The following is a 72,089-nucleotide window of genomic DNA, read 5'->3' on the forward strand; positions in this document are numbered from 1 at the left end:
GGAATAGTTTCAACACGTATTATTTTTCCATTTACATACATGTGTACACAGTATTTGGACTCATGTTGTAGTATAGTAGAAGATTAACCACGTAAATTTTGTTAATTTTTCAATATATGTATTTAAGAAAGAATTGTTAGAGATGTTAATGACATTACTCATCTTGTTTAGTTTTGCTGTTTGTTATAGGAGGAAAAGGATGGAAGCAGAAAAGAAAGGAACAAATAAGAATTTTCTTGGAATTAGGAACTGAAGAGCTTTGTACTTTGACAAAGGGACATTTTTAATATTTGTAGCATGGCTACAGTCTGGTGAGGCTCCCTTCCCAGAGTATGATACCCCAGGCTTATTAGTTCATTTTCCCCCAGAACATATGTTTTCTCCTCAAAGATTTGCTGGGTTCAATGCGCTTTGAGGCCATATCCTCAAATTTTTGCAACAAATGTATTTTGGAGCTACCTATCTGTCTGATTATCTCCACAATAGCGTCGTTGGAAATTTCAAATCACCTAAACCTGAAGACACTGTCAACCAGAGTGGAGGTGAGCAGCTGGTTTATGGGATAAGATGTAATGTTCCAGATGCCCACCCTAAGTCTTAACCATCTTAGGAGTAGGAATTGTACCTCTTTCAGACGGTTGGTCATGGCTTCTCTTAGCCCCATCAGCATCAGAGATGCTGCCATCGCTCCCAAACCCACTCTTTCTCCCCTAAAGGATAGCTTTGCAGAGGAGAAAACGAGGCAAGGTTTGAGTCTTGGCAGGCAGTTCCACAGGCTGCTATGACTACAACCTAATGCTTGGTGTCTGATGTCACAACCGGTTTCTCCGCTACCTATAGAGCCAATCACCTATCAGAATACAGCTGTCTCTAGCCAATCAGGACCTGCATGCTTTTGCCTAGCCTTTGGGGTGTGCTGCTGGTTGCTATGCAGCATTTTTAAATCTTAACTTCAAGCATTTTCCTCCATCTTTAAAAAATACATTCATACTAGTGAAAATTTGTTCTAGTCCGAATGCCATTACTGAATGGCACAAGTTATAGTCACTTTTGGTTTTGTTTTTTTTGTTTTTGACTTAGAATCTTGCTATAGAGCTAACATTTCCTACAAACTCACTTTGTACTCGAGGCTGGCCTCAAATTCATGATCCTCTTATCTTAGTCTTCCTAGTATTAGCCTCAAATTCACGATCCACCTACTTCAGCCTTCCTAGTACTGGCCTAGCACGATATTCCTGCCTCAGCCTTCCTAGTGTGGAGACTACAGATGTGCCATCACAGTTGGCTTGTATTCACTTCTTTAAAGTTTCATTTACTCATTCATTCAGTTGTTCAACAGAAATTTTTAGAGCACATAAGTGTTTGACAGTATAGTAGAGATGCTGTGGGTTACAGTGTCGTGGGGTTGAACACATACTGTGGTTACCATTTTCGAAGAACTCACACACCTTGCTCAAATCATTAAAACTAGGAGCATTGTGGAAGAAATAGCAAGACAGTCATCTTTCAAGGATTATCATACTCTAAATTAAGTCACATCTTACTAGCTTTAAAAATTTTTTATACTTGTAGTTTCTCAATTATTTTGCCAAATAAATATATAATATAATATATATGAATTTTTCCATAAATTCAAACTGAATGACTGAGTGCTAAATTATTTTCAAAATTCTGTGCACAGATCAAAAAAGTACAAGACTTGGGCTTAATATATATGTATGTGTTTGGAGGACAAGGGGGAATTAAAGAAAGGAAAAAGACTTTTTATAGAAACTACATTTTAATTAGGAGCCCAAGACCATGGTACTTTATCAAAGGGATGTATTTAATATTATGGAACGTGCTTAGTAGATTTGTTAGTCTGGTGAGGGAGGTATCCCTTCCTTCCAAAATTGCGACACCAGGCCTAGTTTTAGACCATTTAGAATTTGATTTTTATTAGGAATCTAGCAAAAAGCCACATTGAGGCACATAGTAAGGCTATGATGGTAAACAGCAGGATTTTAAATTTATGACAAATCAACTTTTGGAATATTGAACAGAGATTTTTAGGAATTAAATTTTAGAAGCTGTTTCATCTCTAACAATAGTCTAACTAGGGTTATAGCCATAGTTTTACTTAGCTAAATCTGTTTAGAGTTACTTAGGGAGCTTGCTCTTTGGTTACAGAGTTGGCAACACATTTCCTTCTCCAGATAAAGCAAAGGACATGGAGAGTTCATTTTTTATGATGGTAAGTATTTGCTTTTGTTGAAAATAGTGATAGGCAGCTGTCTTGTCTACTGTGGACTGAATTAACGTAAAACCTTTGAAAGGTTAATTTTAAGGGGTTAGGTGGGTTTTTTCAGAATGTTTAACTTTTGTTAAATAAAGATTAAGAGGCAATAGCTTTTATGATTTTTATCATATTAATTAAAAGAAAAGATGTCTGATTAAAGCAATGGTTGCCATGTACAGCCCTCAATTCTAGCCTTTTGGTCATTTCATCAGAGAAAGAGCCAAGGAGGGGCTCCCATCTCATGAGATCCTCTATGTTTGCTAAATTTTGTTCAGATTTTAAAAGAATTTTTATATACTGTTTTGGTTTTACACCAGTTTAAGAGTTTCAGGATGCTACATTTTAGCTAAGGCTGACTAAGAATAAAACCTTAAAATGACCTTGACCAGCAAGCTATCTCAGTACAAGCAAGAAAGCAGAAGGGAGAGAGAATGTACCAACAACCAACGATCTTCGTATGTCATCCCCTGTAATTATAGTTTATGTTGTAAAAGGCATATGTTTAAAAGTTTTTCCTAAGTTAAGCAAATCTGAATCAAAAATACAGCTTAAAGTCCCTAGTAAAAGAACCCAGTTAGGCAATTTATAATGTTGTTTTTAAAATATGCTGTAAAAATAAAATGAAAGCAAACTCAAGAGTCTTCATGTGTAGTAAAAAGAAGAAAGCCATTAATGACAGCATTTTGACAGAGTTAGAGGACTGATATTAGGTGGAGTGATCCAACAATAAGGGGAATAAGGTGAAGATAAAGAAACTGTTAATATTTTAGCCTACTCCTGTCCATAACAGCAAGAGCTAAACAGATATTTAATTAAGGTAGATTTCTGGCCATGGAAGTTGCTGTTTGAGGTTTGGGGGGGCTTTTTGGTTTTGGATTTTTTTAAAGAAATGTTTAAGATCTTATTTTATGTGTCTCTGTCTTCTGGGGAGCTGAGTGGCCCAGGTGTGAGGAGACCAATCTTTTATATACACCTTTCAGACAAAGGGTAAATGTTCCTTGCAAACTAGGAATGACACATGTGCCTAAAAGGGGAAGGCTGACTTCTCATGGGCATTACCCAAAGAGCCATGTGACTTCCATTGGGAATTAGAAGGAACTTTGTGGCACTACATGAGATGCAACATCCTTGCCTACCTGGCAATTAAGATCGGATTGTCTGCACTATAATATGTGCAATTTGCCACTTACCTAGTAATAGCCAAGGTTTCCTCAACAATCTTCTAGGGAGTATACCTACAGATATTCCTCAGTCAAGATGACAGGGGTGAACATTATAAAACTTACCTGGATCCCCACTATGTCTTCATCACTGTCAGCATTAAATACACAGTATCTGCCTGTGAGGATGCAATCAAATCTAATTCATGATTAGAAATATGAGCCACATATTCATGATTTCACCACATATAGGCCACAAATAGGGAGAAATAAAAGAATGCACAGAGCATTCATCAAATGTCTATCTGACAATAAAGAGGTTTCACATGAATGAATGTAGCACCCTGTGTTAACTGTACATTAGGTAAAGCCTACAATTGCTCAAGATACAATTGCTCTTCAAGTACACCTGCCCATTGATGCCTTCAAAATCATTGTTAAGGGACACTTCAACTTTACCTGGATACTTGGATTAAGCTGAGATTGATGGTAGCAGGGGGTCCATCACTTCTTGTTCAAACACCTACAAAAAATCCTGTACTTATTACTAGGTTGACAGGACCAGATCAACGACAAGGAAGCATGATGTCATCTTCTCTCAACATTCACGTGTTTGACATAAAATTTTCTGCCACATAAAATGTTTAAACCCTTGGTCACTACAACTCCTAAGGACACTGCCAGTTTTTCCTAAACCACTACACTGAAACATGATGACAGTAAGGGTTAGAGCCACAATCATCACTTACCTATGTTTTTGAAGGGCAGATTTTCTGTGCTGTGATGTAGACCTACACCAGAATGTACGTGTATACCAGCTATGTTCCACATGAGGATTTTATTAGCTCACTGTCATGTTTTGGCCTGTCTCTGAAAAACACATCATGGCAAACAAATTTAGTAAGTACCTGAAGATACCTGTATTCATGGTAATATCCTAGGTCACTGTATTACTTCAGGATTCAGTAGCACTACTTGAATAACTGCAGATGTCTATGAACAAAAACTTGTAAGAGCCCTATTACTCTCCTGAAAAGATTCCTACAGAAATTACTTGGTTGAGATTGCTGGGATGGACAGTACAAACTTTGCTTGGATCCCTCCTTTGTCTTCTATCATTGGGAGCGTTAAATGTACATTTTCTGCATGGAAGGGTATGGTAAGATATGACTCACATTTTGAAATACAAGAAAGTACATCTTTTAATATCAAGTAGGGAAAAATGTAGGGAAATATAAGAATGCACAAAGCATTTGTCAAAGGTACATCTGACCATAAAGACATCTCAAATGAGTGAATGTGGCATCTTATATTGGTACATGAGCCAAGACCTTCACAGAATTAATGCTAAGAAACATGGCAATACCCAGATACACAAACCCTCCTCATCTACCCAAATATTGACTATTAAATGGTGTACATTGCACTAGGACCACGTTATCACCTAATGAGTTCTTAGCAATGATTGATTGGTCAATAATCCATTAGGGATCACTCTGTTCTCTTGCAGAGAACCTGTGAGAAAACATGCACAAATGTCTTTCAGGACACAAGTTAACCTTCCAGGACACTTATATATTACCTTGAACAATGCTATTTGTGGTATACTTCAACTCTACTTGAATACATGGATTAATCTGATATGAACTCTGTTTTTTAGAAATTCCATCCATCCTTGACCAGGCACCTACAAAATATCCTATGCCTACAACCACATTCAATGTCAGCAATAATGACAAAGAACCAGGACACAACCAATGCCCCAACACACACAAGTTCAACATGAATTTTCACTGCTATGTAAAAAGTATAAGCTCATAGCCACTCACAATTGCAAAGGGGTCCATCATTTCTTACCTGAGCACCTATAACAAAAGCTTAGTCACAAGAGGACTGGAGACACCAACATACTTTGCTTTGTAGATGAAGGTCAGAAGTCTTATGCAACACTAACCTGGATACCAAGATTATTCCAATTGATGACCACTTTTGTCTCACTGGGATATGTGGACCCGTCTCAGACAAACATATCAGGGAAATTCTATGTGGCACATGAGGTTCCCCAGGTCATTGTATCATTTCAGGGTCCAACACCACTAGGAAACTTACAGGGTCCAAGGACGTGGCCTTGTAAAAGAACCTTTCCTCTCTTAAGAGGATATTTGCAAATATTCCCCCATCCCTAACCCCTTGATAGAAACCCAGAAGAGTACTTATATCACTCTTTTTTTTTGGCAATACTTGGATTTGAACTCAGGGTCTCTCACTTGCTCGGCAGGGTTTCTCCCACTTGAGCCACTCCATCAACCCTTTTTGGTTGGGTATTTTTCAAGGTAGGGTCTCACAAAGTATTTGCCTGGGCTGACGTTAAACAGCAATTCTCTTGATTTCTGCCTCTTGACTAGCTAGGATGATAGTCGCGAGCCACCGGTGCCTGGTCTTACATCACTCTTATACCTCTAAGGTTTGGTGTCTCCATATGCATTACCTGTCAGCAAGGATGTAATAATGGGGCTTGCAGTATTGTTACAAACGTGCATGCTTTTGTTCAGTCAATCATGTGAAAAAAGAGGGGAAAGGTGATAGAGCCCAAAACATTCCTCAGATGGACAACTAAGAACGAGAAGGTCTTAATGATTGAATTTAGCCTCTTTTAAAGCCTATATACTACCCACAGACTAACTAGAATACGCAAAAGAAAAAAATAGACATGGCAGCACCACAAGAGACAAAACCTCACTACTTACCTGATATTTAACAGCACATGATCTTCACTGTCACATGTGCAGTTTGTCACTTATCTTGTAATTAGCAAGATTCCATCAACAATTCTTTAAGGGTTGCTGTGCTCTTGTAACGGGAATATGAAAAAAAATATACAAAATGGTGTATCAGAGTACAGTTTGCCTTAGCAGAACACCTGCCCCTTCCTTGCCTGCACCATTATTATGGGACATTTCAACTCTACCTGTATTCATGAATTACTTCAAGTAACAGAATTGCAGGAGTTTCCACTCTTTCCAGCCTAGAAACATGGAAAATTTCCTCTTCTGTTGGCAGGTCAACAACAATGGCAAAGAACATCAGTATACTACAAATTCCTCAGTGCACACAGATTCAACATAAATTTTTTTGCCATAGAAAAATTACAAACACATATTCCCTGGAATTGCCGAGTATTCCATAGTTTCTTAACTCAGCATCTGAAACAAAAGCATGTTGAAGGGAGGGGTTAGGAATACCCTCCTTACTTACCTGAACATAATATGTCCTATTCTAAAATTTAGGATCATATGAGCACTTAGCTATGTGGGAGAAATTTTACTCTAGATTTCTTAAAGTCACTGTGCATCTTAACCTGTCTCTGAGAAACACATCCTGGAAAATGCATTTGCTTCTTATCTCATTCTCCCTGTACATATGAAAGTTCTTGAAGTCATTATATCACTTCAGGATTCATCTATACTACCCGGACACTAGCAAAGGTTCATGTACACATCCTTGTAAGAGAACTCTTACTATCTTGAGAGGATACCTGTAAGAATTCCACAGTCAATGTCAAAGTGATGGATATAAGGAATATTACCTTGATGTCTGCTTATGCCTCTATCCCTGCAAGAAATAAACACACATTATTTGTTTACAATGACACATAAAAATCAAACTCTAGACAGAAATAGGAGGGTTATATTCATGTTTTCACCACATACATGCGAAATAGGGAGAAATGAGGAGTACTCTATGCATTCATCAAATGTGCACCTGAAAATTCAACTGTCAATGTCAAATTAATGGAAGCAATGAAATTACATGGATCTCTCCTTATGTCTTTACCATTACAATCTTTAATAAACATTGTTGCTCAGCAAGCATACAATTCAATTTGCTCATGTTGAGTAATGTAGGTAGCTATTAAAGTTTGAAAAGCATGCATGCAAAAATGTTGAAAAATATAAATGGTTCCTGATGATTTACTACATATATCTGAAATTGAGAAGACCTCTAATGACCAAATATAGCATAATCTGTTTTTATATTGTAGCATATATATTATATATATTACAACACAGACACAGGATACATTAAATATATTTAACTAATATTATTTATATTGTAACCTAATGAAAGGTGTGTGCTGGGTGGTGCATGCTTGTGCTTTCTTAAAAGATTATTCAGTAGGTTTTATTTTGTAGTTCCAGATCCTTATTCTGTCTTGCTTTGCTTTCCGTGCCACCTGTCCCAATTTTACCCTGCTTCATTTTCCCCCTAAATGGTTTTGATTTAATCTTAAGGAGGATGGGGCATTGAAGGTCTGTCTTTTATGGCTCTGTTCAGTTGAAAAGTGGCATTAGACCTGCCTAACAGGGGACTGACAATTGCACCATATTTGGTCAAAAAGTGACCTGGAGCCAGGCACGGGTGGCTCATTCTTATAATCCTAGCTACTCAGGAAGCAGCGATCAGAAGGATCGAGGTTCCAAGCCAGCCCAGGCAAATAGTTCAGGAAGATCTTATCTCGAAAAACCCTTCACAAAAATAGGGCTGGTGGAGTGGCTCAAGGTGTAGACCCTGAGTTCAAGCCCCAGTACCTCAAAAAAAAAAAAGTGACTTGGAAGCAGATGATATCAGAACTATGATTTTTTTTCTTTTTTTTCTTTTATTCATATATGCATACAATGTTTGGGTCATTTCTCCCAATATGATATGTTTTTGTACTGTAAAAGGAGTTACGTGAGAAATTAGAGAGGACCATACACCATTAAAACAAAATAAAGAGTAACAGAATAGTAACTATATAAACAGCTGTTCAGTATTTGAAAAGCAGGAGTCCCTAGAAAACCATCAGGTTAGAAGATCCCTTATGGTGAGTGTACAATTAGTCATACATTGATCTGGTTGTGGAGATTAATAGACTGAGGAAACATTGAGATATTTGGAATATAAACATGGCACACAACTTTCATGAGGCCACAAGGACTTCCTTGGCCGAAGGTTTAGGAAAATTTGATTTTGAAGAATGTTTTGTTTCTGTTATTATTATATTTGAATTTATGAGATAAATGTCTTGGGCTAGCTGTGTCATAGAAGGTCTTTTGAGTAAAGTTTGATAAGGGACTTTATATGTTATATTGTGTAATGATGTTAAAGGTATGAAAATAGAGGATAATTATCAGTTGATCATACCATTGGAAAATAGATCTTGTTTTTTTATGTGGGAATACTGGTAAGTTACTAGGTGTTGATAAGGTCTTTATCTTTTGTTTTTGTATCTAGGTGAGTGTGATATTACATTTTCCTATCCAGTTTAGGGATAGGCAGGACCATGGATTGTTCTCACATAACATTTTGTTAGAAGTTTTTCAGTGAGATTTTTGACATACACATTTATTTTATATTTAATTAGTGACATACCAATTAGCAGTTTTGAGTATTGATATGTTTTTATAAATAGTTGGAGAGATTTAACACGGTCTTTTAGTGGCATTTTTATTATAGGTGTGATTTATTGTTTTTAACATAAAGGGGTCTTCTGACTTTGTTGACGTATACTGGAAATTAACTAGGTATGTCAACTTCAAGTTAATAATACATTTTAAGTATTTTTTATTGCTAATTTTTATCTTAGGTGATTGTGGAGATTTGTATGGCCTTTTTTGAAAGCACATATATTTTGAACCTTGGTCAATCATTGTTGTGAGTCTGAATTTTTTTTCCTGTTTATACAAAGTGGTATTAATTTTATTTTTTCCATTTTTATTGGTATATATTCATGGTACAGGGGGGATTTATTGTGACAATTCTGAATAGCCTTACATTGTACATTGGTTAGATTGCCCCCTCCATCTCCCCCTGTCACCTCCTCCCTGTCCCACTTAAAGCAATCACAAGCGGTTTCATTGTTCCATTTCCTATATGTATATGAAACTCATCAACCATATTCTGTCACATTCATCTCCTCTTTTCATCCTCCCTCCCACAAGTACTCCCCCCAAGCTGTATCTATTTCATAGTACTGTCTTTCAATATTAATTCCAAAGTCAATGTTCAAAGCGGTTTCTCAGTGTGTCTCAGCTGTGAGTATACTTCACTTTGGTCAGTTCAATCCCTTCCATTGCTCTTCCTTACCCCTTCCCTCCCACCTCCTATTATTTGACAGTTTTCAGTGCACATCATTATACTCTTTACATGTGCAGATGTGAAGTGTTTCAATATTGGTGACTCTGTATCATTCTCTTTTCCTTTCCCTCCTCCTCCAAGTTCCCTGGAGTAGTTCCACTATTGCCAACATGTTCTACCTGCAGATGTGTATGATCATGTTTGTTTTTTCAGTATATGTGTATCTTTTGAATCTATCTTCACATTTGAGAGAAAATATGCAGCCTTTGGCTTTCTGAACCTGGCTTATTTCACTTAACATGATGTCCTCCAATTGCATCCATTTACCTTCAGACCACATGTCATCATTCTTTATGGTTGAGTAAAACTCCATTGTGTATATATATCTGTATCTCACATTTTCTTGATCCATTCATCAGTTGTAGGGCATCTGGGTTGTTTTCAAAGCTTAGCTATTGTGAATAGTGCTGTGATGAACATCGATGTACAGGTGTCTTTTCTGTATCCTGTCTTATATTCCTTTGGGTAGATGATCAGGAGGGTATCACTGGATCATATGGCAGTTCTATATTTATCTTTCTGAGTGATCTCCATACTGCTTTCCACAGTGGTTGTACTAATTTGCACACCCATCAGCAGCGTATAAGGGTTCCCGTTTTGCTGCATCCTCATCAGCATTTGTTGTTATAATTGTTCTTGATTACGGCCATTCTAACCAGGGTGAGATGAGAGCAGTGTAGTTTTGATTTGCATTTCTTTAATGGGCAGAGAAGTTGAACACTTCGTGTTTTCATTGGCCATTTGTACCTTTTCCTTTGAAAATTTCCTATTCAATTCATGTGCCCATTTCTTCATTGGGGTGTTGACTCTTTGGGGTTAAGTTTTTTGAGCTCCCTGTAGATTCTGGATATTAGTCCCTTATCAGATGAATAGCTGGCAAAGATTTTCTCCCACGCTGTGGGCTGTCTCTTGAGTCTGGTGACTGTTTCTTTTGCTGTGCAGAAGCTCTTTAGTTTGATGCAGTCCCATTTTTCATTCTTTCTTTTTATTTTTGAGACATTGGTGTTCTATTTAAGAAGTCATTGTCTACTGCTTCCTGTAGTTATTTCAAAGTTCCAGGATTTGAATTAAGGTTCCATTTTGAGTTGATATTAGTATGGGGTGAAAGACAAGTTTCTAGTTTTAAGCTTCTACATGTGGGTATCCAGCAATATTTGTTGAAGAGGCTGGATGCAAGTTCTTAATTAATCTTCATAATAACTTGGTGAGATAGGAGTTTTATTTTATTTTTTTTTTAAAAACCTTCCTTTATTCCTTCTACTGAGGTTTGAACTCAGAGCTTCACACTTGCTAGGCAGGCACTTTACCACTTGAGCCATTCCAGCAGCCCTAAAATCCTGTGTTTCATAGTTGAAGAAACAGAGGTTCAGAAAGAAGTCAGTGAGTCACCTTCACCTTTGGAAGGTGGAGGCACTGGGATTAAGGCCAGGTTTACATAACTTTAATGCTTGTGCTCTTTTTTTGTAACTTTTATTATAAAATAAAAAGTTAGAGAATACAGGTAGTTAAAATGAAGGGGAAAAACAGAACCTATAATTCTAAAATTGTTCATTACGCTTTGCAGTTTTGTAAATATCATTTGGATGCAGTGGGGAGAGATGGCCCAAACAATGTATACACATATGAATAAATGTATAAACAATTAAAAATAAATCAATATAAATAAATCTGTAAAAAGGTGGTAGAGCACCTGCTTTGTAAGCATGAAACCCTGAGTTCAAACCCCAGTGTCACCAAAAAAATAAGAAGAAGAAGAAGCACAGGCATTCAATTTGGAAAGGCTGTATACTATGCAATGTGGTACTCTGGAAAAATATGAAACTATAGGGAAAGTAAAAATTATATCTATATCAGTGGTTTCCAGGAGTTATGGGAGAGAGGGATGAATTAGTGGGGTGCAGAGGACTTTTAGGGAAACTTGATTATTCATTGTGATTCTATAATGACAGATGCATATTATCTTTTGTCAAGTCCTCTAGAAGGGGCCTAGAGGTGTGGCTCAGGTGGTAGAGCACCTGCCTAGCAAGTGCAAAGCCCTGAGTTCAAACTCTAGTGCTAACTACTTATATATATATATGTATGTATTATATTTTTGTATATATAATATGTAAAAAGAGAGAATGTGTAAGACCCAGAGTGTGAACTCTAACTATGGATGTTGGATGATAATGATGGGTTAACATAGGTTTATCAATTATAACAAACATACTGTATGCAGGTTCCAAGTTACATGTAAAATATAATGTCATGCTTAACAAGGATAAATGCATTTGGATAGATAAATAGATAGACAAAATCCAAATGATATTTATAAAACTGCAAAGAGTAATTAACAACTTCAGAATTATAGGGTTCTATTTTTTTCCCTTTATTTAACTACCTATTATCTAATTTTTTACTTTATAATAAAAGTTACCAAAAAAAACACAGGCATTAAAGTCATATACACCTGAATTTTTTTATGTTTAGGATATTTGAGATTGTTGTTAATAGGCCATTTTGTAGTTATATTTAGCTGTATTTTAGGAAGTTGTCTTTTAAAATATTATCAATTATTATAATTTTAATTTTTATTTATGAAGCTATAGATTAGCAAATTATATATCAGGACTTTTTTCTAAAAGTTACAATTTGTGATTTTTTTATTCTTAGTACATTTTAAAATGTGGACTGTTTTTAAACACTTGAGGCAGCATAGTTTAGGTCTTCTGGGCTGTCTTTTTGGTTTTGAGGGCTTTTTTGGCAGCACTGGGGAATGAACTCAGGGTCTCATGCTTCGTAGGCAGACACTTTACCACTTGCCACTCCTCCACTCCTGTTTTTGTGTTGAGTATTTTTGAGATAGGGTCTCATGAATCCATTGCTGGCCTTGAACTGCAATCCTCCTGATCTCTCTGCGTTCTGAGTAGCTAGGATTACAGGTGTGAGCCACTGGCACCTGGCTGTACTAGGTTGTTTTTAAAGTGGCTTAGGATGTTTATTTAAATAAAAATAAAAATCATTTTGGATCAAGAGGAATATAGAAGAATGTATTTTTTAATTCAAGAATATTAAAACAAGAACAGTTTGTAGGTATTTGATACAAAATATTATAGGGATTATAGATTATGGGGTAAATAGGCACTACATATTTCTTTAAGTTTTGTGGGAATTTGTATTTGTTACCTGGTTTTAATACAGGGAGAATAAGTAAGGGGATTGACAAGGCACCAATAATCTAGATTTCATACACTTAGAAATTAAAGATTATGATTCTTATTTAGTGTTGGGCTTAATAAAATATTGTTTTTCATGAGAGAAATGGGAGGAGCTTTTTAAGTGAATAACAATAAACTGAGTTATTGTTGTGTTAGATGTTTTGGGGTTTTAGACCTGAGAATTTATTTTTGGTAAGATCTTTAGGGGAATGTTAGGGTTTTTTTTTTTGCTGGGGGCTTATTAGGATTCAGGAATTACATAGAATAGCTGACATTTAGATGTATTGTGGCCTGTAACATAGTCAAAATAGGTCCAGTTGGGGAGGTACTAGTGAGAGTGGGGAAGGTGAATGAAAGAGAGTAAGGTGAAAGTATACGGTTGATGGACTTCATATAGCTATATGAAATAAAACAAAGAAACCTCTTGCAATTGCTTTAAGTGGTGCGGGAAGAGGGTTGAGGGGAAGAGACGATAGGGACAAAGTATCTAACATACAATAAAAGTCTAATCAGAATTGTCATTATGAATCCCTCCCTGTATAACAAAAATATCCTAATAAAAATGTTTATTTATTTATTTATTATTGTTTTAAGGCTTGGGTCATTTCTCCCCCCTGCCCCACCCCCTCCCTTATCACCCCCTCCACCCCCTCCCTCTCCCCCCCACCCCTCAATACCTGGCAGAAACTATTTTGCCCTTATCTCTAATTTTGTTGAAGAGAGAGTATAAGCAATAATAGGAAGGACCAAGGGTTTTTGCTAGAGTTGAGATAAGGTTAGCTATACAGGGAGTTGACTCACATTAATTTCCTGTGCGTGTGTGTTGCCTTCTAGGTTAATTCTTTTTGATCTAACTTTTTCTCTAGTTCCTGGTCCCCTTCTCCTATTGGCCTCAGTTGCTTTTAAGATATCTGCTTTAGTTTCTCTGCGTTAAGGGCAACAAATGCTAGCTAATTTTTTAGGTGTCTTACCTATCCTCACACCTCCCTTGTGTGCTCTCGCTTTATCATGTGCTCAAAGTCCAATCCCCTTGTTGTGCTTGCCCTTGATCTAATGTCCACATATGAGTGAGAACATACAATTTTTGGTCTTTTGGGCCAGTCTAACCTCACTCAGAATGATGTTCTCCAATTCCATCCATTTACCAGCGAATGATAACATTTCGTTCATCTTCATGGCTGCATAAAATTTCATTGTATATAGATACCACATTTTCTTAATCCATTTGTCAGTAGTGGAGCATGTTGGCTGTTTCCATAACTTGGCTATTGTGAATAGTGCCGCAATAAACATGGGTGTGCAGATGCCTCTGGAGTAACCTGTGTCACAGTCTTTTGGGTATATCCCCAAGAGTGGTATTGCTGGATCAAATGGTAGATCAATGTTTAGCTTTTTAAGTAGCCTCCAAATTTTTTCCAGAGTGGTTGTACTAGTTTACATTCCCACCAACAGTGTAAGAGGGTTCCTTTTTCCCCACATCCTCACCAACACCTGTTGTTGGTGGTGTTGCTAATGATGGCTATTCTAACAGGGGTGAGGTGGAATCTTAGTGTGGTTTTAATTTGCATTACCACATTTGCATTAGGTAAAGAAACTATCAAAATATCCCTATTTGCAGATGACATGATCCTATACCTTAAAGACCCAAAAAACTCTACTCAGAAGCTTCTAGACATCATCAATAGCTACAGCAAGGTAGCAGGATATAAAATGAACATAGAAAAATCATTAACATTTCTATACACTAACAATGAGCAAACGGAAAAAGAATTTATGAAAACAATTCCATTTACAATAGCCTCAAAAAAATCAAATACCTAGGTGTAAACCTAACAAAAGATGTGAATGACCTCTACAAGGAAAACTATACACTTCTGAAGAAAGAGATTGAGGAAGACTATAGAAAGTGGAGAGATCTCCCATGCTCATGGATTGGTAGAATCAACATAGTAAAAATGTCGATACTCCCAAAAGTAATCTACATGTTTAATGCAATTCCCATCAAAATTCCAATGACATTCATTAAAGAGATTGAAAAATCTACTGTGAAATTTATGTGGAAACACAAGAGGCCACGAATAGCCAAGGCAATACTCAGTCAAAAGAACAATGCTGGAGGTATCAGGATACCTGACTTCAAACTATATTACAAAGCAATAACAATAAAAACAGCATGGTACTGGCACAAAAACAGACATGAAAACCAGTGGAACAGAATAGAGGACCCACATAGGAAGCCACACAACTATAACCAACTTGTCTTTGACAAAGGAGCTAAAAATATACGATGGAGAAATAGCAGCCTCTTCAACAAAAACTGCTGGGAAAACTGGTTAGCAGTCTGCAAAAAACTGAAACTAGATCCATGTATATCACCCTATACCAATATTAACTCAAAATGGATCAAGGATCTTAATATCAGACCACAAACTCTAAAGTTGATACAGGAAAGAGTAGGAAATACTCTGAGGTTAGTAGGTATAGGTAAGAACTTTCTCAACGAAACCCCAGCAGCACAGCAACGAAGAGATAGCATAGATAAATGGGACCTCATAAAACTAAAAAGCTTCTGTTCATCAAAAGAAATGGTCTCTAAACTGAAGAGAACACCCACAGAGTGGGAGAAAATATTTGCCAGCTACACATCAGACAAAGGACTGATAACCAGAATATATAGGGAACTTAAAAAACTAAATTCTCCCAAAACTAATGAACCAATAAAGAAATGGGCAAGTGAACTAAACAGAAGTTTCTCAAAAGAAGAAATTCAAATGGCCAAAAAATACATGAAAAAATATTTATTAAAAAAGAATCAAACTACCCTGTGATAACAATGTTGGATCTATACTTTCAAGTTTATAATAAAATGATTTTAATATCTGCAATTCATTCTATTATATGGATATTGGTTTACTAACTTTGTATTGAATATTTATTATTTCCATTTTCACATCAAAAATATCATTGTAATTGTCTGCTTTATGTGTGTACTGTATATATTCCTTTTATTAAAAGTATTCCCAGACCTGGAATTATTTGCTAAAAATAAAAATATATATTTTTGTCTAATAAGAGAGTTAAACATTTTGGCAAAACAAGAAATTTTGTGAGAAATTAATTTTTTTACCTATAGGTCAGGAAAGGCATGAACCTTTTGATCTTTGAAGTCTTAGTGCTACTTTTTTTGCATAACTCTTTTTAGAAAGGGGTCTAGATAATTTATTTAAGGCATAATGTTAAGTTACAAATTTAAATGAAGTTTAGCATGGTTTTTTTTAGCATTGAGATATACCTCAGGTTTTTTAATAAGACATTGAAAGTTGACTATTTGGGGTTTGATGGAGGGAAGCATTAGGCATCTCTAGTCATTAAGGTCTACCATCTCAGAGGCAGTTGTCCCTCCTCTCTCTAGAGAGAGAAACTTTTTTTTTTTGGTGTCTTTTTTCATGGCAGTGGTAGCATACCCTCGGTGATCTCTTTGGTGCAATTAGACTTTTAGTGTAGCAGTTTTTATTTTGGGGAGTTTAGGTTTCATTTAGAAGTGTTGGGGAGGTAGTTTTTTGAGGAGGCTTAACCTTTGTGCCAACTTTTTTAAGTTTTTATTTCGATAACCAGCTCGGTTAAATCATGGATTTATTAGCCTACATTAATTATGTAAGGGAGTTTCATTGTGGCAATTCAATAGTTGCATATAGTGTGCTTTGAACAAGTTCACCTCCTCCATTATATTTCCCTAATCCTGTCTCCCCCTCCACCCTGTTTATCAAACAGTATTTGATAGACTTCATTATGATAACTTCGTGTATGTATGTAGCATACTTCAATGCTCTTCACTCCTCAGTACCCTCTCCTTTCCCTTTTCCCCTCCTACTGTGGATTCCCCCACCAGATAGTCTCCTTTTTACACTGATGTCCCATTATCATCATCATCATCATCATCATCATCATCATCATTTCAGGTCTAGATTCCACATATGAGCAAAAACGTGATGTATTTCTTTTTGATCTTGGCTTATTTTGCTTAACATGGGTGAGTAAGATTCCATTGTGATTCCACACCTTGGATATTTGTGAGTAGTGCTGCAGTAAACATGAGTGTGCAGGTGTCTCTCTTGTATGTTGATTTATATTCCTTTGGCTCTATGTGCAAGTGTGGTGTATCGGGGTCATAAGGTAGGTCTATTTTACATTTTTGCTGAACCTCCATACTGATTTTTGTAGTGACTGTACTATTTTACATTCCCACCAACAGTGTATGAGGGTTCCTTTTCTCCCACATCCTTGCTAGCATTTGTTGTTGTATGTTTTCTTCTGATTGCCATTTTGACTGGGGCGATATAAAAAAATCTCAGTGTAGCTTTGATGTGCATTTTCTTTATGGCTATCGATGTTGAAGATTTCTCCATATAGTTACTAGCCATTTGTACTTCTTCTGAGAATGTTCTGTTCAATTCATTTTCCCGATTATTTATTGGATTGTTTGTTCTTCTGGTGTTTAATTTTTTTCAGCTCTTTGTATTAATCTGGATGTTAATCCTCTATCTATTGAGTAGCAACCAAAGATTTTCTCCCGTACTCTAAGTTGTCTCTTGACTCTGGTAATTGTTTTCTTTGATGTGCGGAAGCATTTGTATTCAATGCCATCACATATATCAATTCTTGTTCTTATTTCCTAGACTATTTGAGTCCTAGTCAGAAGATAATGGCCTATGCCTACGTCTTCTAGTGTTTTCCCTGTCTTAATTGGATATGAAGATTTTAAGGCCCTCTTTAATTGAGAGGGCATGTATTTCAAAACTCTGTTAATGATTGTCCTGAGGGTGAGTTGTATGTTGGATAGTGTAGCTAATAGGCCATTTGGTAAAGTTGTATTTAGTTACATTTTGACTAGTTGTGTCATTTAGGTATTATTTTAATTTTAATTTTTTGTTTTTTAGGGCTACAGGTTAGCAAATTATTTTCTATTGTATTAGGGTTTTGGCTAAGTGTTATACTTTTTAATTTTTTAGTATGAATACTTTAAAATACATGTGGCCCATTTTTAATCCTTCAAGGCAATATTATTTAGGTGTATTGGGTTATTTTTAAAGTGTCTAGATACATTTATTTTACAGTAAACAAAAGACTGGAACTTTGGATCTAGAGAAAGATAGAAGAATATATTTTTAGATTAAGAACACTAAATCAAGCATTCTCTGTAGGTATTCAAGCCAGACTATTACAGGGATTAGAGACTATGGAGTGAATAGGCATTATAGGTACTTTTTTAAATGAGTTTTTGTTATTTGGTTCTAATGCAGGGACAAGAGGTGAGTTATAAAGAAATGGCAGGCCACCAATAATCTAGAAGTGCTCTACCACTGCACGACCCCAGTTAATAGTCTAAATTTTATAAATTTAATATATAAAGGTTGCAGTCCCCATTTAGTTTTGACCTTAATAGAATATTGTTTTCTGAATGAACTGAGTGGAACTTTTGTAGTGAAGGACAATAGCCTGAATGTTTATTATTTTGTTATGTGCTATTGTGTTTTGGACCTGAGGATTATTTTTAATAAGATGTTTTGGAGAATATTTTTGTAGGTGGAGGGCTTATTACAACTCTCAGAATGACACAGAATAGCCAATATTTAAATATGTTGTGACCCTTAAAGTAGTCAAAATATTTTTACTAATAATGTAGTTGGGGATTTGGTAAAACAAGCTTCTGACAGAGAACAAAAGTTTTATACCTTTTGGTTAGGAAATGAGCGAATCTTTGGATATTGGAGATTTTGTTGATTCTGTTTAGAAAGGGGTCTAGAGAATTTAGTTAAGGTATAATATTAAACACCAATATTTAAATGAAGTTCATCATTACCTTTATTACATTGAGAACTACCCAAGGTTTATTATAAGATATTGAAAGTTAACTAGTTGGGGCTCAATTGGAGGAAAGACTTGGGCATCTTTATTCTTTAAAGTCTGCCATTTCAGAAGCAGGTATCTCTCTCTATCTCTGGAAAGAAGGAATTTTTGCAGTCTTTTTTTATGGTAGAGGAAGTATACCCTTGATTATTTTTTTGATCCTAATTTGATCCAAGTAGACTTTTAGTGTCCTAGCTTTTTATATTCATAATATTTTAGGGGAGTATGGTTTAACTTCCTCTTTGGAGTTTATTTTGGGTCTTTTATTTTTGAGTGGGTTTACCCCCTATGTAGAGGTTTTTTTTATGACTATATTTAAACTTGGGCTTGTTTATTTTTAAATATTTAAGCATGTTTCTTGGTCTGAAATTTACCTTTTTTAAAACCTTTTCTTGTTTTTTATTATATTTTGGTTGTTAAAAACCCTAAAGGACACATTACTTTTATGTGATGTTTAAAGTCTCATTGCCTCTTTTTATAATTTGTGATCAATATTTGGTGTTGACTGACGAATGAAGGACATTTAAAAAAGTATTTGTCCTTTTGTTGAGTTAGGGTTGATGTTTGTGTATTTTTTAAGGTCATCATCAGTAAGCCTAGTATCAAAGTAGTATTTTTATTTTTTATGTACATGTAGGTGACTTTAAAATTTTTTTTAGAATTAATAGTCATAATATTGGTTGTTTATTTTTTAATTAAACATTTTAAACTTAATTTAAATTTTTATGTTTAAATTAATACTTTTAAATTGATCATTTTAATTTGGGTCAGTCTTGGGATCCAGAACTATTTTTACTGACTTGCCTGGCTCTTTGACCTGAATATCATCATCATAAGCCTAAGTCATTTTCCATATTTCATGTATCTCTTTAGTAGTATAGTCAACTGAAAATATGATATGTAAGCCTATCTAGGTTATATTATAAGTGCTAGTTACAGTTTTGAATTTATTTAAAAACTTTTGGAGGTCTTTGGAGAATTGTTTGAACCTGACTTTATAAGATATCTGTCATAGATAAAGGAAAGTATTTTGTATTATTTATATATTCATTTATTTTTGTCTTTCAGATTTTTTAGTGGTACTGGGGTTTGAACTCAGGTCCTTATCCTTGGCACTTTATCACTGAAGACACACTCTAGTCTTCTTGACTTTAGTCATTTTTCTGATGAGCTCTCCTGTTTTTGCAAGGGCTTCAATCCTCCTGGTTATGCTTCCCTCATAGCTAGGATTACAGGCATGAGCTACCATGTCCAGCTATTTTTGTTATTTTTAGGGGACATATTTTATTTGTTTTGGGATGGTATGAAGGTTTACTGTGGGTTGTTTTAGTAGGGTTAAACTTTGTTAAGGAAGGGTAAAGGAACTGAGGTTGATAAGCTGGAGGTGAGATGGGAGGTGATATAGAAAAAATAGATTAGTAGTCAGATGCTCCAGGACTGCGTGGCATGGTTGTAGATCTTGGAGTAGGGGCATAGTTGCTGTATGAGAATTTTTTGTTTTGTTTGTTTTTGTAATTGTAGGGGGGGATACCTGTTTTGGAGGAGGTCTCTTGAGGGATTTTTAATTTTTTTTCGTTTTTTCACACTGGGAACTAAACCCATGGCAGACGAGGCAAGTGCTCCTATCACTTGATCCATGCTGCTGGCCCTTTTGTTCTGTACTTGTTTTGAGATAAGGTCTCCCTAATTTTGCCTGGGCTGGCCTCAAAATCTTGATCCTACTGCCTCTGCATCCTGATTTTCTGGCTGTGTGCCACCTCAACCAGGGCTTAGGGGCGGCTCTTTAAAAATCACCTCCCTGTATAGCTATCCTTCTCTCAACCAGCAAAAACCCTTGTTCCTTCCTATTATTGCTTATACTCTCCCTACAACAAAATTAGAGATAAGGGCAAAATAGTTTCTGCCTGGTATAGAGGGGGTGGGGGGAGAGGGAGGGGGTGGAGTGGGTGGTAAGGGAGGGGGTGGGGGCAGGGGGAGAAATGACCCAAGCTTTGTATGCACATATGAATAATAAATAAACAAATAAAAAAAAGAACGCAAAAATAAATAAATAAATAAAAATTACCTTTTACTGAATTTTTAGATGTAGATATGGGAGTATAATAAATTTTTTGTTTGTTTTTAGGATTTTGGCATAGTATCATAAAAGGTATGTATATGGAATTTTAGGCCATTTTATATGTTGCATAAAATAGGTCTAATTGAAAAAGAGTATTAAAATTTAGGATTTTATTAATAGGCCAGATTTTTAATTTATATTGGGGCCATGTTATATAGTAGTACAATAAAATATTGTATTGACGATGAATGGTTTAATTTTTTTAATTTTAATGTTTTACTATATACTTTCATGGAGAAGTGTTAAGAATGTTGATGATGTCACCCACCTTGTTTAGTTTTGTTGTTTGTGTTTGGAGGAAAAGGAATAAGGAAGAAAAGAATGGAATTAGAAGATTTTTATTGGAACTCCTTTTTAATTAAGTGCCCATGACTGTTGTACTTTGACAAAGGGGTGTCTTTAATATTTTAGAGTGTGTTTAGTGAGTTTCTTATGGTTTGAAAAAGCATTATCTCTCTCTTTCATGGAAGTGTTATTCAACAGGCCTATTTTTGAAGCCATTTAGAACTCTTTTTTAACATGGAGTTTAGCACCTTGAAACAATGAGAGATCAGGATTTTAAACTTATGACAAGTGGCCTTTATGGATATTAAAACAGATTGTTAAGAATTAATTTTTAAAAGATGTTCTCTTTTAATATTTTATGTTCTCTAATTATAGTAGGTAGCTAAGGTTGTAGCTATGTTTATACTAAATAAACCTTTTTAAAGCTAATCTAGACATCTTGGTCTTTGGGTACAGCATCAGCAACTTGTCATCTTCTCTGGACAATGGAAAGGGGATGGGAGAGTCTGCTTTTAAAGATGGCAAATATTTGTTTTGTTTTTTTTAAACTAGTGGTAGCCAGCTGTCTTGACTAAGGTGGAGAGGACTGAATAAATATATAACTTTTTAAAGGTCAATTTTAAGTGCTGAAGTGTTGTTTTCACATTATTTAACTTTTGTTAAAGTTTAGGAGAAAGTTTTTGTGATTTTTATAGTTTTTTAGAAAGATGCCTAATTAAAGCCATGGTTGCTTTGTATGGCCCATATTTGTAAGGAATCTTAGTTATCTTGTCAGTGGAGTGGCCATTGAGGGGCTCCAATCCCATAAGATCCTCTGTGGTTGAAGTGCTGCTTGGATTTTTTTTTTTTTGGTGGGTTGGAGTTTGAAATAAGGGCTTCACCCTCACGAAGCAGGCACTGTACCACTTGGACCGCACCTCCAGTCCATTTTGCTCTGGTTATTTTGAAGATGAGGTCTTGCAAAGTATTTGCCTGGGCTGGCCTTGAACTGCAATCCTCCCAATCTCAGCCTCCTAAGTAACAAAGATTACACGCAGGAGCCATAAGTGCCCAGCTGCTGCTCGGATTTTTTAAAGCCTTTTTAACGTAATTTTTGTTGGTTTTATAAGAGTTTAAGAGTCATAGAATGTTACATTTTGGCTAAGGCTGGCTAAGATAACAAAACTAAAATGAGTTTACACAGCAAAGCTATCTTAATATAAGCAAGAAAGCAGAAGGGAGAAAGAATATACCCAGAACCAAAATCTTTATAAGTTAACCCTGTAATTGTAGTTTAGAATAAAAAAAGGCATGCGTTTAAAATTTTTCCCTAAATTATGGAAATCTAAGAATAAAATATTCTCTAATAACCCTAATGAAAGAACCTGGTTAGGCAATTTAGAATTTTGTTTTTAAAGCAAGCTCTAAAATAGAGAATGAAGATAAACTCAAAAATCCTCATGAGTAGTAGAAGAAAGGTCTTAGCAGCCAGTGTTCTGACAGACTTGGAAGCTTGATGTTAGGTGGAGTGATCACAAGAATATAAGGAGAGAGAGTGAAAGATGAAGTTGTTATTATTTTAGCTTCTTACTGTCAATAGTGGCAAAAGTGAAAACAGTAGTAACAGTAAGTTTCTACCATGGGAGTTAGATATTTGAGGGTCTGGAAAGTGTGCTGTTGGGAATTTTTTTCCAGAAATGGGCCAAATATCTTTCACGTCCTATGTGTCTTGGATTGTTCCAGAACTTTGGGGAGATGAGTGACTCAGGTGTGAGAAGACTAACCTTATTTGTCACCTTCCTGATAAGCTGCAATCCTCCCTAGCAACCTAGGGATAAGACATGTGCTAAAAGGTGTTTTGCTTTTTATAATGACTGAACACTCCTGGGCATTACCTCAAGAGCCACAGGCCACCACTGGGTCTCAGAAGCAATTCTTCGTTTTTTGTTAAAAAAAAATGGCAGCTTCAGTAACTGACTGATCAACCTTAAAGGTTCCATCTGGCCAACCCCTTTGTTCCATCTCACTTGGGGACAAGGTATTTAGCACCTAATGGAAGTTTATCTTTGGAGCTTTCATGTGAAACTCTCATTTTCTAAAAAGTGGTTTTCCAAAAAGGTATAAAACAGTGGTGGGTCCCTAAGTGTATCCAGAAGTCCTCATAAGGCAGGGAATGAGAGCGAAAGCTGGAGAAACAGGGAAAAGAGGCAAAGCAAAAACAAGTTAACTTGCAGGCAATGCTTCGCCTCTTACCTGGTTATGCAGGAACAGCATGACCTCCTAGCTGGCTCAACTAAACTTTTAATGCAAGACAGGAGTATAGGAAATTTCCTACAGAGTCAACTCCTCAACTAATTATGCATGGTTTTCGTGATTCTTGAATCCATTGGAGAAAAAAATTTAAGATGATTCTTGAGGTAAAATATTTTATTATGAAATAAGTCTAAGCAGTGAGGAGTAGGAAGAGAAGAAAATGCACCCCAAGCAGAGGGGAATATGAAAGCTTGAGACACAAAGGATAGTTTTCCTACCAAGACTTTTTGCAAAATCTGAAGTAGGTTAGGGAGTTTTCTTTAAAGCTCTTCTTAGGGGTTTGGTTTTCTTTTTTGTTTTTGTTTGTTTTTTTTTGTTTGGTCTGGACATGATGTCTCTCAAAGTATTTGCCCAGGCTGGCCTTGAACCACTACCCTTCTTAACTCCCGAGTAATTAAGATTACAGGTATGAGTCACCAACAACTGGTCAGGCACCTGGCAATTTTAATCATTTTTCAGTTGTAATATTTTGATGTCATTATCCAAGCCTGGAGACATTGGGTATGGTATTACTTTACCATACTTTACTTTTTCAAAGTGTCTTGTTACATGGGTGCCTGATTTTTGTAACTTTTATGGTCATATTTTGATCAAAAGAATTGCTGTACCAGGCATTTGTAGTTTCCACGGTGCATGAAATCATCTGAGATCAGCTCAGAGGAATTGCACAAAAAGTTTTTTTAACCATATATTGTAAATTAATAAGGAGAAATATGCTGGAAGAAATGCCTGCTTGTGTTTTCTTCAAGATTATTTAGTGCCATGTTTAATTTTGTAGTCTTAGCTCCTGATTCTGGCTTCCTTTTGTCTCCCATGCCACCTGTCCCACTTTTAGCCTACTTCAGTATGATCAGATTATCACTCACTTGGTTATTTAACAAGCTTCCATCAAGAATCTTTTCTGAGTTTTTTGTTTGTTTTGCCTTGCTTTTGGCAGTACTGGGGTTTGAACTCAGGGCCTCTTCCTTGCTAAACAAGCATTCTACCACTTTAGCTATGCCCCCAGCCCTTTTTGCTTTTTAGGTTTTTTTTTTCAGATAAGGTCTCACACTTTTTGTCTAGGACTGTCCTCAGACTATGATCCTCCTACCTCCTGTGGTCCTGAGTAGCTGGGATTACAGAAATGTACCACTATGTCCAGCTTGTGTTTTGAGAAAGGGTCACGCTATCTTGTTTGCCCAACCTGTCGCTCAACAGTGATCCTCCTATCTCTGCCTCCTTAGTAGTAGTAGCTGGGATTACAGACACACCATCAGGCCCTGCCTCTTTCCTGAGTTTTTGAGTTCTCTTGTAGACAACCTGAAAAAACACATGCACAAATGACTTTCTTGAGCCATACCTCAGACCCGTGATGAACACTATGAAAGTTTCCTAGATAACTGTTTATGCCTCTACAGTTACTTGCCTGAAATATGCATTATCTCTTAGCAAGGATACAATATGAGGCTTATTAGTGTTATTAGGGACATATTTATGTTTTAGCAATTGAAAAAGAAGGGAAAATGTAAAATTTCCCCCCAAACATTCCTCATGTGAATATCTGATAATAAGAAGTTCTGAATGAATGAATGTGGTGTCCTTTCAAATCTAAACACTACCTAAGAATTTACTAGGAACTTGAAAACAAAACAAAAAAAACATGGGAACACCATGTGTGGCACCCCTCTTTACCTACAAGGATAATCATGTACACTGTGATATGTCTAGTTTATCACTTACCTAATAATTAGCAAAGCTCCCTAAACAATCTTCATGGTCGCTGTGCTCTCTTGAAGAGAACGTGAAAAATAGAAACATACAAAACTGTGCTTCAGGATACAATTTGCTCTACCAGGACATCTGCCCCATTCTTTTTCCCATGACTATTATTAAGGGACACTTCAACTTTACCTAGATTCTTGGATTATTTCAGATTTAACAGTATTTCAGGAGTGCCCATCCTTTGTTGACCTGAAACATGTCAAGTATCTACTGGACTGGCAGGTCGACAACAATGACAACAACCCAGAATACAATAAATCCCTCAATATTCACAGGATCAATAGAAACCTTCTTTACCATGTGAAACGTGTAACCTTGTCTTCACTAGCATTGATAAGGGCACCATCATTTCCTACCTGAATACCTGCAACAAAATCATGATTACAGAAAGTGTTTGGGGCAGAATCAACACTTCCCAATGTGTATGAAAATTGGATGTCCTGTTCTTTGAATGGACCAACATCAGACTTTCCTGCATATCAGCAATATTCCACTCGATGTCTTTTTTTTTTTTTTTTTTTTTTGGCTCTCTGAGATGTCTTGACCTGTCTCTGGAAAACGCATCATGGAATAACTATGAGATACATTTATTATCTTACCTATACATTTGCAAATTCCCAAGCCACTGCATCATTTCAAGACCTATCTACACTACTACCTAAATATTATAGTTCTTAACCATGTTAAGAACCATGTTACTTCCATGTAACAGAACTCACTACCTTGAGAGGATTCGTGCAAAAATTCCATGGGCAATGTCTCAAAGACATACACTGTGAAAACTGTGAGGATCCCTAATGCCTTACCCCTGCAAACATTAAATATGTTTTGCTTTACCTGTAACCTGAAAATTGCCTAAACAATTATATTATTTTGGGACTGAACTCTACTTATTGGATACTTGCAGATGTCCTCAGAGGAAGCCTTATAAGAAAATTCTTATTTTCCTTAGGGAGCACCTGAAAAAATTCCACTGTCAGTATCACAGTGATAGATGCTATGAAAGTTACTGGATCATCCCTCCTTATGTCTCTACCGCTATGAGAAGTAAATATACATTGACTATCAGTGAGGATACAATAAAATCTGATGCTTGCTAGTAATATGATGAAGATGTTTGTGTTTTAGCTGCACGCATATTAAGAAGGGGTGTAACTATAACAGTATCCAAGACATGCATCAAATGAACTTGAGAGATGATAAGGTGTCTAATTGAGTGAGTGGGGCACCATCTCATACACGTACTATAGCCAAGACCTTCATAAAATACCTGCAAAAAAAACCCATGGTAACAACAGATTAGGTACACCCTCCCCATTTATCTGGTTATTGAAGATCAGATGGTCTCACTGTGGTATGACCACTTTATTATTTACCTGGTTATTAGTGAGGTTCCCTCAGTAATCTTTTGTGGATCACTCTGTCTCTTGATGGGAAACAGGAAAAACATAGATGTAAAAAACACTTTTCAGAATATAGTCTGCACACTAACACAATGCCTGCCCATTCTTCTAAGGGATCTCTCAACTGTACCTGGATAACTGGATCACAAGGAGCTCAAACCCTAAACTCCCAAAGAATCAATGACCCAATGAAGAAATGAGCAAATGAATTGAACAGAGCTTTTTCAAAGGAAGGAGTCCAAATGCATGAAGAAATGCTCAAAATCCCTGGCCATAAAGGAAAAGCAAATCAAAACCATGTTAAGATTCTACCTCATTTGTTGAGGTAGAAATGACTATCATTGAGAACCCATACAACAAATGTTGGTGAGGATTTGGGGGAAAATGAACCCTTTTACACTGTTGGTGGGAATGTAGATTGGTATAACTACTATGGAAAACAGTATGGAGGCTCCTCAAAAAACTAAAACTAGAACTACCATATGATCCAGCAATACCACTCCTAAAGATATAACCAAAGGAATGTTGTCAGGTTACAATAAATACACCTGCACATCCATGTTTATTGCAACATTTTTCACAATAGCTAAACTATGGAAATAGCAAAGATGCCCACAACTCATAAATGGATTAAGAAAATATGGTATTTATATACAATGGAATTTTTCAAAAGCCATTAAAAAGAATAAAATTTTGTCATTTGCAGGTAAATGGATGGAACAGGAGAAACATTTTAGCCAAGTTCAGAAAGCCAAAGGGCACGTGCTTTCTCTCATATGTGAAATATAGGCCCATTACAAATACATGCAATAGTATGAAAAACAGGCCACTAACTAAGTCACTAGTGACTAAAGGGAAGTCATTAATGGGAGAGGGAGGGTAAAAGAAGGAAGTTAAGAAAGTTTATATAGTTGATGTACTTTCTATACAAGAATGAATATAGAATTTTTAAACCTATTGAAATCACCATAAGAAGTCTAAGATAGAAAGGAGAAATTAGAGGGGATGAATCAATTTGGGTGATAATACATATATACATGGAAATGTTACAATGAAACCCCCTGTATAGCTATCTTAAACAAACAAAATGACTTTTTTCAAAAATGGAGAACAGGAAAGTAAAACAGGTCTTATCTGGGTTGACATGAGTGGGAGGGGGAAGGGTATAAGGAAACAGTGTAGGAGGGTAAATATGGTGAAAATATTATGTACTTGTGTATGAAAATGGAAAAATGTGATCTGTTGAAACTATTCCAGGAATTGGAGATGGGGGATAAAGGAGAATGATGGAGGGGGTGAATTCAGTTATAATATATTGTAAGAACTTTTGTAAATGTCACAAAGTACACCCAGTACAACAAAAATAAAACCAAGTAAAATAAATAAAGTTTAAATCTTCTCTGTAATACATACCACACACACACACACACACACACACACACACACACACACACACACACACAAAGAACTCCAAGGTCAAGGCAGTTTCAGACACCATCATATATTCACTGAACAACTGTAAAAATCCCAGGGCCACTATTGTGGTAAGAAACTGTGACACCTTATCTGAATACTCGCTAATATCTTTGTCACTATTAAGTTTTAAGATTAATTCTCTCTGAGCTATAAAGCAATAAAGTTTGACAGCTACTACTTTTGTTAGTGATACTCATTTCTTACCTGAACTTCACCTGCAAAAGGACATGGTTAGGATAACTGCTCAAGCCAGCATCACCACTTTTCTAGCTATCTGAAAATCATATAGTCACTAATGTGTTTAAGAGATCATCTCTTACCTGGAAACCATCAAAGTCCCATCTTTACTATCACTGTTTATATTACCATAATCTACTGCTTCAAATCTGAAAAATTCCATGGTTAGTACTGTGGTGAGTGCCATCAGAATAACTTAACTGGTCACTTCCAAAATTCCATAGTATCCACTTACTTGGAGCCCATATTCTTTATCTTTTTGTTACCTGCCAACCCCCCTGTTCACTATTACAGTTGTTCATTTCTTTACTAAAATATACAAAAACCTATGGTGACAATTATAAGTAGACACACATCTTTTACAGGACAACCTGAAAATCACATAGGCACTAATATGGTTTAAGTCATCCTTATTAATTAACAGAATACTTTCAAAGTCCCACATTGATTTGAGGTTCGCCAGCAGCTGTTATCTGGATACATGCAAAATACCTTGACCTATTAGTATTTTGTGATGTCATCTCTCAGTCATACCTGCACAAGTCCATGGTATTTACCAGGTTTAGAAAAACATTTCTTACATGGAGACCTACAAATTACCCAGAACATGCCATTGCTAAGGACTTATCATCTCTTATCTGGGTAATTGTAAAATACGTTTGCTACTACCATTGCTTTTTGCACATCGTTTCTTTTAAGGTACCTGAAAATTTTCCATGGTCACCACATTTTTAGGACACCATCACCTCTTACCTGGATAGTCACAAAAATCTCTTTTTCACCACTGTTGTCAGGATCAGCACCATCTCTTGAGTGTTCACCTGCAAAATCCCATCATTACATTTAGGAGTTAATGGAGCCACCACTTCCTTACCAGATCATGAATGTCTCATGGTCACTTTTGTGGTTAGGTTCACCATAATATCTGGAATATCACAAAAAGCCACATTCACTAACATGGTAAGGGATATTATCAACTCCTACTTGTCTACCTGAGAAGTTCTGGCTTTAGTTAGGCCTACTATCATTTCTTACCTGAATATCTACAAAATACCATGGTCACTCCTATAATTAGTTTTGTATCATCATTTGTTAGTTGTATAACTCAGTATCTCATGTTTAATATCTAAGTAAGAGCATCCTCATTTTGTACCTGGGTATTTAGACAACCCAGCAGACATGGTTAGTGACATCTTTTCCCTGAATTTCTTCAAAATGCCTTGGTCACTACAGTGATGAAGGCGCTATCTTCCTTTTACCCTGAATACCTGACAAATTTTATGGTCACTTACTCTCCTGGATAGTCATATTCAAGGTTCTTCATGCTCTGACTTTTGTCCCCTCACCAGCCTCAGCCCCTGCGATTCCCTTCATATATTGTAATGTGAACATTGTGGGCAGTTGAACTTGCCTAAACATTCCTTTGGTATCCTGGTTCCAGGAAGTGTAGTGCTCAAGCTAATCTTCTTCATCTAATGAGAGCTGATTATTGGCGAGTGTTTGCAACTCACTGTTCAGTGGCCTTAAAATTGGCCAAGAAGAAAGGATTTATACAGCAGAAATTGGTAAATGCTGCACATTAGGTCACTTATTTTTAAGAGAATCAGTGAGTAAGTGCTGAATAGAATATGACAATGAATAAAAGAATAAGTAATAAACAGAGATAAATACTACTAAATAATGACAAATCAATCTGGTTTTCTCACAAATTTTTGTGTGACTTTTGTGAATCAAAAAATGTTTCAGCTGGATGCTGGTGGCTGACTCTGTAATTCTAGCTACTTAAGAGGCTGAGATTGGGAGGATAGCTGTTGGAAGCCAGCCCAGGAAAATGGTTCACAAGACCCCATCTCCAAATTAACCAGAGCAAATAGACTGGAGCTATGACAAGTGGTAAACACCAGCTTTGGAAGCATGGTGTTTCAAACCTCAATCCCACCAAAAAAAACCTTTCAGTTTACTCTACATATGCCTTAAAATGTATTATTTTAAAATTGTGATACATAATGAAAAAGTGGCTAAATACTTGTATTATAAATTCATTAATATAACATTAATGCTGAACACGAGCTTATGCAATCTTTATTTGTCCAGTTTATAAGCTTGCTAAGAAAAGACAAACCAATTAAGTAATTATTGTTCTGTAATTGCTGAAAAACTATTTTAAACAAATATATTAATAGATCTAGCCCCCAAATCACTAATATATAAAATCACTGATATATGTTAGTGTGTGTGTATATATATATATATATATATATATATATATACACACACAAACACATCTTACCCATTTGCTAGAGCAAATCTTTTCATTTACTTACCATATGAATTTCTCGTTGCATTTTTTGTGATGACCTAGTCTCCTATCAATAACAACATTTAGATTTCTTGTGATTCTTAATCATTAATTCCTTTGAAAACCAAGTAAAATGTCAAGAGATAGAAGTTGCACCCTGTAGTTCCTGTTTTTAGATCAATAGTATTGGAGACAATTTTATGACAATTCTTGGGAGGAAAAGGTCCATGTGACTACAAACCTGATAATTGTTTCCTTTAGATTGCCCAGAGACTAGTAGAAGCAGAATGCAATAAATAAAGCTGTTTTTTTCATGTTCCAGGTGTTTTCTAATTAAAGCTTCATTATTTCTCCTTGCAATTCCTTTCTTTTCAGCCTGTCCTGATAATAGAAAATAGTAGTCAGGTCAGGATATAGGTGACTTCTAAAGTTAACTCTGTATTTTACATGTCTTGTGTCTTGACTATTATGTCTGGATTTAATTATAATATCATATAATTGCTATAGATGTGATATACTATATATTATTATAAATAACAATAGCAATTATTTTAGGTAATAAGTTTGGAATCTCTGAGGTTAATACTAAAATTACTATTTTGATAATTAAAAAAATAAAGAACACACACACACACACAAAAGGCTGTCACTTCTAAGCTATGCTACTTATATTAAAAATGAAATGCTGCTATGGATACTGATTACTTAACACTACTATTTTATCCATTTGTAGAAGTAGGCACTGCAACGCTCACATTTTCTGAGCACAGTGAAAAATATCAGTATCTGTGTATACAGATTTATCACTTTTATATTTATAAAACCTAGCATTGTTAGGAATGATGAAAAGTCCAGGATTTATTGTATGTTTTTCATGTTGGTGGTGGTATGGGTTTTTTATATTGGATTTTGGTGTTTGAATGCACTAGTATGCTATTCAGGTATTTCTTCATTCTCTTTTGTATCATTTTTTTTCTTTTACATAGAAAATGTAACTACATATCAAGGAGAAGGGAATGGTTATACATACTAAGTGGTTATATGATGAAGTATTATATCATAATTAAGAATCATACTTCAGAGCCAGGCGCCAGTGACCCACGCCTGTAATCCTACCTACTTGGGAGGCTGAGATCAGGAAGATCATTGTTTGAGGCCAGCCCAGGCAAATAGTTCTCAAGACCTCATCTCCAAAATAACCAGAGTAAAATGGACTGGAGGTGTGGTTCAAGCGGTAGAGCACCTGCTTTGCAAGCACAAAGTCCTAAATTCAAACCCTGGTCCTGACAAAAAAAAAAAGAATCATACTTTGGAAAATATCAGCTGACTGCTAAAATACCTGGGAAATAATATTTGGAGAGAGGGAAAGATATAAATAAAATACACAGTATAACCCCAAATATATTTAAAAATCATTTACATGGAAGAGTAAGTTGTAAAGAAATATATTAAGTACTTATTTCTGGGAGTAGAGTAATGAGTGATTTTTATACTTCTGTATAGACATTGTATAGCTTGTAAATGTCTACAAGGCATACATATGTGTTGTTAATAGAAGGGAAAAAAACTGTCTTCAAAGTATCATCCTGTTCTGTTGTTGATTACTTTATTGGACAAGAACAAGGTTGTCTGGTGAGGTTGCTATTGGGATTAAGAGGGAGAACATCTGTAACCCCCATCCATAGTTCAATAGTTCAAAAGACCCTGGTTCTTATCCTTCTGCCAAGGCTATTTCTAAAACGTTGCCTGTACCTTTAATTTAGAATTACATTGTGTTGTTACTAATTTTTACTTGTACAACCTTAACACTATAAAAACTGTAATTTTCCAGGGGCATTTGTTTAATTCTTAAGTCCCCAGTACCTATAGGCCTCTAGTGAGCAGACGATACAATACTATTACTGATATGCAAGCTTTGAGGGGCAAATTTTCAAGACTATAGGTCTTATACAAAATAATCCAGAAAGAAGCATTATCTTTGAAATATAAAAGATAATAAAGAGCTAGGCATATAGTGCCTGCCTTTGATCTCAGCTACTTGGGAGGCTAAGGCAGGAGGATTAAAAATTCAAGGCCAGGATGGGAAATTATATCTTAAAATTAAAAAATAAAAAGGGGTGTGGGTATAACTCAGTGGCAGAATGCTTGCCTAAATGTGTGTAGGGTCATTGGTACTGAAATATATGTTAATGAACAGATGAGAACAGTAAGATCATTAGGATCCTCATATAGCCAAAAGCAACCAGGCTGCTAATTTCTCAAAGTATAGCAGGGTTTCTTCACCTCTGCCCTACTGACACTTAAGACCACATAAATTTTTTGTGCATTGGGGTTTGGGTGCATGTACCAATAGCACCCCATTGCCAGTGTTAACAGCAATAAATGTCTCTGAACATTGCCAACGTCCCCTCAGGGATAGAAGTGCCCTCAGTTCAGAACCACTGGATTATAAGAAGAAGTAAAATCAAAATAATGACATTCTTTTATTTTCTCCAAATCATCTGACCAGTGAGACTACTAATGGCAACTCTGCAACAGGTCCTAACAAAACTGGTTCAATACAGAAAATTGTAGTTACACATTTAGCCACTTGAGTAAAAGGTTGTAATTCTTGTCTTCAGTCTACTGCCTATTCCTCCTAGTGAAAGAGTCATATTAAGTAGTAAGTTTCTTGGGCTGGAACCTATTAATGGGCTTCCAGTTGAAATGTAAGAAGCTATAAACTCATAAAGTTGTGCTTATAAGTCAGAGAAAGCATATTCTGGAACACTTTATTTAAGAATTAATGATTGCAATGCACAGAATTTGTGGGACACCCATTCTGCCACTGAAAGAGTCACTGTGATTTGATAGAGTAGAACCAAAGTCTGGTTCAAATCATAGAGCCAAATATTAATAAAAGATCCCTGTCTTGAATTTTTCATTTAATTTGACCAATGCCTCTGAAAAACATTGAATTCATGGAATGTAATTTTAGCTAAAAAGTGGGTTTTATGAAGGAGTCAGTGACTGCAAGCAATAACAAACATACATGATCCCCATAGGCCATAAGCTAGTTACACTCATATTTCAACACTCCTGCCTTTAATTGTGTACTGGTCATGTTTCCTGATTAACTCTGATATGTAAAGACATTGGAAACCATCATTCCTTTCTCATAACAAGAAAAAAGTTGAACAAACTCAAAAATCAATAACTCTTAGTTTTATCAAGAGAACTGAGGTCACAGTCTAAGAAGTACTTCAACTGTTTTTGCTGAAAAGTACTGACTGACTCCTTACTTGAGCCCATGAATTAACTAACCACAGGAGAAAAGCTTGGCATTTATTGTTTCCATTTTGTACTTATTGTTCTTTGTTCACAGGCATTCTTTCCTGCAGTCAACTTGGAATCGAGGAAGGACAGGAATGATAGGTGTCATCTTTGTGACAAGGGACTGAAACTTCCCCTAAGGAACAGTGGAGATTTGCACCTTGGAGCAGGAGCAATCATCTCATGGGAACCAGACTGCTCCCCTCAAGTGATGACAGTGATAACAACTTCTCCAGAACCCTTTTTAGAACCCTCGGACTGAGATAATGGTCAACAAGAACATAGCTGTGACTGGAACTGTTTAACTATGTATGCCTTATCCCCTGCCCCCAGTTCTTTTTCTATTTAAACCTATAACTAATGTTTGTACAGTGAAGATGGCTGAAGATGGGCTGAGTTCTTACTCTGCTTTTTCCCATGCCATGTCCCAAGCCATGTAATAAATCTCCTTTCTCTACCCTTCACCATGCCTCTTTATTTGGGGTATAGAAGTGAATGGCTGGACCTGGCATGTGGAATCCCAGGAGTTTGGGCCTTGGGTAAAAAACTCCAGTTCTAAAATTGCAAACTGCCACCATGGAAACTGGAGAAACATAAACATAGAGAATCACAACTTACCAAGAGCAGAGGCCTCTGAACACAGTAACTGGGAGACAATTAAATGGTAATTGATGAACTGATGAAAGTTCAGTGAGGACTAGCTTGAGATTTAAAAACTACTGGCGGCCCAATTTTAGGAAATTATCCATACTTTTGTGGGGTTTACCTCCAGGAGCCCCACCAAAGGTCAATCTCATACATACGGAAGAAAAATCTCCTCTGCATTGAGCAGTGGGAAAGAAGAAATAACCATTTTTAAACAAGCCTGAGACATGCTAAAATTGGGAAAGTTTGGAACTCATAGAAAAATATTACATCTCAGAGTAACCATGCTTTGGCCCAGGGACTACCCTCACCTGGCCAGGAACCATCCATGCCCCTCCCCACTCATTTCTTATTGGATGGGAATCACCTGGTTCCTCCCTTCTCACCAATTAGCATAAGTTTTAAAAGCACCTAGAGGAAAGAAGCTGACAGACTCCACCTGCACCAACCATGCTCCCTGTTGTATTTCCCTTCCATTACTTTCAATAAACTCCCTTTACACCCACTTATCCTGTCATGGATTCTTCCACAGGGGACACAAGGAATTTGGAAGCCTTCTGATCACAGACTGCACTGACACCATTAACATTTGTGGCAAGCCAACAAGGAGAAATGGTGAGCCCCCAGACCCTGCACTTTAGAGGGTCATTTTTACTTTTTCTAGTGTTCCTTCTGCACAGCCAAGGGAATGGACCAAGCTCTGCCCTCGGAAAATGCGGCTGGGCAATTCAGGGCCCACAGGACCCAGCATTGTCCACCTGACACCTGAGACTCACTCCAAGCCCTGCGAGTGGCACAATAGAGTAGTGCCCTGGCAGGCAGGATGCCATGGTGTCCACCCAGTAGATGTGTGGGCAGCCCCACACCTGGGTCTGGGATCACCTGGCAGAGGCACATGGTTAGCATTGCCAGGTCCGCCCTGGGGATATATGCACCAGGGGATGGACCACATTAATTTATGGTGCCCTTCTCCCTCATTCATCCCCCATCCTGCACCTTGCATGCAGCTCTCACATGCGCACCTGCACGTGCCCTCACTCTATCTGCTCAGGCCAGCAGTCTCTGCCTGGCAGCCTCCAGTTGGAAGGCTCACAGTGCCCATGCCAGCTGGAAGAGGGAGCAGCACAAAAGCACTGCCACTCTGCCTCCACTGGCACCAGTGGGAAGGGCAGGGAGGCTTGTGGCACTGGGAGCAAGGCAAGCAACAGCCCAGGAGCCCACTGTGACTGCGCATGTGCTTGTGTGCTCTCCAGCCCCACCTCTCAGCACAGCCCGAGCATGCAGCCATGCAAGCTTTCCCGTTGCAACCCCATGCCAGCTCCAGCACCACCTCTCAGCACTCCCTGAGCAGCCACACCTTGCGCCAGCTCTCTGGCCCCACCTCTAGCTTGGCCCAGAAGCTCCGCCTAGCCAGCCTACACAACCTAGTCAGCCATCGGTGTCTGCCCAGCTGGCAGAGGCAGCTAACAAGGACCTTCCTCTCTTGTCCAGTTCCCTTGTATGTATACCCACCATACCTCTGTTTGTCCTGGGCACCTAGTCCCAACTCTTGTTTGCACTCTCCTATCCCCAGGGCCTGCAGGGGTTGTGGAAATGTTCAACCCAAGGTCGCATTCCTTTGTCCCAGGGTCACATGCCCTGGGCCCACCAGTAAGTGGCTGATGGGATTAGATATCCTTCACTGTTGGGGTTTATGGGATTAGATATCAGGTTGTAAAGATAGTTTCTAAGTCTCCTTTCTTAAGGGACTCTAACAAGGACTTGCCTGCCTAAGAAATGTGAGGCCATGTGTTCAAGTCCCAACTTAGTTTGCTTCAATTATTTGGTCTATTTATTAGGAACTCATGTGGGCAGTAACACCTGTCTCTCAGGAGGAGATGTCTTTTATTCCTATAATAAATTGATATTTTGAGCCTGTATGTTGCATGTTCCATTTGAGAGACCCTTTGGAGAACCCATGGTGACAGGGAATGCTGCCACCATGATGAAGCCACCATGTTTCCAGCACCATCTTGCCACTCCCTAAGGATAGGAAACTCATGGGTAACACTATTTTGCCATTCTCTAGGAAAATTATAACTAACATGTAATTAAAATTCTCTAAATTAATATAATTTTACATTAATCTGTTAAGAATTAGACAAAGAATAAGGTATTTGTGTTAAAGATCTGTTATAAACTACTTAAGAATCTGGCTAGATAACCTACTAAAATTAATGACAAAAAAAGATTTAAGAGTGCACTGTAAATTAATATGATTGTGTGTCACTGTGTGTGTTTTCTGCAGATGTCTTTGTCTCCTACTAATTGTGGCCACTGAATTTTTATTTATTTACTTATTTTGAGCTCATACATGTGTGCTTAAGCTGACATTTTTTGGCATGCCTAGGTCAATACATCTCTCTGTGTGTGTAGATACCTTTAGGATGGTTCTTAAACTGCTTTTATACAGTTAACGTGTAAAACGGTTGTTTAAAAGGTTATCTACAGTTCTACTCCCAACAAGGCCTAACTATCCTCTGCCTTAAGACTAAAGGAAATTTATAGACAATAATCTGTTTCGTTGTATCATGAGTGAAATTTACATTTAACTCTTTTATAATTAAGTTTATTGACCCATGTGTTCTTGCTGATTACTATTATAAAAAAGATAGTTGAATTTAATTTTCTTCCTAAGTCTTTTAGGGTATAAGGTTGGTAAGAGTTTTATTAACAACAGTGTTGTCTAAATTTGGGATTTTACAAGATAAAAAGTTGTTTTTTACAAGGTTGTTTCAAGATACAAATTAAGGTCTTAGAGCTTATAAGTTTATATATGTGTGATTGGATTGGCTATAATTTAAAGTTTGTCTAGAGAGTTAGAATTCTAAGGTCAAAATTTAAGGTACTAATGTGTATTTTAAAATGCACAGGGGTATAAGAGACTGGCCCTTTGGAGAATGGTAGGAAACTGGGGTACCCTACTACTTGTTCATACACAGACATCTGCTGGAAGCCTTTATAGGCAAGACAGGTCTAGAGGACCTGCAACTGGGACTTCCAAGATATAAGAGGGATGCCTTAAGGATCTTGGACTGATCTTGCTCTCTCTCAAAGGGCAATCTTACTCCTTCCCTTTCCCTCTCTGTCTCCACCAGCCAGCATAGGGAATTCCATTTAGGAGCCCTCGTGCAGTGTGAAGAGATTGACACTTAGGAAAACAGTTCTCTCTCTTAAGGGGTAAATTCTCCTTTCCTTTCCCTCCCTCTCTTTCCACCAGCCAGCATAGAGGAAACCAACATATTCACTTGGCTGTATATTCACTTAAATACTGGGAGTGCTTTGATCCTGCTAACAAAAAAGAAAATATGACAAGCTCTCTACATAGCTCATTTAAATTATTTACTATTGTTTGCATATTGCCTAAATTAGTCTCTTGCCAGATGCAAAATCCCTAAGGTATTTTTCAGTTTACAGTGAAGAAACTAAGTTTAAACTAAGTAAAAATTCTTTTAAATGGTTCTAATAATGCTAGTGCCTTGTATGTGTATCTAAATGTTATAAAATCATTTAGAGTTAGAAAATGTATACATGTAAACAGCTACAGTTCTTTTATCTAAGGTACATTCTATCTAATAAGGTCTTTGACATTTCTATTCTTTATGACAAATGCTAAAAGTTCTGCCACTTGGGTCTGACATCTGTTTGTCAGATTAACAGTGGTTTATCTCACATTGGCTAGATAAACATTGTTTTATATATATGATATGCAGTTGAGCATTAAAATAAGGACTATTTAAAATTACTAACACTGCCTTCTACTAAACATTAAAAAATTTAGGGTTTTTAACTGTCAATACTGTACTGACAGTACTGATAACCACTAACTTATTACTTTATCTAACCAAAATTCAATGTTTAAACTGTGATGTTGCTACTCGCTCCTTTATATATTAGGTGTCTTTGTGTTCTTCAAGTATATAAACCTTCTAAAATAGTTATTAGAAAGGCACTGTACCAAGACAGTGTCCTAACTCCTTTTACAAGTTCGTGCATATGTTCCCAATTGCAATAAGAGGGGTTCAATAATACTACATACAATTTAAGCTAATTAGACTGTTATGTTAATTGCTAAACTGTTAACCATGGTTTCTTTAAGTTTTGTCATTACAGTTCCTATACTTTAGGAACATTTATAGGCAAGTCCATAAAAAATGACTCTAAAAAGTGCTTATCCATCAACCAGGACAAACATCCTTAAGCATAGAAGTTATTTTGTATTTTCCTTGTAAAAACTATATAACTGTTGTCTGCTGACACTTTACAAGTTAAAGGTGTCAATACATCCTCCATGGGACAGACAATTAGATTTAACTAAGCCCAGCCAGCCTAAGAGCAATTTTTTTTAATAAATCTCTTTGTTGCTTAATTTGGCCAAAAAGGTCACACTGGCACTGACCTCTGATCTGTTTGGTGTTTACTTCCCCTCCTCCGTGGGACAAATCTGACTTTCTGGAAGAAACTATGACTTTCTGGGAGAAGCTACTACTGGCTCCAGTGGACAAAACTGCCAAATTGGCAGAATCTTCAGAGATAACTGTTCATAGAAATAGTTTATGAGGATGCAACCCCTGAGTGGTTGGCATCCCCCAACTTCTTAGAAGAACAAGTGACATTCAGCCACCCAAGACAGTTCAAAAGGACTACACAAATGGGGGGACTTCTCCAGATCTAAATGGAGTCAATTATTCCAGACCTCTAAAAGTAACCAAAGCTGAGAGATTTTTAAAAGGGGGCTCTTATGCATGTGCTCTAATATTTAAGGCTTACAGGTTTCTAGCAAAAGGCAAACTCATGTCTTTAGCCAAGGCCTGCTACTTAAGCAAAGGCAATATAACTTTCAATGGTACCTAACTTTTGCTTAGAGACACTGTGAGTCGTCTTTCTACACAGAACCGACTCACTGATGTTTGCCCTCTAATTGGACTGGCACCTTCTCCCTGGTACAACTGGCCTCTAATATAGATCTTATCCCAAATAATCACTCATTAACTGCCTGCTACAATGACAGTCCAAATAGAGGGCCATATAAGTGTTAAAAATAGCTACAGTTATAAACATCTATAAAAGAGTAACCATAAGACTCTATCAACTTTGATTCTTTATCCTTCTGCTACACCTCACAGGGTCCCTTCTGATGCTCCTATCATTGTTCATGTTCAGGGTATGTCTTCTAAACCAAATTTATCTCTTCTAGAATAAAAGCCTTTAGGACCCAAATCATGAGGCAACAGAGCTATCGATCTCTGCAGATGAACGAGGTCTCCATGAGGAACCTTGACTGTGCTGGACAATAATTCAAACACCTTGTATCCAAATGAGCCCCAAGAGAATGAAATAGGAAAGACAATTTCCCCTTACATGTAGTGTCTGCTGCCCCTTGTCAGCTTGAAGCAGATACTTTAGGTGGACGGCCCCCTCTTCAGCAACCCCTGGAAAAGAATTCTTTTAGAATATTGTCTCTGGCATAATTTGAGGCAGGCTAGAATTAGGGAAAGTTTGGAACTCATAGAAAAATACTACATTTCAGATTGACCACACTCTGGCTCAGGGACTGCCCTCACCTGGCCTGGGAACCACCCATGCCCCTCCCAATTCATTGATTTTGGGGTAAGAATCACCTGGTTCTGCCCTGCCCGTGGGTTAGCATAGGTTTTAAAAGCACCTGGAAAGGTGAGGCATGCTCTCTTGGCCTCTAGATTCCACCTGAGCCCCACCATGCTCCCCTTTGTATTTCCTTTCCCTAACTTTTAATAAACTCCCATTACACCCATGTGTCCAGCTATGGATTCTTCCATGTGGGGCACAAAGAATTTGGAAGTCTTCTGCTCACAGACTGAACTGGCACCACTACAAGCCTACAGTGTTCTATTATCTATAACAAGATTTGCCCTCATGCGAAACTACTTTACCACAGCATCCTCTGACCCACGGGAAGAGCAAGGAGACAATGCTAGCCTGTGTTCCTGTCTCACACAATGGGTAGAAGGAAGACAGAAATTCTTCTGATGGTCACAGCTCAGGACCACAAGTCCACATAAAAAAAAAACCTGATATCTAATTATAAGACTGTAGAATGTTTCCCTTCCTCAAAATCTTACCACTACATCAACAGAGCTCCCATATAATAATAGTACCTTACAACTGACAGTGCTAAAACACATTCTATTCAGGAAGGAGTTCTTAGGGATATTTAAAAGACAACACAAAAAAATGGAATAAAGTGAAACTAGAGAAAAGTGGAATCTTTGGTACATGTAGTTATAATAAACTTTAAATGTAGCCCAGCCCCAACCAGATTAGCAAATACCTTACACCGAAAGTCTCATTATCTCAGTTCCTATTTCCAAATATATTATGATATTTGTTAAAGGCAAGAAAAAAATAGTCTGAAGAGACAAAGTCAATATCAGTACCAGACTCTGATATAAGATGGATTTTTGAACTATGTGATAAAAAAACCAACTATGATCAATATATTAAGGGCTTTCTGCTATAATAAGGAATTATTTGGTGTTTGACCCTAAATCCTGGCAAAAAATTTCAAAAATTCTTGGAATTTCCTAAGTAGTGGGAATGTCTGCTTTATGCTAATGAAATAACTCTAGTTGAATCCCAATTAGCTTCAGGATTGGGACTTGTCACCAGAAAGACCAAACACATGATTAAAAGGCTGGAATTTTGGGCCACTCTGACCTCCACAGAGGAAAGGAGGGCTGGAAATTGAGATCAATCACATGACCAATGATTTACATAATCATGCCTGTGTAATAATACCCTATGTTAAAACTGGACACTGAATCTCAATGGCGTTTTCTGACTGATATGACCTTATATAAAGAAAGAACATTAACCTGGGCGCAGGGGGCTCATGCCTATAATTCTAGGTACTCAGAAGGCAGAGATAAGGAGGTCTGTGGTTCAAAGCCAGCCCTGGGAATATTTCAAGGGACCTTATCTTGAAAACACCCAACACAAAAAAGGGCTGGTAGAATGGCTCAAGTGGTAGAGCTCCTGCCTCACAAGCATGAAGCCCTGAATTCAAACCCAGTACTGCCAAAGGAAAAAAAAGGCATTAGAAGAAATAAATGAAGGGAAAATAAAAGCTTTTGTTCTTATTCTTAACCCATCTAATAAATAACTGTTTAACCAAAGTAATAATAATGGCAACAATGTATTGCATAGTTATAGGTTATGGATGAGTGAAAAGAGCAGCAACAATAGTGTGGTACATGGATGGAAGTCATTAAGAGTGGTCTGTTTTAAGGGATCTCTGCTACCAGTGAAGCAGTATAGTGTTATTTGAAAGTGGAGTTAGATTAGTTGTAAATGTATATTGCAAACTCTAGAACAAGCAGAAAAAAATTTTAAGTATAACTGATATGTTAAGAGAGGAAATAGATTCATACAAAATGCTCAGTTAAAACCAGAGAAGCTAGGAAAAAGGGAGGGAAGATCAAAACACAAATTTAAAAAATGTGATGACTAGAAGATACTTACAAAGTAGAGATTAATCCAACTGCATCAATAATCACTTTTAAAGTGACTAGTCTAAATACACGAATTAAGAGGCAAAGACTGTCAGAATATATTATTTAAAAGACCCAACTTTATCATTTCAGTTATATTTAAATAAGTACACTTTACATATAAAGATGGATCAGGCTGGAGGTCTGGCTCAAGTGTTAGAGTGCCTGCCTAGCAACACTGAGTTCAACTCCAGTACTGTCAAGAGAAAAAAAAAGTGAAGAGATAGAGAAAGACTGACAATGATAACACAACCCAAAAGAAAACTGTAGTAGCAATACCAATTTCAGAGAAAGCAGACTTCAGAAAATTATCAGGAATGTATCCAGGCATAGTAGCACATGTCTATAATCCCAGCTATTTGGGAGGCAAAGTCTGAGGATCACAGATTGAGGCCAGCCTGGGCAAAAGGTTAGTGGAACCCCATCTCAACAAAAAAGCTGGACCTTGTGGTGCAATCATCTGTCATCCCAGCTACACGGGAGGGATAAGTAAGAAGAAAACATGCAAGGCCTACCCCAAGCAAAAAAAGCAAGACCCTACCTGAAAAAGGACTAAAAGAAAAAGGGCTATGGCTCAAGTGGTCGAGTGCTTTCCTAGCAAGTGCAAGGCCTTGAGCTCAAACTCCAATACCACCAAAATAATAATAACAATAATTATCACAGATAAAGAAGGGTTGTATATAAGGATAGATGAGTTGGTTCCCCAGGAAGATATAACAATCCTTAACATGTATGCACCTAACAATAGTTTGTCAAGATATGTGAAGCAAAACTAATAGACCTACAAAAAGGAAATAGAAAATTCATTATTATAGATGGAAACATCAATGTTCCTCTTTTAGTATATTCACAGATCCGGCTGGAAGAAAATCAGTAAAGACATAGCTGAACTGAAGAGAACCATAAATCAACTGGATAAAACTAACATTTATCAAATACTTAATCCAGTAAAGCAGAATACAAGTTCTTAAGCTCTTGTGGAACATTTACCAAGACAGACCACATTCTGGGCCACAAAATGTATGTTAACAAATTTAAAAGAAAAGAAATCATACAAAGTTTTCTCTCAGACCACAGTGGAATTAAACTAGAACTCAATAACCGAAACATAGTTAGAAAAACACAAAATACATAGACATTAAGCACACTTCTAAATAACACAAATATCAAAAAAAGTCTCAAGAGGAATTAAAAATATTTTCAAGTAAATGAAAATGGAACCTATCAAAATTTGTTAAACACAGAAAAATTAGCATTCAGAGGCAAATTTATTGCATTGAATACATATTATCAAAAGGGAGAAAGACCTACACAGTAGTCTAAGCTTTCACCATAAGAAAATAGAGAAAAATGAGCAATATAAGCCTAGTGCTAGCAGAAGAAATGGTAAAAACTACCTCAGAAACCAATGGGATTTAAAATAGGAAAATAATAAAGAATATCAACAAAATCAGAAGCTGGTTATTTGAAAAGATCAATAAAATTAGGCAGACTAACCAAAACCAAAAGAGAGAAGACACAAATTACTAGTGTCAGACATGAAAGAGAGGTCCATCACGACTGATGTCATGGACACCGAAAACATGATAAAGGAACATTATGAACAACTCTGTCCACAAATTTGATAACATACATGTAAAGTACCAATTTCCCAAGGAATACACTCTACCAAAATATATACAAGGAGAAATGGATCACTTAATTGCCAGAAACTGGTAACAACCAAGATGATGTCAACAGGTGAATGGATAAACAAAATTTAGTATATTCACAGAGTGGAATATTGTTCCATAATGATTTAAAAAGAAAAAAGCTATTGAAACATGAAAAAATGAAGAAACCTTAAGTATATTCTTATGTAAAAGTAGTCACTCTGAAAAGCCTACCCACTAGGTGACTGAAACTGTTTGATATTCTGAAAAGGCAAAATTATCAAATGGACCATGTCAATGTATCACAAAGTAGTCAGTAGGTCACGGAACATGAACCAAGATGCTAAATGTATATCATAACTTCTGATTCTATACAGGAATAAAAGAGTCTGATATTACCTTCCCACTATAAACAACAAAAACACTGGAATATAAGAAAAAACTATTTTGAGATATTGGACAACATACATAACAGGATTATAATCCCTGAAAAAAAAAGAAACAAATAAGGTGAGCCCTACCATCACTCAGACTCTGCCTGCAGGTAGTAACTAAAATATTGCACAGGGTTGGAGAACCCATACACAATATGACAATCTTGTTAAGTGAGGAAGGCTGTTGTTATTAGAATTGGTAGGAGAAACCTACAGAGAGCAATAATTAAAGAAATACACCTGATTCTTGTAAAGCAGGGACTATTTTGGGGGAGATTGGAAGGAGAGAGTGATGGGGGGATGATAATGATCAAAGTATTTTCTGTACATGTATGAAAATAAAGTAATGAAACCTGCTGACAATTGTTTTTAAATGAAGGGGAGACAAGAGTAAGAGACAGAGTAAATGTAATCGAAGTACATTATATACATATATAGAAATTCCACAATGAAACCCTTTGTACAATATACACTAGTTTAAAAAGGGAAAATTATAGACAGTTGAGCCAGGGATGCACCTCAGTGGTGAACTGCTTACCAAGCATTCAGGAAACCCTAGATTCCATGCCCAGTGTGTGAAGAGGGGTAGGTGGGATTGATAGGCCAAAAAATCAGCGGCCACCAGGGTATTGGGATATGAAGAACAGGGAAATTTTAGAGAGGTGAAACTATTGCACACATTGTAGTGTTATGGTAGATACGGAATATTATGCATTTGTCAGGATCTATAGATCTGTACAGCACAGTGAACTTTAATGTAAACTGCACTCTTTATTATAAAATATTAGTTAATTAATTGCAACAAATATAACACATTAATGCAGGATGTTAATATTATAAGAAACCATGGAAAGGAATGAGGATATGTGAGAATTCTACATACTACTGCCTTAATTTTTCTAATTCGAAAAACTAATTTTTTTTTCAAAAAAAAGGCTATCAATTTCAGATACCTTTCAAACCTACCACAAATAGTAGCAGTAGTAGCTACCAACTGTGTTTCGTGTTTGCTGCATATTTCTCTTTCATTGGCCTTCTTTATCACCCTGAGATCACCAGAAGTGAAGCCTGAGTGTCCCCTTTCCATTCATTGTATTGTTTTCTCTTGCACGACAGGTAGCTGTGCTTGTATTTTGGCATTCAGTATTGGCCACCACTGCAGAAATTGCTTTGCAATTACAGCCCTCTCTTTCACTAAGCTTGAACATAGTCCTGGGTCATTGTCACCATAATTCCTAATTAGTTGAAGTTTAGCACAATAAAAGCTTACTATTTTCCGTATCTGAACTAGATACCTAAAATTCATTCTATGGTAGCTGTAACTGCCTCAAGTTTCTCCTGGGATCTTCAACTATTCTTAGGACAAATATCCAATATTTGTTCTTATTTTAAAAAAAACTTTTTAAAAGTACTGTTTTGTTCCTAGCCCATTTCATAAAAAATGGAATTTTTTTGAGTGATAGTGTTTCCTTTTTGTACACCCATTCACGCTAGAAACCCTCAAAACTCTTGAAATAATGAACTTCTCTCCCAGTTTTATGGTATGGAGCAAAGATCAGAAAACTTTTCTTGTAAAGGGCCAGATAATAAATATTTTTGACTTTGTAGATTTCTGTTACAATTATTCAATTCTGCCTTTGAATCATGAAAGCCAAGTACACAATGTGTGAACAAATGAACAAGATTGAGTCTCAATAGCTTTCATCTGTAGTAGAGTCTATTATGCACTGATAATTGGCTGTTTTTCTTCCTTGTCTCACTCATCCCACTCCCTGAATCAATGCTGTTTGGGATCACCTCCTAAATAAAGAGTTTGCTAGAAAACTAGAAAATGATGTCTCAGGGTCAATACCTGAGGTAACCCAAACTTAAGACAGATGCAAATGAAAAGCATTCATAGAAATCTGTTTTACCTACTTAAATGGTGAAAATGGTCTAGACTAAGACTGATGGTGAGAAAAGTTGTGAAAATAAAATGAGAAAGTAGATATAACAGTACGGGAAAGGCAAAGTACTCCACAAATATAAAAGCATTAATATTATGGTTGTCATTAGAGTCTTAAGCCAGGAAATTGTTCGATTAAAAACACCACCGATTCACAACTATCTATAATTGTGAAGTCAAGCAGCAATATGAATATTATAAAACACATGATTGAAAAATTAATAACAAAATCAAACAACATTATATAAAACTTAAGCTGTATTTTTCACACCTTGTTATGTATTCTTCCCCAAAAATACAATAAGGTTTGCAGAGTAACGTAATATCCATATATATACTAGCTAGAATGAACAAAAATGTAACATTTTGTAGTATTTGTTTTATATTTCTTTAAAAAATAAGCAAAAATTATGGAAGCAGTTGAATTTTCTTTTGTAATCTTAATCTGTCCTAATTTCCTCCCTCTTTTCCTAAAGGCAATGAAACTCATTGGTGTGTGTTAGTCATGTTCACGGCTTCATGATTTCACTCCCTATGTATATTTCTGAAAGGAATATACATTGTAAGTTTTGTGATAATAAGATGTACAGAAATAGAATCATAGCAAAGCATTCTAACTTGATGTTGTCACTCAAGCGTATGATCGAGACCCATCTACATTGCTATGCATTTATTGAGTACATTCACTTATCTTTTGGGGAGATCCTCCCTCTACTGTAGAAGGAACCAATTTAGAAGGCCTTTATTAAAGACCTGTGATTCTCAACTTGGGGCTATTTTGACCCCCAGTGACAATTGGCAATGTCTGGAATCATTTTGGATTATCACAGCTGGGAACAGAGTGCTACTGGCATCTAGTGAGTAGAAACCAGAAATGCTGTTAAACATCATACAGTGCACAGAATGACTCACAAAACAAAGAATCATCTGGTCCAAAACAGTAATAATGCCAAGGCTGAGAAACAATGAGATAGATGAAAGTCACATACTCTACATTCTTGAAGAATTCCGGGATGTAAATAACCCAAACACAGACCATTCAAGTTAAGATAGCACATGATCTGCCTGAGGAATCATCAAAACTATGCCTTTACTGCATTAGAGACTAGTTTCTTTCATGTGGGTTTTATACTATCTTATGGCTAATAATTATTGCTTATTTTTGAGGAGTTGTATGTATACGCATGTATTGTGTGTGTGTGTGTGTGTGTGTGTCCACAGTTCTTCTCATTTTGCATATGCTAGAGGAACAGATATGACACCATGGAAGAGCCAGAAAGCAGGACAGGACCTCTTACTATTTCCTTTCTAAATTACTAGCCTCTTCTTTTGCATGATTTCTTCAATGTCTTCAACTTTCACCACTTGTTCTCTTTCCATCTACAGCTTTCTCACAGAGGAGAGTAGAATAGCTAAATAAACAAAATTAAAATTAATAATGAACAATTTATATATATCAAACTATTAAAAGACACAGAGTGGTAGCACTCGCTTGCCTGCAAACCTGCCTGTAATCCCAGCACTCTGGAGACAGAGACAGGAGGATCTTGAGTTCCAAGCCACAATGAGCTACATAATGAGACTATCTCAATAAGTAAATAAATAAATAGGTACAAAAAATCAAAGAGAGTGGGTGCCAGTGGCTCACGCCTGTAATCCTAGCTATGAGGGAGGCAGGGATCAGGAGAATCATCGTTCAAAGCAAGCCCAGGCAAATATGTTTGCGAGACCCTATCTCAAAAAAAAAAAAAAAAACATACAAAACAGGGCTGGTGGAGTGGTTCGTGGGGTAGAGTACCTGCATAGCAAGCATGAGGCCCTGAGTTCAAACCCCAGTACTGATAAAAAAAATCAAAGAGAAAGGTAAAATTTTATAGGATACATCAGCAAGGTTGTAGAAAAACAGAAACACACATCCATGCTAGTGTTATTGGTAAAATCTTTTTAGGAAACATTTTGATATATTATCAAATCATAAACTTGTTTTGACTCATAAACCCTCTAATCCAAATGTATATTATTGGATTACTGTATTTCTCCCAATTCTAAGTTTCAATTTTAAGATACAATATCAATTTGATAATAACTTTTAATGGTGAAAAAAGAATTACTGCCCTCTTAATACTAAAATGTAACTTAATATATTTAAAAGAAGAAAAATGTGCATCTTGGAATAGAGGAAATATAAAAATTTAAGAGTGGAAAATTCATATGTATGGAGACATAGTAGAGTGTTTTATAATTTTGAAAAGTAGAACTGGTATCTAATAACAAGGAAATTATTAAATAAAATACATATGCAATACATAAACATGATGAACATAACACAGCTATTAAAACTTCTAGGATAAAAATGTAAGATCAAGGGAAAGTACTTCTAAAGAATGTTATAAAATGAATAAATTGTATGTAGTTTTATCAACTTAGAAACAATATTTGTATATAGATAAGTTTAAAGGAACTCCAAACACATAAAAATCATTATGTTGCTGAAATATTAGAACCACATGTATTTTTATATATCCCCATATACTTAAAAAAACACTTCAATCACAAATAAGAGTTCCTATAAGCATTCCTATCTTTTTATTGCATATATTTAATATATACGAGATATTTTTATAAACATATACTTAGTGAAAGGATTGCTACAGTCAAGGAAATTAGCATATCCATCTCTCACATAGCTTTCTCTCTTTTCTTTTTCTTTCCCTCACTCCCTCTCTGGCTTCTTTGTAATAAAATTACCTAAAATCTACTTTCAGCAAATTTCCAGTATGCCATACAGTGCTATTAACTGTCATCCTCATGTTGCACATCAGATTTCAAGACTTATTCATCCTACATCACTGCAACTTTGTACCTTTTGACCTACCTCTTCCCAGTTTCCCTCACCTCAGTCTTATCTTGCTAGTCAATTTCTTCCCTATTTTTTTCCTTGGGTCTGATTTTTCTCCTCTCCTTGACACAGCAGGTAATTTAACATTTAACTGGGCAGCAAGGAAGAATCCACAGTACGATTTTTGCTAATGACACACAATGTGCTTACATAATAACTCCACACTCTTTTATAAGTAAAGAATATAACTAGGTAGCCAATGAAGACGAGAACCAAGAAAGCAATCACTCTGGTCTCTACCCAAGAACCCTGCCCAGACCTGCAGTAATTAAATACATTCCAGAGAGGGAAGAGACTGGAGATTGTAGCACCTGGTTACTGGCAACAAACACCATCTTTGGGGTGTTGGTACTTCTCTTTCCTCACATGGTGCTATAGCCCTGCCAGAATTATAATTTTAATCTAGGAATTAATTAAACTTTCCAGTTTAAAACAGTGGCAGCCCATCCTGTTACACGATAGCGTGAAATAGATATATAGGAGCATACTAATCACTTACATGTAAGTATGTTCTGCCTATGAAAACTCAAACTATGAAAGCCCTATACCAAGCAGGTGAACTTTTTTGTATTTCAGAAATCACTACACCAGGTGGCCAAGAGTCATCTCTATTATTTCTACTTTATCTTTTGCTCCAGAAACCCAGTCAAGCCATCTTTTCCATCAGCCACTTCATGGAAATGGATATTAGTATTCTGATCCTACACTTTCTAAAACTATTTTTAAACTTTTATTTTGAGATCTCAAATATATAGAGGTACAAAAATAGTACAAACAACATGCATGTATCCTTCATCCAGCTTCACCAGTTATGTTTTGCCACATTTGTGCTCACTCTCCTCTTTCTTCTCTCTCTCTCTCTCTCACACACACACACACACAATCCTTTACCCAGAGATGCTTCAATATCTTCTAACAATTTCATCATCTAATATAACTACAGTGTAATTCTTAAATTTAGCAAATGATGATATGTACTTAGTAATATTATCTAACATGTTTCTTAATTCAAATTTTACCAAGTCTCAATAATTTTCATTAAAAAGGGTTTAAAAACATAGTTGAATAAAATTAAAATCACTTTTTAACATTTGCAGTGCTTTTAAATCATATTTACAGTAGTGACTTGGACTTACTTCTTACCTAATGGATTTTCTTTTTGAGACAAGATCTTGCTATGTAGACTGGGTTGGCCTCAAACTTTCAATCCTCCTGTCTGAGCCTCCTGAGCCCTGGGATTATGGGCATAGGCCACCATGTCTGGATGAATTGATTTTGATACTGTCAGGACTTCTATGCACTTCTACTTCAAACATCTTTATTTGAATAATATTTCTGTCATTTATAATACATTTGTGAGTGAATTTTATCAGAGAGTTTAGCACACTCAGAGCTCATCTTTAAGTGAGATTGTTTCTATAGCTTTCAAACATGCCTTGATGTAGAATCATTGAGTCACACACAGCCTTTCTTTTCAAAATATTAAGCATGCTATCTCTTTAGTGCTGTACCATCTGACAATCAAGCAAAGTCTTATGCACTGTGGGTAACCCCCTTTTCTCCCCCTGAAAACTGATGGCATTTTATCTTTGAAGTTTGAAATACTTGTTGTTCACATCTAGGTACCACATTTTTGTCTGTTTTAACTTGACTGTAACAAAATTGAGAAAATATTTTTCCTCAGCTTTAGAAAATTATATTCTTTTCTCCAAATATTGCTTCTCTTGCATTTGTTCTGGACTTTTCTTTTAAATGTCAATCTATACATTGAATCTCTAGTTTCTGTGATTCATAACTACTTTTCCTAAGGCACTACTACATAGGTCTTAGGACAAATATATTACACTGTGAGTTCGAAACTTCCTAGTATAGTTCTCCTGGTAAAAGTGGGATACCTCATTAGCAGTTAGGAATGGGACGACAGCTATACTTCTCTTCTTTCTAACGCCCAGCCAAGTAAAATATATGCCAAGTACCAGGGTTTTTTGGCTTTTATCATTTGTTTTGAGGCAAGGTCTTGCTATGTTGCTCAGACTAGCCTGGAACTCATTAAGTAGCCCAAGCTGACCTCAAATTAGCCATTCTCCTGCCTAAGCATGTCTTCACAGGCATGCTCCACCACACCTGACTGAGGCAGTTTTTGAGGCCTCTCACTTCATAGAACTGGATGGAGGCTGAAGGTGCCAACCTCATTTTTTTGGATACGGGACTTTCAGTAACCTCTCATCGAGATGACAGTCGTAAGTCACCCACCACAGCCACATCTGAGCAAGTGAATTTGTTTATGCGGCTGCCAGCGAAGAGCAACCTCACAAACTGGGCGCTCCAGTTGATCAGGCAGGGAAGATGTTGATGTAGTGCCCGGATGTTTGTGTAATGCCCGGGTATTCATGAAATGCCCGGATGTGCATGTAGTGCTTGGATGTCAGAGCTGCCATGGACTGCACAAACTAAGCACTCTAGTCACAGTGTCCAAATGTTCATATACTGCCCCGATGTTTGTGTAGTGCCCACATGTTCGTTAAATGCCCGGATGTTCGTGTACTTTCTGGATGTTCATGACATGCCCAGATGTTTGTGTAGTTCCCGAGTATTCGTGAAATGTTTGTGTAGTGCTTGGATGTTGGTGTTACATTGAACCACACGAACTAGATTCTCTGGTCACAGGACGTGTCTGGGTGTTCATGTAGTGCTCAGATGTTCAAGAAGTGCCTGGTGTTTGTGCTGCATGCAGATGTTCATGAAATGTCCAGATGCCTGTGCAGTACCCGGATGTCTATGCAGCGCTCTATTCATGAAGTGCCCAGATGTTCTGATAGTTCCTGTTGTTCATGGAGTGCCCGGATGTTGGTATAGTTCCCAGATGTTCTCAACGTGTCCGAATGTCCATGCCCTACCCAGATGTTTATGAAGTGTCCGAATGTTCATGTAGTGCCTGAATATTCATGAATTGCCCGTGTGATCATGCAGAGTTCGTGTAGTTTGCAGATGTTCATGAAGTGCCCAGATGCTTGTGCAGTGTCTGCATATTCACGAAATGCCTGATCGTTAATGAAGTGCCCAGATATTTGTGTAGTGCCGGATGTTCGTGTAGATCCTGGGTGTTCATGAACTGCCTGGATGTTTGTATAGTGCCTGGATATTAGTGCTCCCTTGAACCACACAAACTAGATGCTCCAGTCACAGAAAGTGCCCAGATGTTATAGAGTGCCTGGATATCAGCTCAGTGCCCAGATGTTCATGAAGTGCTTGGATGTTTGTGTAGTACCCGGATGTTCACGAAGTGTCTGGATGCCGGTGAAGTGCCCAGATGTTCATGAATTGTCCATTATTCCTGCAATACCCAGATGTTTGTTTAGTGCCCGGATGTTTGTCTAGTGCCCAGATGTTGACGTAGCCAAGATGCTCATGAAGTGCCCGTATCTTCATATAGTTCCTAGATATTGGAGCTGCCTTGATATTTACAAATTAGATGTTCCAATAGGCAGTGTCTGGATGTTCATGAAATGCCTGGATGTTAGTGCAGTTCCCGATGTCACACATGTAGTCGAGTATGTATGCTGGTGCAAGAAGTGGTGCAGGGCACCCGGCAAGGACTTGCATGGATTCCACAGCCTATGGAGCCCAAGAGGTGGAACTGGGCTGCAGGAGCAGAATCTCGGCATTGTTTTTAAATAACAATTTATCTACCTGATCCAAGACCCCATGCAAGACCATGCATTACATTTTACCCTCTTGTCCTTTTAGTTACTTTTAATTTGGAACAGTTCTTTAGTCTTTTATGGCATTGACACTTGGACGTGTTTTTGCAATACTGGAGGGTCGAATCCGGAACCTCACACTTGCTAGGCAAGTGCTCTACCCCTGAGCTACATTCCCAGTGTTAGCAGTGACAGTTTTGAGGAAGACAGCCCCACTCTTTTTGTAACATGTCTCTCCTTTCGGGGTTGTCTAGTGTTTTCTTATTAGAATCAGCTTATGAACTTGTAGCAGAACTTACCAAGTGATGTTGTCTGCGTCCTAAGTGTATTGTATCAGAAGACATGCCACATAAGTTTAGTGTTGACTTTGGTTAAGATAGGATCCTCCAGGCTTCTCTACTATAAAGGTACATTTTCCTGTATTGCAATTAATAAGGATCACTAATAAGGAGACACTTTGAGTGAGTAAATTATAATTTATTTTTGGTTCCTGTTCACCCCTGGGTATTTCACAAGCACTTTAATTACAACACAACAGAAACCAACTTCTTTAGCTTCACCCCACCTTGCTCATCTTTCTAAATTTTCTAGCTCAACTGGAAGCATCGCCATACACCCAGATTCTCCAGCTAGAAACCACAAGTGTTGTTAACTTCTCCCTACACCCTGACAGCCAAGAAATCCTACTGCTTCTCAGAAGTATCGCCCAAATTGGCACCTCCTCTATTTCAGTACTTCAACAGCCTCATAACCAACCACTGATTCCAGGTTGTTGTCTGTGTTCTAGGCCATTATCTATGCTCTGCCCAGATTTTTTTCCCCTAAACCTAAACCTGATGCGGTCACTCATTGCCCTGTTTAATATCTATTATCTATTTGTTGACTGTATTTTTTATATAGAAATGTTCAGGATCTATAGAATATTATTTAAAGCTCTGTAATTTGGCTTTAATCTACTACCCCATCCTTCTGTATTCCTTTCTTTTCCTCTAAACTCCAACCAAAATGGATTAATGATTTCTCAAATTTTTCAAGCTCATTGCAAACCTTATGCTTAATTCCTGTTATTTCCTCAACTGGTGATGCCAGTTGAGAGTCAAACTCTCATTTATTCTTTCCAGACTTCTATGAGTTATAATGCTCTCTTTGAAGATTTTCCTATCCTCTTCTTCACAACGGTAGGTTGCCCTCTGCCCTGCCCAATACAGTTCTCAATTATCAAGACTGTTTCTTACTCAATATTGGGCCACTAACACTTAGCAGTTCATAGTGTAAGAGTGAAGAGTTTGTTATAATAAACTGACAAAGATTAAATAAGAGAAAAGGTATACAAATTTATTAACATACAAAAAGGAGTGGGGATCACATATTACCCATCCACAGAACATTATCTGCAAAACTATATCCCTTTTTCTATAAGGGAGAAGAATACAAAATGTGGACAGTTTCGAAGGTTTATAAATAATTACAAAGGGAATGAGTGGTATTGCAGATAATCTCTTTGGAATCTGAATGAGCCCAAGAGATAGACATTATCTTGTATCAGTTGTAGCTACATTCCACCATCTTCTGAAATAGATAATAGGTTTTGGAGGTGAGGGTGAAGGTCTGGTAGACAATTGTGTTTCCTTTGCAGTCTGGCTTTAATGCAGAGGAGGGGGAATTGCAGGGAAAGAGAGCCTTTTCCAATCCCCTTGAGGTGAGAAGAGCAAGAGTGTTTTTAAGGCCTTTTAATTTTCTCTAGGTTCAAACTACTCAGCATGCCATATTTTAGGGGTATCCTTCTGAGCCCCAACAGTAGTATTTCATACATGTTTTTTGAGCAAGTGAAAAATAGTGTGGCTGACAGTAAACCTCAATAGTTGTTTGAAGGGACTCAACACTGGATATAAAGCTTTGCATATAACTGTGAAAGACAGTTTCCACTTCAAAAACTGCTTTATTTGTAATTGGAAGGTTTAAGACTATGAAATAAATATGAGAGCCAAGTAAATCTCCACTCCACACACATATTTACTAGTTGTATAACAGAACATGGTGGGTTGGCCTCTTAGTGAGGGCAAAGCCAATAAGAGCAACTAAGAGATGAAAGAATACAGGCAAGTTTATTACTTGCAGCAAGTCAGGAGAACATTGGAGATAACCCTTAAAGCAGCAAGGTACAGCTTCTCTGTTCACTGTACAACCCAGAGGCATCAAGTCAGTTGTCTATGTTTTTTCTTTCTTTCTTTGTCTTTTTGTTTTTTTGTCTGTTTGTTTGATGGTACTAGGATTTGAATTCAGTGAAAGCATTCTACCATTGATCTATGACCCTAGCCCTTTTTGCTTTAGTTAATTTTCAGGTTAATTTTCTTGCATTTTTTTTTCCTGGGTCTTCCTCACAATCCTCTTACTTAGGCTCCCTGTATAGCTGGAATGACAGAAGCAGGCCAACACACTCAGCTTTTTCGTTGAGATAGGGTTGCCCTAACTTTTTGCCCAGGCTGGCTTTGAATCATAATCCTCTTGATCTATGCCTCCTGAGTAGCTGGGATTAAAGTGTGAGTCACTGTGCCTGGCTCAATTGTCTGTATTTCTAATAACTTCTTTCTCCACATAATTCTGAGTTCACCAAAAAAATACCAGTACATGAATGGTGATGAGGTTCAAGATATGCTGCCTCCCAAAATGGTACCTCCTCTACCCAGAGGAAAAGAATGCCCCATTTTCTGAAGACACAGAGATATAAAGAAGAATCTGAACAAGCAGACTTCTGGACAGAAGTACAATTGTTTGTCTTCCAATCGTACTTCTGTCCATAAAAATAAGTTTTCCTTAATTCTTTGAGCACTTCATTCTGAAGACATCCATGTCAGATAACTCATATTAAGTAAATTTGCATGCTTTTCTCTTGTTAATCTTTTACATTTTCCTCAGCCATGAAACTTGCAAGAAGCAAGAAATCTTTTCTCCCTTACAGTGGATACTGGAATGTGCTAAAACCTAACTCTCAAACTGTGGTTCAAGTGCCAGTAGCATTGACATCAACCAGAAGCTTGTTGGAAATGTGGAATTTTAAAACTCACCCCAGACCTATGAACTCAGAACGTACATTTCAACAAGATTTACAGGTAGTGTGTGGTTTTTATATTAATTCTAGGAAATATTATTCTAAAATACATTCCATGCTCTCAAGGTTTATCATTTTCCCCCCTGAGTGTTTCAGAATCACCATGAGCCACAAATCCAAGGTCAGCCCCTCATGGGGTGACTTTATTTGGGATTACATTGATGGAATGTTTTACACACAGAGAATAAAACCCTGAGGATATGGTCTGGAAGGAGAGAGTGAAAGAAGGAAATAGTTGAATCACTTTGTGTGCGTGGAAAGCAAGCTGTTTTTCTCTGAGCAACTCCATTTTATAAAACAGAAGTTTTCCCTGAGCTATTCCATTTTGAGTGCTAGTACTAAGACAGAATGAGTTGGTAACTTGTCTGGGCAAGCAGGTTACTGTCAGGTGTTGATCATGCAGAATTTACTGGAAAGAGCAATCCCAAGCTGCACAGCACAGTCATAAAGCACAGACTGATAAATAACGTATTTGCACTACTAAAACATTACTTTGAACTTATCAAAAAAATTAAGAGCACATGAACTTTTCAAAAACCTATCAGAAACTGTTAAGCAACACAGGATAAAGGGGAAAGGGTAAGGAAATGTAGTGGAGGGGGGTTACATTGACCTAAGAACAATGCATATACAAGTATAGTACCAAGGCAAAAATCCCACTGAACCATGAACAGATACCTAAACAACAAAGGACAAGAATAAAAAACAGGTCATACTAAGGGGAAGACATTAACAGGAGGGGGAAGTGTAAAAGAAGGAAGTAAAGAAGGTAAATATGGTTGATGTACTTTCTATATAAGAATGAATATAGAATTTTAAACCTGTTGAAATCACAAGAAGGGGGCTAAGGTAGAAAGGAGAAAAATGGAGGGGATGAGCTTATTTAGGATATAATACATATATACATGGAAATGTCATAATGAAACTCCCTGTATAGCTATCTTAAACAAACAAAAATGTCTTCTTTCAAAAGGAAAGGACAGAAAGTAAAATAGGTCCTGTCTGGAGGTTGGTACCAGTGGGAGGGGGAAGAATATAAGGACAAGGTGAAGGAGGGTGAATATGGTGGAAATGTTATGTATTCTTTTATGAAAATGAAAAAATGAGACCTATTGAACTATTCTAAGAAAGGAGTTAAGAGGGATAAAGAAGAATGATGGAGGGGGTAAATTTAAGATATAATGTAAGAACTTTTGTAAATTTCACAATGTACCTCCAGTACAACAATAATATGACTTAAAAAAAAGATCAGAGAAATCAGGCCTATGAGTATATCAAACACACCAGACCAACATAATGCAACCTCCTCCTTGAAACAAAAGGAGAAACACCTAGGACTGTGGCATGGAGGCATACACTGATCTGTCATCTTATCAAACCACCTGGTGTATGTCATGAAATTGCCAGGCAACAAACTTCCTGTTCTGTCCCTGGGCTCTGCTATTCATTCCCCTGTTTGATGCTGCCCAATTCCAAATTGCAAGTGGTAGGGACCTTCCACAAGTCAGCTCTGAGTGTAATAGCCCTTGCCTGACAGCTCTGACTGGGTTTGTTAACCCCTTAAGAACACCTTCAGTGTTCTTTGCATCTGAATGGCTCTATGCCTTTGCTTTGGATCAAGCCTCTTTAAATCCTGTGGCAGCTTTAAGCCTTTTCTCAGCCTTTATGTTACTTATACATTGTGTGAAATGTGATTGGTTGAGTGTTACAGATATTAGTAATTATGATTGGAATTGAATAAAGTATGTATAATTGCTAGGTGCCAGTGGCTCGTGCCTGAAATCCTAGCTACTCAAGAGGCAGAGGTCAGGAGAATTATGGTTCAAAGCCAGCCCAGGCAACTAGTTCACAAGACCTTATCTCAAAATACCTAACACAGAACAGGGCTCCTGGAGTGGCTCAAGTGGTAAACCACCTGCTAAGCAAGTGTGAGGCCCTGAGTTCAAACCCCAGTGCTACCACCAAGAAAAAAATCTTTTGATTGCTGATTTCTGTAGTTACCACTTTCAAGTGAAATCAGGAGTACTGAGCAAGGCAAAGCCAATGAAACTGATGTTGCTTGTGAATTGATTGGTATTCAATAAATTCTGATACTGTAGAAACACAAAACATGTAGGTTTATGTTGCTGTCATAATTTGCTCATGACAATATATAATGTAAACTAGAAAGGGAGAGCTAAAATGAGAGAAGGAAGAGATAAATGTCAGAGTTCTTTCATCAATATGTTAAAACATAAATCTCAGCTTTTAAGTGATTTGTTCTTTAGTGTAGAGATATATACCTCCTCTTCCCTTGTCATTCCAAATGTTTGTTCAGTAAATTGTGCTATCATACACAGTGTTTGGCATAAGTGGTATTTTTGAGGAAACTGAATCAGTCAAGTTTTGGAAATTTAAGTCCATTTTTAAAATTGTTTTATTTATTCATTTAGGTGCTGGACACCAGGACCCCTCTAATACTAAGCACATGAACTATACCCCCAGTCCTCAAGTCAGTTTTAAATTAGTTACAAAGTGTGGAGTGACCCACATTGACTAATATCACATACCTAATGCTCTGTAGGCCTATATAAAACACTTTCATTCACAGTAGTTTGTAATGGGTTGATACTCAGATTGCTCTGATCTCAAATAAATCAGCCAAAGTGCTAGAAATAATGACAAGAAATGGTTTAAAATTGAAATATTTTAAGAAACTTTCTAGCAAAGCCCAAGCTGTACCCTAGCAGTAAAACAGAAATAATATCATTAAAATATTGACTACATCATGTCTTAGAGGACAGAGAAATTCACGATTCCCCCAATTTTTAAATTTCTGAGTTAATTTAGTTATTAGAATAACCTTTGTCAATGGTAAAGTATTAAGTAGAATAATGTATCTCAGTTCAGGGGGTCTTTTTCTCTTTTTTTCCCTCCCATGTTCATTAAAAAGGATGTATGACTAATAAAGTTATTGTGAGAGATTTAGTCCCAGGTGACATTAGCAGACTAGTATGGAATATTTCTAAATTCTAAAGAATGAAAATGTATTTCTGGGTTTTGTTGTTTTGTTTGTTTTACAGTACGAGGGGTTTAACTCAGGGCCTCTGGAGCCATGCCTCCAGTCCAAAACTGCATCCCTGTTATTTGGGGAAATAATAATAATTTATGAAGTACAGCATTAATTTTTACCAGTTAAGATAAAACTATGCTACACCATGGAAACTCTAAAGTTCAGTGACTTAAAAAATACATACTTTCTGAATTTTCATATTAGGTCCCAAAAGGGTGTTCTTAATAGATGAGTGACATTCTTCCAAGTAGTAATTTTGGCACCTAGTCTTCTTTATCTTGTGTCACTGCCATTTTCAACATGACTTCCAAGATCACTGAACAGTAGAAGAGAATATGGAGGATGGTGCTTGGGGGACTTTAACGGGCCAGGCCTGGAAGAAATTTCACTTCTTTCTGTATGTCATTGTAGTCATATGACCATATCTAACTGCAAGGAGAGCTGAGACATGCCATCCAACTGGGTGCCCAAGAGGAAGAGGAAGAGGAACAGCTAGCCAGGCTATGCCAAGAAGGTTCAATCTTCTGCATCTCCTTTAACAAATTTTGGAGGCCTACCCAGTGAAAAATTATGGTCTTAATTATGAACCCACGACAGAAGTCTTAACTGTCACAGCAAAAAAATTAACGCACAGCACTTACTAAGGCATGAAACCAGTGGTTGAAAGCAAAATGATTTTTTTAATTAAGTTCATTTTGAATTGTATAAAAATTAAATAGAAAGACACCTGTTTCTTGAGTGTTGCAACTCATTCAAATTTTACTGTCATTATCACACAGAGAGCTGTCACCTTACATCAGCAGAAAGCATTGATTTATACCTTAGATAGTAAGAAATAAATAATTATTTATGCACATAATTATTGCCACTTAATGCTTAATAAAAGCAGGTGAGGGGAAATTGCCTCCACTCAGGTGGAGGCAATTCAATTCCATTGTGATTGAATAACTCAGCTGGGGGTGCAGAATCACAAGACCAAAGAGAAGGGATTGTGTAGGAGTAGAGTTGTGCAATTAAAAGGAAGAATTAGTTGCCTAGACTCAGAGCAATCAATCTGGCTGTTTGGGGGTAGATGAAGAACCACAGTTTTTGTGAAAAAAGAAGGGTTTAGAGAAGTAGGACTTTTTATATCAGGGCATTGGAATGAGAAAAAGACAAGAACTGAAACTATTCTTTGTGTCATGAGTAGCATATCCATTGAATTTCTAAAGATCTTGGTCAGGAAATCTCATGAGCTATACAGAAATTAAAGGAGGAGCTGGGACAGTCACTTTATTTCTTCTTGTAGTGCCTTCTAAGTGAAAGATGCCCTAATGTGAGGTGCATTAATAAAGCAGCCTTTCCTTAGAGAAGAAGTGCATAAATGGTAATGGAACCAGAGTTTTGGACCCTAGGCCCAAACTCCTGGGTTCCATATGTCAGGTCCACCCACTTGCCTCTATATGTCAAATAAAGAGACATGGTGAAGGGCAGAGAAAGGAGATTTATTACACAGGTCAGGACATGTCATCAGAAGAGGGAGAGTAAGCACTTCAGCCCATCTTCAACTGTCTTGGAGGTATAAACATGCGCTTTAGCTTTAAATAGAAAAAGAATTATAGCAGGGAGCAAAAGGTATACATAGTTAAACAGTCCCAGTCACAGGTGTGGCCTGACTAGTCATTATCTCAGTCCTTGTTTTTGGAGGGGTTCTGGAGAAGTTGTTATTGCTTGTCCTGGGGAGACTCTGATGTTCCCTTCATTTGGGGTAGTTTCCCCATCCTTCCATGTAAACATGTTATGGGTAAATCCTGTCCTTCTGAGGCAGGCTAAAATAGGGAAGGATGCCCTGGGCTCTTCAGACCCCATGCAACTTTTTCTTGGTATATTTCATGCTAAACTCCTTATCTCAGCCCAATGCTAACCTTTGCAGTTGTAAATTGTAAGACAACAAGCCTTGGGGTGATTCTGCCCTCTACTGTCTCTCAGATAAACAAACAAACATGAATATTGATCACACCCCATGCAGGTTATTAAAATACCTAAGAGCTAGCTTAAGTGCAAACACAGAGTAACTGTCAATCACTCTAGCCCAAATCTTTCCCCACCCACAGGTTACTGGTAGTTTAAAATGCCTTGAAACAGTGAAACCACTCTTTGCTTCCTGCTTCCCCATCCCACCTGGCCCACCTGGCCAAGTGGGGCCACCACTGCTTTTTGTAATGCCTTTCCTTCACTTTAATAAGCTCTATTACCTCCTTTATTACATCCATGTATCCTACCTGGATTCTTCAATGCTGGACACAAAAAATTTTGGAATCTTCTATCAGAGACTACACAAGCCTACCATACTTCCTGGATTCCAAGTTGAGTGGAAGGTGAATGGCTTAGACAAATAGGTATGAAATTGAGAAAAGGATGCCAAACTTTTGTCCTGTTTTTAGCTAGTTTGTGGGACCAAGTAAGGAGTCTGTGCTTTTTAGCAAAAACAGATTAAGCACCTCTTACAGTAACAGCTGCCATTGCTGAGCACACAGCATGAAACTGGTACTGTTTGTATACATGTTATCCCCACTTCAGGTAACAATTTTTTTTAAGGAACTAACTTGTTAGTTTTATTTTTTATTTCTGATTGTGCTAATGAATAAAATATATCAAGCCCCTTGTGAAAGTAGCAACTTTGGAGGGATGCCCCTACCTTCCTTTCAAAACATGAGCAGAGATAGGTTGCAAAATGTACTCAAAAATATAAATTTTACACTTGCTGGTAAAAATATCAAAACAAGTTCATTTGGATCAAGCAGTTTTTGCTACTCCTGAGAGTATTTTCTAAGGAATTTATTGGTGACTGAGAAATATTTTAAAGAAAGTTCTTGCCCAGACTCTATATATTTATTCACTTTGGACAAGATACTAGGTTTACAAGAGATTAAAAAGCACAACCATTGCTTGTCTGGAGTCTTCAATTTGGGCAGGAAAAATGGTAACTAAAGCATTGGTATCACATGGGGAGTTTTTAAAAATGTTGGTGCCAGTGTCCCACACACAGATATTCCGCTGTAATGTGTGCACATAAGCCAGGATTGAGACTCTCTGCAGATAGGCATGTAAGAAGTGTCTGGAGGGTTGGGGAACAGAAAGGGATAACCCAAAGACTGGTACTTTTACATGCTGAGAGGCTTAGAAGGTGGCTCAGATTCAAGGTGGCTTTGACTTTCCCTTGTTTCACCCTGTTCCAGTACGAGTAGAGGCATTTTGCAAAGTTCATCTACACGGCAGGATGGCCAAAAGAGAAAAACAATTGCCTTCAGTCTTCTTACTGAAATGTCATTATCCAGAGATTAAATTTATATTATAGGAAGGAAGAATGAAAGTCAACCATTACATCTGGAGCCCATGACAGCCCAGGTCATTGTCTGGGTTTCTAGGCCCAGTCATGTGCCCTAAAAATAATTTACTATCTCTCTAAAATTGTCTACATCCCCACTTCCCTCTCTCCTATAAAGAGGATATTTAAGCTTCCACCATCTGGCCTTTTCTTTGAAACTCATACTTTGTAAATGACTTCTGTGCTGTAATTTTTCCCTGTTCACATTAGTAAATTTGTATGCCTTTTCTTCTTATTTAATCTATCTATTATTCATTCCAATGAACCTTTTGGGGGTGAAGGGAGCCATTCCTTTCTCCCTTATGGGAGCATAAGAGAGAGGATAGTTTGTTTAGGGTTGGTAGAGTGTGAGGGCTTTGAGCTCAGATTTGAAGGATGAATAGGAGTTTTCTGGACACACAATTCCTGGAAGTGATTTTGAGGAATGATATGTGTGAAGGTCCAAAGACAGCACAGAGCATGGAATTTTGACAGACATCACTCTTAATGTATACTGCTGGAGTATAACATAATGGGAAAGTGTGGAGAGAAGAGTCACAAGCCTTATCACAGATGTGTTTAGTCCATACTAAATAAATTTAGGTTTTATATCACAGGAAATGGAGAGCTATTGAAGAATTTTTAGCAAATTAGATCTGAGAAAATATAGATGTTGTTTGTAGAAATAATCAAATTCCCTGCATTCTTTTATGCCATGTTTCACTTTCAAATGAAGAAGAGAAATCTCTTTAAAACTTACATCTCACAAAGATCAGTTAGAGATGAATTAACATAAGTCATAACACATGTGTACACGAAAGCAATGCTAGGAATATTTCTGTATAGCTATCCTCAACTCAACTAGCAAAAAAGCTTTGTCTTCCTTATTATGCTTGTGTCTTTTCTTCAACAAAATTAATGATAAAGGCAGAAGAGGACCTGCCTGGAACTGAGTGGGGGAGGGGGAGAATGAGGGAGAAGGTAGGGGAGGGGGACAGGGGGGAGAAATGACCCAAACAGTGTATGCACATGTAAATAAATGAATGATTAATTTAAAAAAAAACTCACATCTCATACAGAAGCAAAGAAATGAGACTTTTTCTATATCAGCTAAGTTCTAATGATTGAAAATGTGACAATTTTGTGGGCATAAATATAATGAGATCCCTCCAAACACGCAGATATTCATGATCCACATAGATGAGATCATATCTGGAGACCTGGCAGGCTCCAGGGCAGCTAGGATGAGCAGCTCTCCCTTCCATCCTTCAGCTTCAAGAGTTCCAGGACTCTCACTCAATCTAACTCTCTTTTCTTTTATCTTTCACTGACTGCTGCTAATCTCTTTCTTCATATTTCCTGTTTTAATGCCTGAGAGAGAATTTGGCTTACATGACTAATATTAAATGAGATCATATAGCATTCTAGGATTAAGGACTTGGAATCTGCCATCAAATAACCTCTGCCACTGACTAAGCCACATGACACCTATATTATTCAGGACAGGATAGATTATGCTGAACTGACAAACAGCCCCAACTCTTTGTGACTTCTATGACAAAGGTTTATTTCTCACACTACATGTACATTAAATAGTAGCTGGGAGCTCTTTTCATGTCTCTTCACACTGAGATCCAGGCTGATAAACCAACCACCATTTTGAATGTTGTCAATTGCCATGGCAAAAGGAAAAGGAGGCCTCTGGACAGTGTTAGCGCTAGTTACTGTTCAGCCTAGAAATGACACCAGAACTTCAACTAATGTCTCATCACCAGAACTGGTGATTATGGTGTCCCAAAAACACAAGATACAAGCCTAGAAACATTTGGTGAACAGTCCTCTTTATGTCACAGCACTTATTTGAATTCTCTAGTCTTGGGTTTCTTCACCTGAATAATGTGGATAGGAGTGGCACATGCTGCAGAGAGTTGTTAGATGAGGCAATACGTGTATATCACTTTGGACAATGCCTTGGCAATGGTTAAAGCTATCAGTGCCTTTTATAATTACTCTGTGATAGACAAAAGGAGCAGCAAAATGCCTCTGAGGGAGACATAGAGTTTTGAGAGATTGTTTTTGACAATTATGTACAGGATGAGTTATATAGAATAATGAGACTTGAATGACACTTCCCACATTCCTTTGGGATTGCATTTATAGCTTTGATAGGTGATCCTTTGTCTTCTTTTTCATAGATATTGGTTCTAGATCTCTAATGTAGATTTTTATTTGCTGGGTACTACTGAAATATTGGTAGCAGACCTGCCTAAGCAAAGCCTTTGAGACTTGAACCCAGGAGGCACATCAAGTATAAGCTATGACAGATGAGAAGGAAATTAAACCAGTAAACCTTAACTCCAATAGGTACAGGAAGTGGTAGCAAGAAAACTTCTTATCTATTCTTTGACAAAACTGCTAAAACATCCACCCTAGAGTCATGCACATATCTAGAATACCCTAACAGGTTACTTAATCTTCAGATCCAAGGAAGGAGCATTTTAACGTGTTTGAAGGGTCTCCTGTGCTCTTTCTGTCTGGCAAGAGTGGACATTCAGACCCCAAAGTTTTCAGGATCTGACTGATGATCAAAGAAACCCATAATCAATGATCCATGTGGAAACAGAAGAACTGAGAGTATGGTCTTGCCTCTAAGGAGTCAAGTACTGTCACAGTCATTTTCATAGAGGCAGAAGAATGGAGAACATCTTTAAGGACAGCATTGCCGATAAATTGCAGTCATCTATTGTCACATTCACTCTCAAGCTGAACAGTGAAGCATAAATATAGGCCAAGAACATACTCTAAAATAGAAATTAGTAAGTAGATCCATAAATCTGGACTCTGTGGATACAAGTCATGGAAGACTTGGAAGGAAAAGTATTACACCCTTGCTTTCATCTTGAAATTTAATTTGTTCTCATTGAGACTTTGTCTTTAGAATTGGTACTGGGTCTCCAGGCAGCTTTTATTTTTAATGCTGTAATGAAGAAACACACATAGCATATGTGCTTCTATATTAAAGTTTTACAATATTTTGATAGCTATATTTAATTTAAGTGATTTTTTTGTAAGTTCATGCATTTTATTTATGCATTTAAACACATTCTGAAATGGGTCCTATGGGCTTCACCAAATCACCAGTATGCTTCATGGCACAGAAAAAGATCAGGCTCTTTGAGAAGGATATTGTGAATAGAAGGTAAGAGATTAACCTCACATGGTACAGAACTGACTAATGGCAAACCAAATCCAACAACAAATCAAAAAGATTATTCACCATGACCAAGTAGGCTTCATCCCAGGAATGCAAGGGGTAGTTCAACATATGAAAATCAATAAACATAATAAACCACATTAACAGAAGTAAAGACAAAAACCACTTGATCATCTCAATAGATGCAGAAAATCCTTTGATAAGGTCCAACACCATTTCATGATAAAAACTCTAAGAAAACTAGGAATAGAAGGAAAGTACCTCAACATTATAAAATCTTTATATGACAAACCCACAGCCAACATTATACTTAATGGAGAAAAACTGAAACCATTCCCTCTAAAATCAGGAACCAGACAAGGATGCCCACTATCTCCACTCCTATTCAACATAGTACTGGAATCCCAAGCCAGAGCAATTAGGCAAGAAGGAATAAAAGGAATACAAATAGGTAAAGAAACTGTCAAAATATCCCTATTTGCAGACGACATGATCCTATACCTTAAAGACCCAAAAAACTCTACTCAGAAGCTTCTAGACATCATCAATAGCTATAGCAAGGTAGCAGGATATAAAATCAACATAGAATAATCATTAGCATTTCTATACACTAATGATGAACAAACTGAAAAAGAATATATGAAAACAATCCCATTTACAATAGCCTCAAAAAAAATCAAATACCTAGGTGTAAACCTAACAAAAGATGTGAACGACCTCTATAAGGAAAACTATACACTTCTGAAGAAAGAGATTGAGGAAGACTATAGAAAGTGGAGAGATCTCCCATGCTCATGGATTGGTAGAATCAACATGGTAAAAATGTCTATACTCCCAAAAGTAATCTACATGTTTAATGCAATTCCCATCAAAATTCCAATGACATTCACTAAAGAGATTGAAAAATCTACCGTGAAATTTATATGGAAACACAAGAGGCCACGAATAGCCAAGGCAATGCTCAGTCAAAAGAACAATGCTGGAGGTATCAGGATACCTGACTTCAAACTATATTACAAAGCAATAACAATAAAAACAGCATGGTACTTGCACAAAAACAGACATGAAGACCAGTAGAACAGAATAGAGGACCCAGATAGGAAGCCACACAACTATAACCAACTTTTCTTTGACAAAGGAGCTAAAAATATATGATGGAGAAATAGCAGCCTCTTCAACAAAAACTGCTGGGAAAACTGGTTAGCAGTCTGCAAAAAACTAATACTAGATCCATGTATATCACCCTATACCAATATTAACTCAAAATGGATCAAGGATCTTAATATCAGACCACAAACTCTAAAGTTGATACAGGAAAGAGTAGGAAATACTCTGCAATTAGTAGGTATAGGTAAGAACTTTCTCAACGAAACCCCAGCAGCACAGCAACTAAGAGATAGCATAGATAAATGGGACCTCATAAAGCTAAAAAGCTTTCATCAAAAGAAATGGTCTCTAAACTGAAGAGAACATCCACAGAGTGGGAGAAAATATTTGCCAACTATACGTCAGACAAAGGACTGATAACCAGAATATATAGGGAACTTAAAAAACTAAATTCTCCCAAAACTAATGAACCAGTAAAGAAATGGGCAAGTGAACTAAACAGAACTTTCTCAAAAGAAGAAATTCAAATGGCCAAAAAACACATGAAAAAATGCTCACCATCTCTAGCAATAAAGGAAATGCAAATTAAAACCACACTAAGATTCTACCTCACCCCTGTTAGAATAGCCATCATTAGCAACACCACCACCAACAGGTGTTGGTGAGGATGCAGGGAAAAAGGAATCCTCTTACACTGTTGGTGGGAATGTAAACTAGTACAACCACTCTGGAAAAAATTTGGAGGCTACTTAAAAATCTAAACATTGATCTACCATTTGATCCAGCAATACCACTCTTGGGGATATACCCAAAAGACTGTGACACAGGTTACTCCAGAGGCACCTGCACACTCATGTTTATTGCAGCACTATTCACAATAGCCAAGTTATGGAAACAGCCAAGATGCCCCACCACTGACGAATGGATCAAGAAAATGTGGTATCTATACACAATGGAATTTTATGCAGCTATGAAGAAGAACGAAATGTTATCATTTGCTGGTAAATGGGTGGAATTGGAGAACATCATTCTGAGTGAGGTTAGCCTGGCCCAAAAGACCAAAAATCATATGTTCTCCCTCATATGCGGACATTAGATCAAGGGCAAACACAACAAGGGATTGAACTTTGATCACAAGATAAAAGCGAGAGCACACAAGGGAGGGGTGAGGATAGGTATGACACCTAAAAAATTAGATAGCATTTGTTGCCCTCAATGCAGAGAAACTAAAGCAGATACCTTAAAAGCAACTGAGGCCAGTAGGAGAAGGGGACCAGGAACTAGAGAAAAGGTTAGATCAAAAAAATTAACCTAGAAGGTAACACACATGCACAGGAAATTAATGTGAGTCAACTCCCTGTATAGCTATCCTTATCTCAACTAGCAAAAACCCTTGTTCCTTCCAATTATTCCATATACTCTCTCTTCAACAAAATTAGAGCTAAGGGCAGAATAGTTTCTGCCAGGTATCGACAGATGGAGGGGAGAGGGAGGAGGCAGGGTGGGTGGCAAGGGAGGGAGTGAGGACAGAGGGGAGAAATGACCCAAGCATTGTATGCTCATATGAATAATAAAAAATAAATAAATTTTTAAAAAAAGAAAAACAAGAAGAAGCTAAATCCAAAACTAGCAGGACAGAAATAATAAAAATAAGCACCGAAATGAGAGAAACCAAAAAAAAAAAAAAAACCCCCAAAAAACATACAAAGAATCAGTGAAACAACAAGCTGTTTCTTTGAAAAGATTAATAATATTGACAAACCCCTGGCAAATCTGACTAAAATGAGGAGGTAAAGGACTCAAATTAATAAAATTAGAAATGAAAAAAGAGGAGATAAAAATAAACACCAAGGAAATTCAGGGAATCATTAGAGACTACTTTAAAAATTTATATTTAAGTAAATTGGAAAAATCTAGAAAAATGGACAAATTTCTAAGCACATATGACCATCCAAAATTGAACCAAGAGGATATTAACCACCTAAACAGAGCTATAACATGCAATGAAATTGAAGCAGCAATTAGAAAAGTCTAGGACCTGGTGGATTCACTGCTGAATTGTATCAAACCTTTAAAGAACACTCCTCAAACTTTTCCAGAAAATAGAAAAAAAAAGAACATTGCCAAACTCTTTCTGTGAGGCCAGTATTACACTCATCCCTAAACCAGATGTGGACACAACAAAAAAGAATTTCAGGCCAATCACTTTAATGAACATAGATGCAAAAATTCTCAATAAAATATTAGCAAACCAAATTCAATAGCATATCAAAAAGATCATATACCATGATCAAGTCAATATCATCTCAGGGCTGCAGGAATGGTTCATCATACACAAATCATTAAATGTAATACAGCATATTAGCAGAAGCAACGACAAAAGCCACATGATCAGCTCAATAGATGCAAAAAAAAGCCTTCAACAAGATTCAACAGCCGTTCATGATAAAAGCTCTGATGAAACTAGGAATAGAAGGAATGAATGTACCTCAACATAATAAAGGCTGTATATGACAAACATATAGCCAACATAATACTAAATGGAAAAAAACTGAAACCATTTCCTCTAAAGTGAGGAATGAGACAAGGGTGTCCACTCTTTCCACTCTTATTCAACATAGCCTTGGAATTCCTAGCCAGAGCAATAAGACAGGAAGAAGAAATCAAAAGAATAAAAATTGGAAAGGAAGAAGTCAAGCTATCCCTATTTGCAGATGACATGATCTTATACATAAAAGACATGAAAAACTCCTCCAAAAAAACTCCTAGACATTATAAATATCTTTAGCAAAGAACAGGGTACAAAATCCATTTACAAAAATCAGTAGCCTTTCTATATACTAACAATGAACAGACTGAGAAAGAATATAGAAAACCAATTTCAACTATAACCACCTCAAAAAAAGTAAAATACTTAGGAATAAACTTAACAAAGGATGTGAAAGATCTCTAAAAAAAAAAAAAAAACTATAAACCATTGAAGAAAGAAATCAAAGACTTCAGAAGATGGAACGATCTCTAATGCTCATGGATTGGTAGAATCACTATAATGAAAATGTCTATATGCCCAAAAGCAATCCATATGTTTAATGCAATTCCTACCAAAATTTCAATGACATTCATCACAGAGATTGAAAAATCAACCCTAAAGTTAATTTAGAAGCACAAAAGACCACAAATAGCCAAGGTAATGCTTAACAAAAAGAGCAATGCTGGAAGTATCACAATACTGAACTTCAAACTATACTATAGAGAAATAGCAATAAAAACAACATGGTACAGGCACAGAAGACCAGTGGAACAGATAGAGGACCCTGATATGAATCCACACAGCTATGCCCACCTTATCTTTGACAAAGGTGCCAAAAACATACAATGGAGAAAAGACAGCCTCTTCAACTAATGTTGCTGAGAAAACTGGATATTTGTATGCAGAAAACTAAATCTAGATTCGTGTCTTTTAATCTGTACAAGTATCAACTGAAAATGGATTAAGGACCTTAATATAAGTCCTGAAATTCTGAAGCTAGTGCAGGAAAGAACAAGGAGTACACTGAATTAATAGGCAGAGGCAATGACTTCCTAAAAAGAACTCAAATGGCTCAGCAAATAAGAGAAAGGATTGACAAATGGGAGTACATGAAATTAAAAAGCTTTTGCACAACAAAAGAAATGGTCTCAAAACTGAAGAGACCACCCACAGAGTGGGAGAAAATCTTTACCATCTGTACACCTGACAAGGGATTAATAACCAGAATATACAGGGAGCCAAAAACTAAATCCCCCAAAAAAATCAGTGACCCAATGAAGAAATGGGGAAATAAACTGAGCAGAGCTTTTTGAAAGGAAGAAGTCTAAATGGCCAAATGGTCAAAAAACATGAAGAAATGCTCACCATCCCTGGCCATAAAGGAAATGCAAATCAAAACCACATTAAGATTCCACCTCACCCCTGTTAGAATAGCCATCGTTAGTAATACCACCACCAACAGGTGCTGGCGAGGATGTGGGGGAAAAGGAACCATCATACACTGCTGGTGGGAATGTAAGCTAGTACAACCACTCTGGAAAACAGTATGGAGGCTTCTTTAAAAACTAAGCATAGATCTACCATATGATCCAGCAATCCCACTCCTAGGGATATACCTGAGGGAATGTGACTCAGGTTATTACAAAGGCACCTGCACACCCATGTTTATTGCAGCATTATTCACAATAGCTAAGTTATAGAAACAGCCAAGGTACCCCACTGATGAATTTACTTAGGAAATGTGGTATTTATATGGAATAGAATTTTATTCAACCACAAAGAAGAATGAAATTTTGCCATTTGCAAGTAAATAGATGGAACTGGAGAACATGAAGTTAGCCAGGCTCAGAAAGCCAAAAGCTGCATGTTTTCTCTCATATGTGGAATATAGACCTAATACAGCAGTATTAGGAAAAACAAGTCACTCACATGTAAGAGAGAGAGGGTAGAAGAAGGAAGTTAAGAAGGTTTATATGGTTGATGTACAAGAATGAATATAGACTATAGGCTCCAACACAGTGGTAGTGGGAGACTTTAATATCCCTCTCTCATCCAAACAAAACATCAACAAAGAAACCCTAGAATTAAATGACACCATAGATCAAATGGACCTAATGGATGTCTACAGAATATTTCATCTGACAACAGCACAACATACATTCCTCTCAGCAGCCCATGGAACCTTCTCCAAAATAGATCATATCTTAGGGTACAAAGCAAGCCTCAGCAAATATAAGAAAATAGAAATAACCCCCTGCAGTCTATCTGGTCACAATGCAACAAAACTAGAACTCAACAACAAAAGCAACAGCAGAAAACATGCAAATAATTGGAAGCCGAATAACACATTGCTCAACAATCAGTGGGTCATAGAAGAAATAAGAGAGCAAATCAAAAGGTTCCTGGAAGTTAATGAAAATGAAAACACCACGTACCAGAACCTATGGGACACAGCAAAGGTAGTCCTATGAGGAAAGTTTATTGCCATGAGTGCATATATTAAAAGAACAGAAAGATCTCAAATAAATGACCAAATGCTACATCTCAAACTCTTAATAAAACAAGAACAAGCAAAACCCAAAGGAATCAGAAGGAGAGAAATAATAAATATAAGGGCCAAAATTAATGAAATAGAGACCCCCCCAAAAAATACAAAGAACCAATGAAACAAAAAGTTGGTTGGAAAGGAGGGGGGACGGGGGGGGGAGGAATGGCCCAAACAATTTATGCACATATTAATAAGTGAATTTTTTAAAAGCTTGTTCTTTGAAAAAATAAGCAAGATTGACAAGCCCCTGGCAAATCTGACTAAAATGAAGAGGGAAAAGACCCAAATTAATAAAATCAGAAATGAAAAAGGAACAATAACAACAAACACCAAGAAAATCCAGGGAATCATCAGTGACTACTTGGGGAACCTATATTCTGATAAATTGGAAAATCTTGAAGAAATGGACAAATTTCTAGATATTTACGAACATCCA

General features: G+C 37.0%; 1 long non-coding RNA gene across 1 annotated transcript; it reads right to left on the reverse strand.

Annotated features, from left to right (window-relative positions):
- Positions 1-6,303: 6,303 nt before the first annotated feature.
- On the reverse strand, positions 6,304-49,173 carry LOC141419836 (uncharacterized). The gene is made up of 6 exons (XR_012444550.1): positions 49,043-49,173; positions 30,833-30,972; positions 29,046-29,113; positions 26,553-26,602; positions 7,025-7,050; positions 6,304-6,641 (listed from the first exon to the last, which is right to left on the reverse strand). It is a non-coding gene; the product is annotated as an uncharacterized lncRNA (long non-coding RNA).
- Between the last annotated feature and the right edge of the window lie 22,916 nt (positions 49,174-72,089).

This window comes from Castor canadensis, chromosome X (genome assembly GCF_047511655.1).
Source record: "Castor canadensis chromosome X, mCasCan1.hap1v2, whole genome shotgun sequence".
NCBI classification, from domain to species: domain Eukaryota; kingdom Metazoa; phylum Chordata; class Mammalia; order Rodentia; family Castoridae; genus Castor; species Castor canadensis.